The following is a 72,089-nucleotide window of genomic DNA, read 5'->3' on the forward strand; positions in this document are numbered from 1 at the left end:
CAAGTAATGAATAATAGTTGAAAAAAATAATAATGGGTCTTAAAATGTATAAAAACATAATTTATCAATATTTCTGCAGTAAAATTCGAAGCTTAGGTAATGGAGCAGGTTCTTACATTTTCATAAAATACATGTAAAGAAGTATGAAATTACTTTTAATACACACATTCTAAAAATATATTTATCAATTTTAGAATACCAATTATGATTCACCAACAGCTGACAAGGGGGGTGAAACCCCGACTTTCTCTTTTAATTATTATATCAATCAGTGATATGGGTCAGTTATACCCATGGATACTGGACTATTCAAATGCAATGGAGAACTAGACAATTATATTCGTTATATACAAGGATGGGAGAAAAAGCAGGAAGAATGTTTCAGTCTCATTATTAAAATGTATTTGAGCCAGCCCTAAAGTTGAAGAACTAATTGAGACCAGTAAAGAACATCACTCTACTGTGTACGCAAGGAGTGCGTAATTCTACAATACAGAAGATTTTTTATTAGCAGTTTCGGTGTACCGTCTGTCTGACATCTGTGTACCATGTGAATTTGACACTGCCACAGACTTGAGTACTACTGGAACTGGAGAAATGTCCTTGTGAAAAGATCCAAACGAAGTCTTCATGCGCAAAATCAACTCTATAAATGGTTTCAACTTCAGATGCATCTGAACTACAAAATATAGTGTAATGTAGGTAAAGAGGAAAATTAACACATTTCACATTGAATCAACCTCTCCCACCATAGTTATGTCAATGCCTATTTGTAACCAGAAAACTAGATGTTAAGTTTATTCAAGACGTGTAAATACTATCATCATACAATAAGTTAATCTGCGTCAAATATGCAGAGTGTATCATAACTCTTTTTGGATATTTTAGTGGATCGTTTCTATGGTTATAGTAAACTAATTTATAACTACAGTTGCATTAAAATTTTTTACATTATACTATATGTATTACGGTGTTTTTTTTTTTTTTTTTTTTTATTTAAACAAATTATTCTTTATAACCGCTACATATACACTAAAACATTTACTGCATGATTGTTAATACTCATAATTTGTATTTAAAACATTTATAATGGAAATGTTACATCCGTCCTTTTCAAGGTGGTGGCTAATTAAAAATGTTGTACTTAAAATAAATCATAATATGAGCATTTTTCAAGAATGACTTTTTAAAGGAAATTTTACTATAAATCCAGCGATATATGTTTTTAGCAAATTAAATTAAATAAAACCAAAATATTGCAAACTCCACGATTGGTTCCTCAGCACTAGAACCAATTATCAGCATATAATTACACTTATTTAAGATACAAAACATTTATAAACTATCAAATGAAGGCTAGCGGCAGTATTCATATCGTAATGTGTATTTACAACACACCTTACCGTATTTACTTTCTGCCTTCAATTCGTCGTTGGTTATTATTAAATACGGTTTCCATTCTATGTGTAAGTACTTTTAATACACAAATTCTAAAAATACATTTATCAATGACAATTTTAGAATACTAATTATGTTACGTGACATAATTGGGTAGATGATTTGTTGTATGATTTAGAACCTTAACAGTAGCTAAGACTTAAAGACATTAATAAGGATATGAAGGTTTACATTAAAGTATCATCTCATAATATTTATTGCTTTGTTGATAGTTTCAACGGCTTTACGAAAACATGTTGGGTTGCATTCCACTGGTTTAAACATTCAATATAAATTTATGAATTCCAATGAAAAGATATATTTATGAATATACAACCTGATATTTTAATTGTCATATTTTTGAGATAATGTCTTATTATTCCTATTTTACTTTGCAGTCGGTGGAGGACTTGCCCAAAGCATTATTTTTTAACTCATCTGAAATATCACTCCACAATATGATTATTGTTATAGTTGCGAGGTGACACGTGGTAATAATAAACACTTTTCACCATCTCTTATTATGTAGCCTACTAGATTACAAAAAAACACGGCAATTGTAAAAAATCGGCAGTTGTAAACGCCTTCTATACAATAACACAAAAGTCAAAGATATAAAACCTAATCACCTCATGTAAATTCATGTTTATTACTAACATTTCTTCTTCTTCTACCTATTATTACGCAATGAAACCTCAAGGATCTTTTGCGCATCTTAAGGATATTAAGAGGTCTATCAGTTTATAGTTTCAGCTGTTCTACAAAATACCGAAGAAAACCGATTAGGTCCTCCTAGTGAAATTCACCATCCTTGTACAAATGCCGTAGCACCCCTGAAACCGCACATCCCCGTTCGCACACCGAAAGTAGTCAATTAGGAAGCGAGCACCCATGGTGGCGAACGGGATGTGCGGTTTCAATGGTAGTAGATCGTGGTTATTTTGATTTTTATATAAGGTATACACTGTAGCCTAAAATACAGAATAAATTGTTTGAGCATTAATAAATGAAGAATTTACTGAGGCACCTTACAACTAAATTATAAACTCCAACCCAAAGTAACAACCCCTAAGGAAGTTGGCCTTACAATCCCCTTTGCCAAAGAATAAAACATAAGCCTAGATACTCTTGGTGAAAATTTTAAAATTAAAATATAACAAAAATCTGGTGGCCAAAAGTAGTAGCCTATTAACAGGAGTCTAAATAACAAATTTGGTGGCATTTGACCTCTTAATAAACTAGAAAACTTTAAAAATAAGTTTTAAGGCCTTAATATACTAAAGGAAAATTTTATCCTTCAAAAGGCTCTAAATTTAGCAAAATGAACCTTCAGCAGTCTCTCTGGGTTTGTTAAAAAAAAAAACAACATAAGCAGTTACACATTTATAAACAGAAATTATTGGCATCAGAAGGAAGTTAAACTAAAATGTAGCCTACAAAAGGAACTCAGTTATTGGCAGAAAAAACTAAAATCGAAATTTGATAGGTGAAGACTTTTAAAAGAGCAAGAAAAAACTAACGTAGAAGCAATTTTAATTCCAGTTTAGAGCCAAAAGTTCCAAAATATCAAAAGACACAAAGATAGCATGTGCTCTCAACCTTCACAAACTTTGAACATTAAATAAACACTTAAATAAAGAGTGAAAGAAAAACTTACTCTTCAGTGAGAAACGTAGAACTTACGTCATCATGTTAGTGCGAAAATAAAACATACAAATTTCACTACAAGTTCTTCCTCTAACATATAAGAATTTCAGAAGTTCCTTGCCACTCAGAAAAGAACGTGCAGAGCGCTCTGAATCAGTACAGTCAGTGCCTTCTGCAACAGCAACGAACAACACTTACATGTATTATATAAAGACACTCATACATGAGCCAGGGAGATAACTGGGCTCAAGACTGAACCAGCTCACCCTCTTGCTATTGCAGGAGAGTCAAAGAACAGTGTTCATGAGTTTGCTGCTGCTCGTCCTGCAATCTTAAGAGCGGACCCCTTCAATAATACCAACTTTGTAAAGGTGTTTTTACAGATGCCCATGTTCCTTAATCAGACCTACAACTTGAGGAGTCTTATTTTATTAAAAAAATTAGGAAAGTTATACTAAAAGTTATTTTATATATTAACTTTTTACGATTTAGGGTATAAACAGATTTGCTTCGGAATAGAACATTTGTATGCATGTTTAGGTTGAGTGCATTTTCAACCTAGTTATACCTTATTATTATTTACTAGCAGTTGCCAGCGGCTTTGCACGCAAAAATGTCGTAGTTTGTGGATCTGTATGGGCTAATTCGTTTTGAATTTCCGAGGGATTTTTAATTTCGACGCCAATGTTGAGTTTGCCTTCTTTCCACGATCTCGAAATTATGTTAAAAAGCGTATATTTATGGTGATTGTAATTTACTCTGATCTTAGTATTTTTGTTCCATAGATTATTTTGCCTTTTTTCCCTATCAAGAATATATATATATATATATATATATATATATATATATATATATACATACACAGCTCTGAGAAGCCTATTTTGTCAAAAGACACCTAATTTAGCTTTCATTATAGTCTTTAAAGTTAAGTTAATTAGACTACATACTCTCTTTATCTGCACTGCTAGAAGTGACTTGCTGCTTTGCACGCAATCTAGTAGGTGTTGCACGCGTACGCCTACTGTTGGTTTGAGTGAACTATTTCCGACGCAAATGTTGAGTTTGCTTTGTTATCAAAAGAAAAGTCCAGCATACATTCATCTAGCATAGTTCTTACCAACTGCTTCAAAGGGAGTCTTCGGAGTAAAATTCTGACTATCTTATGGTTTAGAACGTTTTTCTAAGGTAGATGATTGCTTATCTAATCACTAAAATCTAAATCGGTTTAAAAATAATGGTTAGTCCTATAATTGTTAAAAATTACTCATATTAGAATGTAGTCACTATAAATGTAAAAAATTAATAAATCACAAAGAATGTTTACACAGAACACTTATTACATTGGACATCAACTGTCTAATTATCAACTGTGTTATTAACTGTCTCTTTTAATTATTATTTCACAACTTTAGAGACCAGGATGGGATTTTTTGCTACTTTAAAAACCAGTGGGGCGTAGTCTAGAGGGATTTTCAAATTGTACTAGGCGTATATTCATTCATCACAGGAAGAGCAACAAAGTTCATGTAAAATGTCAGTACAATCGGTTGAACAGTTAGCGCGTAAAAGAAAAAAAAAAAAAACTAAACAAAAAAGGCACTTTCACATTTACGATATTATTAGGATTTGGATTTAACTACCATAACATGATTATACTAGTTCATTTATTAGGTAGATTTGATAAAAAATCAGGCTATTGCAAGTGTCGTCCTCATGCAATCGTCTTGGCCAACAGAGCTTTTACAAAAGGTTTCTGCATACTTTCACCTAACACGAACAAAACTATCGTGTATCTATTTTCGTAAGTCCAAAACTATCTCGTCTACATACTATATAACGCTGTTTATATATGTACGTTGCTATACATTTTCTAAACGTGTTATTATATCTCAAAGGTTGTTTGAGATATTGAGTACATACACATTCCATGATAACACATTAATAATATTTCATAAGTCACCAAATCTCCATACTTTTTTAGAATGAGACAGATGGACTATTTCGTCCATCAAAATGATTCTCATCGTTACATACAATTCTTGGTACAATTACGTTCAAACTTCAAAGTAGCATGTCATCGATATTGCATGACTAACAATGTATGCTTATATGTAGTTCATGTTTCATATTAAATTACGTGCAATTTCCCTCTGAAGCGGAGAAGTGAAATCAAGCCAGGTATGTGTTTTATAGTTCCACTTGGCATTCTAAACTAGTGGTAGCAATACACACTCGACTCGCCTTAATGGTACCACGTATTGATTACTCAATCGATTGCTTTGTACTTGCTATTCTATAGCACCGCCATTTTATCGGCGACGCCGGGTTATCGCCGGACCCCGCTCAAGCAACGCAAACGTGTCCAGAACTTATTAACGGCTCCACATGCCATGACGTTACCGTGTCGCCGCAGCAATGAGTCCGGGGTAATGAGAGCCCGTTCCGTCATTCACGGTAACGTGTTGAATGGCGGTTTACATCAGGGATCGGCGCTGGGTCCGTTGCTCTTTCAGATCTATTGGACACAGTCCCAGAGGGCGTATTGGCACGAATAACACGCGTGACTCGCCGTTGATGACATTCCGCCCTTCTATGCGGCCGCACATTCACCAACTCAACACTGGAGACAGTTGTGTCAACAGCTCCCGGCTAAAAATAATTCTCCCTCAAGTACCTCAGGGTCTATTTTGAAGCCGCTGACCTCCGCGCAATATTAAGCGGCATGGAAACCTTCAACTGTAATCGCCTTGTTGTGTACACGATGGACATGTTTGATGATACAAACTTTACATGCAATATCACTCTATTTATTTTAGTTTAGAACAACTAATACGGTACAGGTAAAACTTAACAAAGGTTTTTATAGTTAAATATCAGCACAGTTAGAGGTTATTTATTGGGGACAGTTTCTAGTTGTGAGCCTTTTGGAAGGCTTATAGATTAACGATGGGTCCATCTGCAATGGCTTTGAAGAGCATCCCAGAACAAAAAGAGCACTGGGGTTCATCGTTCGAAAAATTATCAAATGAAATTAAAAGTTAGTTAGTGGATGTATGAGTCTGCACCTCGAAGAAGAAAACTATTTGGAATGACGCTTGAAATATCAAGTTTTTAACGGACCTCACACTGTTAAGAAAAGTGTAGTTTAAATAATTTTGAGACCTGATTTCAATATTTTGTTTAAAGATATAAAACAGGAAATTAATATTGTAAACATATATTATTTATACATATTGTTCATACATAGTATAAACTTGTTCTAACTTTTATACAATAAAATAAATCGACATTAGTTGTTTTGCACAGAGAAATTGGAAATCAATTGTCCCTTGAACTTTAAATGTACTGGAATTAACTCATTTATTTACTGCGCTCTGGTAAAATACAAATGTAATAATTTTTCTTCAGCCCTTCTAAAGCTTATGAAACTGGTTTTTTTTTTTAGATTGAAATTGTATGTATTGTACAATAATGGATAGAATACGCTAATGTATGCATAATCTGTGAAGATGTAATACAGTACTTATGTTTGTTGGAAACTTTAAATTTTATTTCCGCTTTTCTGAGAATTTCATTATAGAAACGGTAGAGATTTTCTGTAATTAATAATTATTATAAATACTATCCAACTGATTTCTAGAGATTTCCAACTACTAAAATAACACATAGATTTATGAAACTAGGGAGCCATGTACCTCAGGTGCTCCGGCATTCGGAGGCGAGAATGTTGTCAATGTAGGGACTCCCAATCAGGACGTCTCACGCAGACTTACGTACCTGGGTAGCCAGACGCGGTGGATTCCGGAGATAAGGCATTCTGCCCATGTTCACAATAATATTGATCTTAAGCTATGTACACAGAGGGCAACGCAATCAGTCGGTAACTGGTAAACTACCATGGAAGCTAGCTCAAACGTGCCCTGCCACAGACAAGGCATTCTGCATTATAGATCCATTAATCCATGAAAATTCTTTCTTAATAGCACCTTTACTATGTACCTCAAATTCATAAAATGTTTGCTAGGAGGATCATCGTTACTCATGATACACGATTTCCAACAACTTAAATTTAAACTAAACAGAAAAAATAACGCCGAACAAGTACAGTACGGGGGGACTGTGTTGTCTGATACTAGATGTGTAGTCTGTGAGTGCACATGCGCGGATCGCCTGAGGTTGGTCAGCTTGGTCACAAACCGACCTCTCTGTTAATTTTCTAGAAAGCTTGACGTTGGCGATTTAGAGCTAATGATGTTTTGAAAGCGAAATGGCAAGTGCCAAATAAACTTGTTCAACCGGCAATAAGATCGCCGAACAACCAAGTTGCTGGTATGCGAGCGATCAAGTTGCTTCGTGTTTACCGAGCTTAGAGGTGCTTGTAGAAACTATCCGGGTGAACGGACTTGTTAATACCTGTGATTAAGTGTGCCGAAGCCTTGTGAAAGGTTTAAAGATTTTGGAGTGGTGGATTGGCGATTAACTTTACTTTTATCCGAATCGTAACTGTTTCTTCCTTCAAGCAAGGTGGTATCTAGGCGAGATAAGGTAGCATTGGCCTCATCAACAAGATCACTAGCCCCCTCCCCATCCTCTGTGAAGTGAGAAGATACTCGTATGTAAGTTGTGATGTAGCTCTAAATTGTAAATAAACATCACTGACCTCACATTGCTGTCGAGCATGTGTACCCAATGAAAACACATCCGGAGTTTATTAAATGTCTGTCCCTACAGCGAGACGCGATGGTATGCGGACATCGAGATTTGTCACTACAATCTCTGCTGCCTTTACAGTTATATGAGTTATATAATGATTTTACAGTTATATAATGATATAGAAAATGTTCCGTAAAAAATTAAAGTCGACCATCTTAGTGGAAAGCGGTGGCAGTGTTTAACAGATTGAAATACATATTTTCAAATTTAACTAAAAAATCAAAGGTTACCCATTTAAAACTTTTTGTCAGATTTATATTTTCCAAGATAACAATGGTGGTAAATTTATAAAAAGCCACTTGACTTCAATTTTGTAGTAATTATAATTTAAAAGAATACTTACTGCCTCCCTGTCGGCTTAATACATACTAAAACAAGGTCATACAAATTTTGGGAAGGTATCAGGATTTCGGAAATTCTTCGATCATCATTAGTCTATATGCTAGATAAATATAACACAACGTTCCGAGAATTGGGATCCATCCTCTTCTTCAGGTGTCAATTTCTTTGAAGCTGATCGCGCTAGTATCATTAGTACAGGTTAAGGGTTCAACAATACAGGCTCACCAGCGGACCCAAACGCTGCGAGAAAAGGTCATTGACTTTTTAAGTTATTTTTGAGACTGTGTTATCTCGGTACGATATTGCTCAGTTATCACTCCAGCAGAATGATGACCACTCGAGACAGAAACTGGAACTCTAATCACCTCCTGAGTGTCAACGACACTACTCTTCTCGGGTTTAGAGTACGTTCCTACCGTGTCGAACTTCTGCCCTTGCGTCAATCACATATTTTTGTAGTTCAGAAAAAAATTACATTTAGAAATGTTTGATAAAGCAGGTTTGAACAATTCAGAACGAAGTATGAGTTCGAATGTTATCTTTAGAATTTAATTTAAAATTTGTAGTTAGATACAATGAAAGAGAGTAAATTAAATATTCCATTTAAATGAATTTCTCTGCCGTACTCTTGAAGTAAGTATCCAAGACATTCTATACTAAAATTTACTCATATATTTATAAAAAGTAAATTTACGTGGGCACTGAGGCCCATTTATATTACGATAATAAGTTTTAAAAACTATCCCACACACAAAAAAGATCTGGAATAAAGCAAACAAATCCCTCTTGAAAACCATTCTTTCGATGTTTTAAAGCTAAAATTACAGCATTATATATCTTAACCCAGCAACCAAACTTATTAAAATATCGTGAAAAATATCCCCACTCCTAAGGACTTCCAGGAGCGGATAACCCAATATTAGATAACTACATTGTCCAGACATGATCCAGAAAACAAAACACTTTGATATATATACGTTTTGGTTTGAAGACTATGAATAATAACGCCTCTCGAATTCCATCCCCTCGAAAAATGATGATCAGTCTCTCTTCCAGGAAAGGAAAGCGAAGTAAGCTAACTAGTATGCAGACCTCAAGGCCAAGGAACCGTTAATGAAACAACTTCAGAGAGAACTGCGAGCGCAAAAGGTTCACCTCGAATAATTAACAAACCCATCAATATTATATCTATAAATATTGCGTAAATTAAAGTCCTGGGCGTATCTAGAATGATCGAATGGGGGAGGGGTTAGGGCTACTACAGAATCTGGGGATATTTCGTACACCTCAGTCAAGCAGCAGTTAGGGAGCCCTTCCGGGCAAAATGGCAAATTTGACGGTCTACATTAAATTTCTGTTGTACTCTAATTCTTATGAAGAGGTTTGAGAAAATGGCTATATACCTTAAGATCTGTTGGTCATATCCAGTACCTTTTACAATGATATTTTTATATTATAAAATGGGCTTCTAGAATATTTACTGAAAAAATATGAGCATGTACTTGTCTACATAATATAGCTAAAATAAAAGTGTTTTAACCCTCCCTCCCCAAAATCTTCACCACTAAATTTGACCTTGATTAAAGGTAAAGCCAAATCGTTACCAGTTACTAGTCTGATGAGTGATGACAGCAGCTGGAGATCTGGGGATCTAAGATACGATCGTGTAACAAAGCTATTGCCAAAGTCTGTAAATTCAGCCTGTTTCGAACCCTAGATGTCGATCATTGATCACTGAATAACTTGGCTGGGGAAACAGCCATCTGGGCTTGGTGACGTAAATCTTGTAGGCTATATGCGTAGTTTACGTTATGAGAATGCTTCAATTTTAACACGAAAAGGTCATCTGAGACATTTCCTTGGCTGTGCACTCTCACTGTATTCTCGATATTTTATGCCCAAGAGGAGAACGAATAAGATATTTATGAAAGCTTATCAACTAGACGATCGGATGGGAACCACAATCTCGAGCCGCGGCTGACATCATTATTAATCAAGAAACGAGAGAAAATAAAGTAGTAATAAACAAAGATAACAATGGGAAGATCAAATCGTGACCGTTCTGAGGCGGAGATGGTGTCGGGGATTTGGGTGAAGGATAGGCGGATAGGAAGTAGGAGTTCGTGACGAGGAGGAGTGCCGTGAACTGCGTGCTTTGTACATCCGAATGAATAATATTCTTTGAGCGGCATAATTGAGCTCTTTACAAACAAGCGGGCCAGACTCGGGGGGTGATTCACTGCTTTCAATTAGCAATCCATTCAGCGGAGAGGCTTTCATCTTTGATTGAGAGTTTCGATAAATTACATCGTGTTATCGCGCCTTTTGTTGACCTTTTGACAGCTCGACACGCAGCGCAGGCTCGACTTTCACCAGTCCGCGCATTCTGTCGGTGGCGGCGCGAACTACTTGCAGGTCCCGCGGCCGCTGTCACAGCGCTCAGTCCGTGATGAGACGCGAGCTGGTGAGTCTGTGTCCGGTGTCGTGCTCTACGCCTGGTATGATACGAGCGTCTGCTCTCTGTGTGCGTGTGTGACGCGGCTTGCGGACATTTCGCCCACAAAGTGTACAGTTCAGTGAGTGTGAATGAGTCTTTACGACAATATGATCAGTTCCAATGGGAATCAGTACCTCAGGCCGGAATATCTGTCGCCTCTTCCCACCACGGTATGTTTACACTACTCATAGTACTATCGTATTTTAATAATAGAAATTTATACTCTACATTCCAATTTATCATTCATTAAGATATAATATTGAAAATAGAATATAATTTTATTTTGTTACAAGTATAAAAAATATCAGGAAAAGACGAAAGTTTATTTAGATTAGGGCTTAGTTGTGCTTATGGAACATATTGTTCCGTAATAAAAAGTTGTGTTGTAGTTTGTTTTTACATTACGAATATAAAGCATTTTAAAAATATTTAAGGTAGTTATTTACTCAAACCACTATTTGTCAAAATTACAACTTAAAAATACAATTCTGCAAAATTGTAGTAAGTCACAACATACCCAACATTGTTAAATGAAAAAATATAGTGTACTTTAAAGTATAGAGAGAGCGAGAAATGTGACAGTTTACAGCGCGGAGTACAAACAAGGTGTACTGCATCACGTAATTAACTACAAATGTTATCGTAGACTATGTAATACTACACTGTAATGAATGTAACACAACGGTACAGCGCGGCGCGGCGAGATACTCGGGTGGAATACGTAAAAGTAGAGTCATTAGGAACAAGGGCAGGCTATTTATCATGGGAATCGCATGTTCTGTAGGAGTCGCTAAACAAATTGCCTATTCCGACAGGACGTTGATGTATTTCTCTACATTCTGCTCTCTTCGTTATTTATGTTATGTACTTCTTTTAGCTTACACCGCAATAAATCTTTGTCTCATTTCGACGTTTCCCTTTATGAATGCCTCTAGCGTTGAAAGGCTTTGAATGATTGACGCTTTCATCTCTGATTGATGTCGCTCGCTGCTTGCAACACGCTCATTACAGAGTTACGTTTAGATCTATTTTATTCCACCAGGCAAATCGTTTTCAATTGTGGATTGTTTTATCGTTTTTCTTTTACCTCAGCTAATTCCAACATTGTTGCTTGATTTCAAGATGCTTTTCCTCGCTTAAATAAACAGCGATGCTGGATTTACTTAGGATAAAAGGAATATTGTTTAGTTTCTAACCAACATGAAACTTCTATTAGTCTTGCGTATCGTAAGTGGACGCTACTTTTTTATATACAAGGTTCAAATAAAATATATTCGTTTCTCAGACACACCCGGTTATAATGAAAGCTTTGTCATCATGTTTTTACTTGCAGAACAATTTTTGTTTATCAAATTATTCCAAAAATAGAACTTTTCAGCTTTGATAAATGTAATAAAATTGGTCAGTAGTTTTATACCGAGGATTTTCGTGCTGCGTTATTAAAACTGCACTTTCCAATTTGCCTTACTTCTAATTTTAGTACTTAGTTTTATCACACAGCTAATACACCAGACTTCTTATGTTGCGTTGTTTAATTACCCAACAATGTTGCTTTTTGGTAAAAGCCAATTTGAAGGGCCTTACTTCCTTACTATATATTGGTTCCGTTGATGTTGCAACGATATGACCTCATTATGTTTCTAAATAATTTTATAGTCAGGAAATTGGATAAAAAATTGTCAAACACGGTGTGTAACGTCTTTGTAATGCCGATGGTTTAAGTTAGGAGTGAAACACGGTTCCAAAACTGATTAGTGGTACAATGGCAAATGATAATTTGTAAAGTACTTTTAATTAGTTTACTCAATTGATCAATTGATAAGATTCAATTCAGATCGAATTGTAAGTGTGCACTTTATACATTGCCAGATTTATACGCTTGCATTACAAATATTGGCTTAGGATTGATGCAGGTGTAGATTTTAGTTGAGTAAGCCAACGTTCACCACCCTTAATACAATTCTAAGCACTTCAGGGGCGGGCACGTTCTATCCAGATAGGCTACTCGAAAACAATGAGACTAATAGAAGCTAAATCAATATTAATTTTGTATTGAGTCGGTAATATTGCTATATCTTCATAATGTTAAATTGATTGTTGTAGAAGTCTGTAGCAATAAAACTAAAAGTCAATGAAGGTGGTTTAGTAAAATCAGCTTAAGAAAACCCGTTTGACTTCTTATAGTATTTACGTTGGTTGTAACCTCTAGGAGTGCAATGTGTTTTATACATCTGTGTGGAAAGGAAATTTTATTTTCAATATAATATAGGTTAAGAAAATGTCTTTAAATCTGCCTTTTCGTAAGGAAAGTAAGTTTTTAAGCAAATAAAAACGTCACTCTCTCCAATCATTATGTGCATATTGTACAAGTATCTTAACCTTATCTTCGGCCGTTTTTCTTTGGGCCTCATTACAAACAGTCAGACAATTCTGCTTCTAATTCTTACCACTGTCTTCGTGGAAGTAAAGCAATTCCAAGTATATTGTCTTCAGAAATAGTATGTGAAAGGGCTGTGGCCAAAAGTTTCTTTGAAAGTGAAAACAAATCTCCAACCAAGAACAGACTGCACCACATTTTATACGTCACCAGATTTGGAATATTCCAACGGAGGACTAGTACTCTTACTGGAGAAACGAATGTAAAGATATGGTAGTTAATTTCATGTGAATGTTGAGTTAAGCTCCAGTTCACTTTCCCCTTAGTGCAGGGTTTGCCATCTAAACGCTGTGACAGACTACTGATGGAATCTGGAGTCATGCATGTCTAAAGGGATCCAAAAGAGTCGCCCTATGTCGAAAAGAGTTCATTTTGTACTTCTTCGTCACTCGCTAAGTGTGTGACATCGTCAGATTTCGGACATTGAACTTAGCGAAAAGTGAACTGGAGCTAAACTTAGCATTCACATTAAATGAACCCTTTTCACCACAGCTACGTTATAGTTAACATCGTATTTTTCCTTTCTACGCTTTAAATAAATATGGACGTACCATCAAAGTAATTGACAAGGAAGACTTATTTAATGTAAGAAGACACTTTTTGGCAAAACATCCATCTGACCATTACTGAAGGTTTTGGTCAACATTTTTATCGCCTCTTATCTTAAACGAGTACAATTAAAAAAATAAGAAGGCATCTATTACTACGTCATTCCTAAAACTAAATCCTGAAAACCCTGGATACGCCACTGACTTCGCACCTCCTTCCTCCTTCCCATTATTAAAGTGTAGGCTAATATCGCATGCAAACAGTTGAGTTTACTTGTTTCGTAATCAATCAAGTCACGTGGCAGGAAGGCTACACGTGGTAATGAATGCTGTGCTGTTTTTCACTGGGCAATAAGGAAAATTCTAATGACTGAGGACAGTACTCGGTGTTAATGGAAATTCATTCCTAACACATTCACATGCATAAGAACACGTTATTTATTGCTGAATAATAATGTATACTGTAGGACAAGTCTATCTGTTAGTTGCAGTTAAATTATGATTGATGTAAGATGACTTATGATATCATTATTACTATTCCATCTATATAGAATTAAAATACTTTAATAACGTTTAAAATTTTGTTAAAAAGTGTCAATCTTAATAGTACGATTTTATATTACAAAGTTATTATAGTATTGCTAATTATTGCTTAGTAACAATATGCTTACTTTTATTATAAACTGGACACATATTACATTTGTCTCACTTTTTATTTTATATTAACCACAACGAAATTCAGAACAAAGAGATGAATTAAACATGTATAAGAAACTGTGAACAGTTAATTAAAATGATAGGTAGGCTACACAAATTGTGTTAACATATTTTGTTACATTTATAAAAATACATGGGGCACGAATCAAATTAGCACTGAGCGTCTAGAACCCCAGATACGGGCCTGGCACTACTATAAATGCACTAAGTGACTTGATTACAAGGTAGAGGTACGGTTTCAGAAGAATGTTACATTGTGTGGAGAATAGAAATATATAGTCTTTTAACAAATTTCTTGATTAGCATAACAGTGTGCTAAAATCACAAATTAGTTTTTAAACATGTAGGCTATATCAGTACAAAAACAACAAATACTAATTACTAAACCTAAAAAATTATAGAGATATATTCTGTATTTTGTTTGGATGATAGGTTATTATGAACAAATTAATTTTTCCAGAAAAGACTACCGTCTAAGCTATTAAAAATGGTTGGTAGGGGTTTTTAATTAACCTATTAGTGTAGGGCGGTGCACGGACAGGCCTATTAATCGGGGTAATACAGACTAAAACAATAATATAAATCTTTTCGGAACGTTGCGTTTTTTAAAAACATGGATTGAGGCGTTCTGAAGACACTTTAGCTTGCCTAGCTTAAAACTCATTGCGATGAAGAAATGGAGATTGCAGAAGAATCTAGACTCGGAGGGCAAGAATCGACTTATCGCTTACTTGGTGATTCGGTGGTGAAATACGTTTTCGGTTGGAATATATATATATATATATATATATATATATATATATATATATATATATATTTATTTATATATATTAATCCACGATGAGCAGGAGCAATTTGAAGCAGAATTTTGGGACCAAAGGACCAACAACAGTTGAATATAACGATATTTTACTCTTTGAAAGTAGGCCTACATACATAAAACATGATTGGAAAGAATGGCCTGTTAGTTTATTCTTAAAGAAGCTAATTTCCCTGAGAATAATGTATTACAAATTGCTATTAGCTTAAATTTAAATACATAATTTATGTAAGTTGTAAATCAATAAAACATTTTACTCTCTGGACCTATAATTTATGTTTATTTAAATCTTGTTAAAATTTTATATTTTTATCTTCAAGAGATTGTGGCCTGATTATAAAATTGCCTAATGTCGTACTTTGAAGGCCTGTAATTCCTCGTGGACTAATAACATTTTTTTTCTATCTCCGAAAAAGTTAGGATTATTTCCTCAACCAAACATCGATTGCATCACCGTTTTGTGAAAAGTTTAATATAATGCAAGCTGATAAAACTAACCCCTTTCTTGCATAGTTTAGTAACAAAAGAAGTAGTACACGATGCGTGAGTGGCTGCACGTGTAGGTCTGTGTGTATTGGTGACACACCGTATTAGCCACTAACGGATGTTACTAGTTAGCGGCACTTTCAGAACCTTCTGTGAAACTGTGTCGGGCCTGTTAGTATCAATTTGAGGTCTTGTTTAAAATCACTCTCCATTTTCCGCAAGCGCGGCTACTGAGCAAGCGGGATACTGTTGAGCAGTCCGTCCAATTCCCCTACGGCATAATAATGCACATTGTTTCATTAATTGTGCTTACACAAAAAACAGAAAAAGAGAATACTTGAACATGTGTTTTACAAGTTCGTAAGACGCATTGGTGGATTCAAACAGTTATATTTTAAAGGCCAACTGGTTTTAAAACCATGGCATTAATAAACCATCCTGTTGTAGACAGGAAAGATCCGTACTCCTTTTAAGATTGACCGCTTCAGATGGACGTGAACTCTAGATACCAAGAATCAATTCTGTGAGTGTCAGATTTCAGATGCTGCACTAAACGTAAGATGAAATGGAGCTATAATCAAAATTCACATTTACCTTTAGTTGCATTTTGTTAAACAATTTACAGATTATTCCACCCCTATCGCTTTTGACATGTTGACCCCAAAATCCAATAGAGGACCAAGAAGATCCTATGTATCAAATTCCATTTCTAGAGGATCTTTCTATCCTCACAGGCGTATAGACAGACAACGAAAAGGTCTTTACCAATTATATGTTGCCTATAAATCCATTTTGTAAATAATTCTTCACCTTAAGAAGTGTCCTTTATTTGTATAATTCGATTAGATTTATTATTAAGTTGAAACTTGTTGGCATGCGTTTAGGAGATAATGTAAAATGAATAATTATTCCAGTCTACCAGCAGAAATTTCACTTATTCCGATAAAAATGTGCTCTTTGCTTATACACAAATAAACGATAGATATGTCAACCATAGGTCTTTCTACTAAACTCACAAGTTTTTAAAAAATAACTAAAACTTTAACTTTAAATTGAGCTTGAAATTCAATAATTCGTACGATTTATATTCAAGAGACATTTAAGTAAAAAGAAAGAAACGACAGAAAAGTATTAAATTACAGACATTAATCAGTTGCACCATGCCTGTGTTTGTGATCAATAAGCTTGCAAAGTTTTGGGATGAGACTTGGCAAGACGACAGACGACAATCCTGTCATGAAGACTGACAACTGAAAACGTCTGATGCTGATAAAGCCTTCTGTCAGTGACGTGCGGCCAGTCCACCGCCCTTCGAAAAAACTGTGTCTCTATAATCAATTTACCTACAGTAATACCATACCTGTGCTTGTGCACGATAAGGCTGCAGCGTTGGGATGAGTCTTGTCGAAACGGTATACGACAATCCTGTTATGTATACAAATAACTGACAACGTCTGATGCTGATAAAGTATCCTGTCAGTGACGTGAGGCCAGTCCACCGCCCTCTCTAAAACTGCGTCTCTATAATCAATTACATACAGTAATACCATACCTGTACTTGTACACTTGTACACGATAGGGCTGCATCCTTGTCATGAGGCTTGGCGAAACGGTATACGACAATTCTGTTATGTATACAGATAACTGACAACGTTTGATGCTGATAAAGTATCCTGTCAGTGACGTGAGGCCATTCCACCGCCCTCTCTAAAACTGTGTCTCTATAATCAATTACCTACAGTAATACCATACCTGTGCTTGTGCACGATAAGGCTGCAGCCTTGGGATGCGGCTTGTCGGGACGGAATACGACAATCATGTCAGTGACGTGCGGCCAGTCCACCGCCCTTCGAAAAAACTGTGTCTCTATAATCAATTACCTACAGTAATACCATACCTGTGCTTGTGCACGATAAGGCTGCAGCCTTGGGATGAGGCTGGGCGAGACAGAATACGACAATTCTGTCATGTAGACTGACAACTGACAACGTCTGATGCTGATAAAGTGTCCTGTCAGTGACGTGCGGCTAGTCCACCGCCCTCTCTATAAACTGTGTCGACGATAAATCGTCAGCCGGTTCAAGGTGCCTGGTTGTCTTTTATTGGCGTCGTATGTCTAGAGTTATCGCTGTCCTGCTCATAATGTCAACCGGTGCACTTTATCGGCTTCAACTACACACTATTGTTAATATTACCTGAGGAGAAGACCACCGGTAGATCAATCAGAGAATCAATCTTAGTACCTTCTAATATTACATTTTCGTCGGCTAGAAAATGTTAACAACTTTGTAAAAAATTCGAATAATGTGAAATTCATTATATAATATTGTGACCTATAAACTGTAAGATTGTATAAATCTGTAGACTAATGTAATTGGTTCTACAGGGTGGAAAAAAAGTATGGAAACGCTTTCACTAATTTTTTATGGCTTCACTTATACAAATTAAATTTTGTACATCACCACTTGTATTAAGAACCTAGTTTTTGAGACCAGTGGGGACATTTTATCTTTTCAGGGGGACGGCCCGTGAGGAGTCGGACGAAAATCTTAAATGTAAGCATAGGCCAAGTTTGGTATCAAATTAAAGGTCTAGTAAAGAGAATCTCATTACCACAAACCGCACTTTAATAGGGTCAACCTTTTTAAGTGCGGTTTGCGGTAATGAGTTTCTCTTTACTAGACCTTTAATTTGATACCAAACTTGGCCTATGCTTACATTTAAGATTTTCGTCCAACTCCTCACGGGCCGTCCCCCTGAAAAGATGAAATGGCCCCACTGGTCTCAAAAACTAGGTTCTTAATACAAGTGGTGATGTACAAAATTTAATTTGTATAAGTGAAGCCATACAAAATTAGTGAAAGCGTTTCCATACTTTTTTTTCCACCCTGTATATAACGCAGTAATAAAAGATAATTATTAAGTATTTTCTAATAGCTTGTTTCTTTAGTAACAAAACCAGATACTGTGAGTGTTTCCTAAACGAATTCATCAGCATCAGACTTTAGTTCGTCCTGAACAATTTAATTCGAGCTCGTATCTAATTAGCATACGGTACTGTTTATCCAATAATTATAATTGGCTTTTATATGGATTACAATCTTGAATTGATCCGTATTATTATTATTGTAATGTTTCAAATTTAAATACTCTTCTAATAGAATCCAGAAATACCCTTTGATTATGAACAAGTACAGTTACGTGGGCTTAAGCTGTTTATTCTACATAAACACTCGAAATAATTAACGCGGGCAGTCTGTTTTTCTGAAATACGATTAGTCTTGTAATAATGAAAACGCGAGAGCTCCAAAACCATAAATTACTGGAATTAAGGTCATATCAATTTAAAAACCTACCTCACGATCAATTTATATATTGGCCATGGGCTAGGTTGTAAAATTAAAGAATCACTATTTTTGAGTCCGAAAGTACCCTTAGTATGCATAGGAACATAATTCAGAGAGACGTTAAATTTGGATTCAATTTTTTCTAACTCCCAGTATAGAAATAGATTATATAGGCCTTGGTAAAAAAGTGGAGTTTTCAGAAAAAAATCAACAAAATATGCCTAGTTCCCATTATGAAGAACTGTTGACCACTTGCATTATAAATTAATAAGTTGGAGTTAAACTAAAAGGTTTTTTTGTGGATCAGAGTGTGATCAGCACCAAACCAAACGTAAGATTGACATTACAAAAAAAATTAACTTAGAAATCTCAACTGAGTACTTTGTGTGGTATCAAATTAGATTCCTCTTTTTTTTATTAAAAAAATTAGAGTATTTGAGGAAGCTTAAAATACGTGGTTCCCAAGACCTGGAAAATAAACAAAAAAAACAACGTAATGGGGAAGAATGTTTTAAATACTCTGGAACTGTTTAAATTAAGAGAATTTATTTCCTAAATTTAAACATAGCCTTGGAATAACGTTTAATGTGTCGACCCTACGAGTCATTATGACAAATCTACTTTAACAAATACTTTAAAAGTTCAGCCCATTTTAGAATAGAATAATAGTGGCATAAATAAACGTATTTTCTTACAGAATACAAAATAATAATCCTGAATATTGATCAGTTTGAAAAACAATTTTTCTGTTAAAACTAAGTCTGTTAAAAGGCCAAACGTTTTAACACAATAACGTAGCGTAAAATGGTGGGCAAGATAAGTTTGCAATGGTGAGTACTCGAAGCGGACAAAGAATGACCACTCGAAGCGTGCAGTGGTGGGAAATATAAGCTTTTGCAATGGTGGTTAATATAGACTTATGCAATGGTGAGCACTCGAGCCATGCAATGGTGGGTACCCGAAGCGGGCAAAGAACGACCACTCCAAGCGTGAAAAGGTAGGCAATATAAGCTTTTGCTATGGTGAGCACTCGAAGCGGACAAAGAATGACCACTCGAAGCGTGCAGTGGTTAACAATATAAGTTTTTGCAATGGTGGGCACTCGAAGCGTGAAATAGTGTGCAATTGTGCAATATAAGCTTTTGCAATGGTGAGCACACGAAGGGGACAAAGAATGACCACTCGAAGCGTAACATGGTGGACTCTAGAAGCGTGAAATGGTGTGCAATATAAGGTTTTGCAATGGTGAGCACTCGAAGGGGACAAAGAATGACCACTCGAAGCGTGACATGGTGGGCTCTAGAAGCGTGAAATGGTGTGCAATATAAGGTTTTGCAATGGTGAGCACTCGAAGGGGACAAAGAATGACCACTCGAAGCGTGACATGGTGGGCTCTAGAAGCGTGAAATGGTGTGCAATATAAGCATTTGCAATGGTGATCACTCGGAGCGTACGAAGAACGAACACTCGAAGCGTGCAATGGTGAGCAATCGGAGCGGGCATTGGTGAGCACTAGGAGCTTGTAATGGTGGGCACTCGAAGCGTGAATTGGTGGGCAATATAAGCTTTTGCAAAGGTGAGCACTCGAACCATACAATAGTGGGAAATATAAACTTTCGAGGGTGGACACTCGAAGCGGGCATTGGCATCCTATTTTATTATAACATTTTTACTCTATTGTTATTTGATTTTAATCTCATTGGTAAATTTAACACGATTTAACATTTTTGTTAGTTCCTAATTATATATTAATATTTCTAGCATCATAATTTTTTGTAAACTTAGCTTCCGTTCTTCTTTAGCTAATTGAAAGTAAAGTAATACACACTAGTTGAAGCAATTCATTTAGTTAAAATCGTTCACTAAATACCGGACACCACTTTCAGTTCCAATGTTCTTGCATCAGAATCACACATCATAATAAAAAGCTCGCTGAAGAGCTCGTAGACGGCTCCGGCAAGTCGGTGTGCAGAGCAATGTGACAAATACTGGCAGCTGATCATGTATCTTGTGCTGCCTGGCGCGAGCGCGGGTAGCGGGTAACGGGTAGCGGGTGGCTGTGCTAGGCAGCAGTGAGTAATGTCGCGCCCTATTGCATTACTCCTCACTTTTCACTCTTGCTTTGAGAAATGATGGTAGTAAGTCTTCCTTACGTCTTCTCAAAACGCATTTAACATACTCGTATACTTATGATGTGTACACAGCGCGTAGTGTCCTTTATTAAGTTAACAGTTGGTAAAACTATAAAAATAGTTAGTCTTTACTGGGCGTAGCCGAAAAGTCGAATTTTAATATAATTGTTTACTGTAATTTACGAATTTTGACATACTTTTATACAAAATATTTAAATTCTCTTTGAACTGTAGCTACATAGAAGTTTGAATATCTTAGTGTGGCTATCGTCTCCAAACAAAGCAATGGTGCAGTTGTTATTATTTATTTTTCACTTGTATATCAGGCCCGCGTTTAAACATAACTATGTGGGAATAAATATAATAAAAATATAAACAAAACTAAATAGAAAGTTAACCTAGTGACCCTTGTGACATGAAAGAAAATACGTCGAAATTGCAATGCAATAGTGTGGTACAGGTAATAGAGTATCTATGTTCATACAATTGAATGTTCACGTAGTAATAGCTATTCTTAGGTTGTTTTTAACATTTCAATTAATTTCTCACTATTTCCACAATGTGTTATTATCTTTGTCAGTAAATTATGAGAACATTCTTGTTAAAGAGAACGTTACAAAATCAGAGAATATTTAATAATTCTATATTTTAAACAGAACCGAGAAATGTAGATTGGAATTGCTACTTAGATTGAATATGGTGTAAAACCCAAAAGGTAATCCTTCTGATTAAAAGGACAAGTCCCATCCTCTGTTAAATATTTATAGAGGTTTTCAAAATATCGAGAAAGTATATTTACGACCCAGCCATCTCATCTGTGGATTTCAAGGTATTCTACATAAATTCCGAAGGGGTCTTAAAAAGCGTCATAAACTTTCCGCCAGGAAACCCAGGACTAATGAAATAGACAGAGTACTAATAAAGGTGGACTAGTAGCGATAAATTAGATGTGCTGGTTGATAGAGGTGGTCCAGTCCAAGGTAAAGCTATTAAGCAGGTATCGGGCCTGATTGACGCGGCCATGATGGATAGGCTGGGCCTCTAATTGGCGTACACGTTCATGTACAGTCTACTGGTAGTACAGGGAACAGGGGCAGTGACATGTAGTCGTATAACGATGCTCCACGTCAGGCCGCGCCGCACCTTGTTCCTGCATGTATATTACTGCCGGAGCAGTGACTGTGTTGTGTTTCAAAAAGTGTTCCATCCTTATGTACAAGTCTACTGGTAGTACAGCGAACAGGGGCAGTGACGTGTAGTCGTATAACGACGCTCCGTGTCAGGCCGTGCCACGCCTTGTTCCTGCATGTAGTCTACTGCCCGGGCGGTGGCTGTGTTGTGTTTCAAAATGTTTTTCATCCTTATGTACAAGTCTACTAGTAGTACAGAAAACAGGAGCAGAGTGACATGTAGTCGTATAACGACGCTCCGCGTCAGGCCGTGCCGCGCCTTGTTCCTGCATGTATATTACTGCCCGAGCAGTGGCTGTGTTGTGTTTCAAAAAGTGTTCCATCCTTATTTACAAATCTACTGGTAGTACAGAAAACAGGAGCAGAGTGACATGTAGTCGTATAACGACGGTCCGCGTCAGGCCGTGCCGCGCCTTGTTCCTGCATGTAGACTTATGCCCGGGCGGTGGCTGTGTTGTGTTTCAAAATGTGTCCCATTCTTTTGTAAAGTTTACTGGTAGTACAACGAACAGGGGCAGTGACATTTAGTCGTTTTAGTATGTTTTTTTAAGCAAATCTTTTCCAGTTTTGAGTTTGGCAGGTTATTTCAGATCCGCCATCTTTGATGTAAATTTTAATATTTTAAACGTGACACTATACGTTACATACGCTTTCATATTCTGATGTATCCCATCCATATTAAACTCACAACAATTTGTTTTTATACATGTTTGTCAATAAATGTAACGTGTAAAATCTAACATTAAGACCAACTTGACACAGTAACTGGACTGGATGTGTCTCAGATACTAACTGGTAAACAGTAAGAGATAATATTGCAAAGCCAGTTATTGGTATCCCTAGACTTCCTAATGAGCTTCGGTCAGACAAAACTAAAGCCAATAAATGCTTAAATCTTAATCATGGTTGTTGATTATTGTAATAACTTGTTTTATTATTTTTTGTCCTAAGTTCTGTAAATTACTTAGTGGGTGAATGTTTTATATGTCTTACAGTAACTTTAAATGCAATTTAATCTGTGGGGGTTTAAAAATAATTCAAATCTTAATTGGCCACCAAATTTGAAAGAGTAACATTAGAGACTACTAGTTTGCGTCATTCTCCTTTTTTTAATACCTTTAAAATGAGATGTCATTTGCTAAGGCTTCCTATTTAAAAATTTGGACTTACTCCCAAAATACCCTATAGGGCGATTCAACAATTTTCATGCGTCAAGAAACTTCTCAGTTGGTTATATAAACAACTCCTAAAGTAAATCATCTCTATTCGCAAAAATTGTAATGGGAGGGGGGGGGGAATTTTAAGACACCCGAGATTTATATATATATATATATATATATATATATATATTTTAATCTTTTTTATTGTATATATATATATATATATATATATATATACATAGAAGTGGAAAAATATTTAATAATATATATATATATATATATATATATTTATTATTTAACGAATGTATCGTTGGAGATCGGTGTAATAAAAGTGTCTCTCGATATAGTGGCGATATATTAAAAAGAGTTCTAACCCCACGAACATTGATCATACTCTCTAAAGGCCAGATATCTGGTACTAAAGACCAGGTTGGACGCAGAGAAATCGCTGGTATCAGGATCTATGTAGGCCCAAGACCTTGATCTTTTCGTTTCCTAAACACAATATCTAGACAGTGAGACGTACTAATCATCCCAGGCATTGGCTTAACTAGACAGTGAGATGTACTAATCATCCCAGGCATTAGCTTAACTAGACTGTGAGACCTACTAATCATCCCAGGCATTAGCTTAACTAGAAATTGAGACCTACTAATCATCCCAGGCATTTGCTTAACTAGAAATTGAGATCTCCAATCACCCCAGGCATTAGCTTAACTAAACAGTGAGACGTACTAATCATGCCAGGCATTATCGTAACTAGACTGTGAGACCTACTAATCATCCCAGGCATTAGCTTAACTAGACTGTGAGATACTAATCATCCCAGGCTTTAGCTTAACTAGACTGTGAGACCTACTAATCTGCTGTGGCTTTACTTATAAAGTTGGAATTTTTGCTCCTTCTGTCTTCGCACTAAGTCAACAAATTCACGGCCATCATTAGCTCGTTCTCTACTGACGCGGAAGCGTACAGCGAGATATATCCATGATAGGAATCTCTGACTCAGCACCTTGTTTCGCGTTACTATAACAGGTCTAGAAATGTGTTACACTGTAGCAGACTATTATGCAACTTTATCTATTATTATGCTCCAGGTTAATGTAGGAAGAGAATGCCTCACATGTTATTATTAAAGGCTATTGGAGTGATAAAAAATATTTAAATAAAGAAAAGAACACGAGTGCCTTTGGGTTTAAACCGTTTGAAACTCAGCAACTTCGTCTGTTCATCAAATCTTAATAAACACTAAATACAATGTGCTTTAAGTATAGGACAGGCTAGTTCTCAACTTGTGAATTCCTTTACCCGTCATATTTGATTGGAGACGCCTTACATCTTGAAAACCTATATCAAATGAAATAATTGTTGCGATTAAGCTTTGTTTCCTTTATTTGAGTTATTTGTCACGGAGAGCAAATGAAAACCCCTGTATTAACTCGGGTTTATTGTTAAATACTTCCTTCAAGTAAATACGTTCTGACTACTTGAACTGGAGCTGAATATTTAGTTGGTTACTGGCACAAGTATCATGCCTAGCACAATGACGCCTACAACTTGTAAAGGATACCGCTGAATAAAAAAACCATTTTTGTCTTGAATATATATGAATGTTGAGTTTAGCTCCAGTTCATTTTCCTCGTAGTTTAGGGTCTGAAAGCTGACGCTGCCACAGACTTGACTCTTGGAATCTGGAGTCATGTCGCCTGAAGAGATACAAAATAAGTCGGTGACGAAGAAGCTCAAAATGAACTCTTTACAACGTTTCGACACACCAGAGGCACCTAGACTACAAAGTATATGTAATCTTGGTGAAGATGTATTCTATCGTCTCATTATGTGCACAATTTAGTGCACTAAGATGTTCTTACTCGGTGTCTAAACACGTTGGGGCAACCGAGTTTTCTGCACATAACGCAGCAATGGTGGGAAGAGTTGATTCAATGTTCCATGAAGGTTGACTTAGCTCCAGTTCACCTTCCTTTGGGTTCAGCGTTTGGAATCTGAAAGGAAGATGCATCGGAGCTAAAGTCAACATTCATATTGTAAAGGAGACTGTTGAATCCATTTTTGTCTTGGATACATCGTTTTTGTTCTTGTTCAACAGTTCATAAAGCCATACTAGCAAAGGTATTTTGGTTGAAATAGTCTGCTAACAAAGTTGAAAATAGTATTCAAAATGTATGCTGATTTGTATCATTATTCGTCCAGTACATTTGAGTAACACGTGTTTATTATCATTTTAATTTCTGTTCCATACGCCAGAACATAAATGTACAATTGGAAAGATATCAGGGATCGACCGGCCCGGCCAGCCACGTGGTCTCAGCCTACTCGTCTGTCGTCAGCGTGTTTGCCGGTCGTTAGGACGATTGTCGGCTCTCCCTGTCGATATGATTGTCACTATTCATCGAACACTCGTCAGCCATCTATATAAATGACAGCCTAACGAGTGTCTAATAGCCTTTGTTGGCGTGTTGTGCCATCTACACGATAATCACCCTTTTCATGCCACATTCAACACATTAACTATGCACAACCTGGCGATGATTCCCTCTGTACAATCAGCACCTGTTCATCGAGCCTACATTAATTAACTGATTGTTGCCAGACCGGTAGATAAAAGTCACCTGTCACACCTGTAGTGTACACGGTCATATTTTAACGTTACGGCGGTTTTGTTGCTATTACCGAGGCATTGTTGGCTTTTAACGTTAGCTAACTAAGTACTAAATTATGTCGCGCCAATAGAAAAACCTCCTTGTGTCTCAAAATTACAGCATTAAATACTAGTAGTTATAAAAATAAAACGTTTGCCATAATCCTTCAGTTTATTGGTACTTTTTCGGTGTTGAGGAATACAATAAATAGTAATAATATACTGTATACAATTAAAAATATATTTTACCTGGGTTGTAGTTGTCTAAGTTTGAACATGTAACTTTGTAGTTTTTGATAAAAGTGTTCCGTACTTGAATCACGTTTGCAAAAGTAATAAACCCGTTGTATCGTAGGACATCAATTAAATAGAAAGCGTACCTAATACATTTTTCCTATATTTTGTAAGGTGTAATGGTCACCTTACTCACTTTAAAGTAATTTTAAAATTTGAATTATGATCGGTAAAAAGTTAGGAAGTCCAAAATTACTGCTAAAAACGTTGTTTACTTGACATGCAAATTCTTATTTTCAAAATAATGTACTGTTCACGATTTTATTTTTAGTCGTAGTTTCTGGAGTGGTGCTTATATAATTTATATTATATCAATGTTTGTATTTATTTATAAGGTAGCAGCAAGTTTTGGTTTGTCACCTCTACAACTATTTTTGTTTCCAATTTAGCCCAACGTTGGTATGTCACATTATGCTGTTCCAATAATAGTTTTGTACAGATTTATTTTTGTTTACTTTTCCAGTAAAACATTTAAGCTGGAGAGACGTTTAGGGGTTTTTAATTTGTTCTCTGTTAAGATAACAACATATTTGCCTTAATGGTATAATAGGGTTTAAAGACTTAAAAACGCAAGGCCATGTACCAAAATTATGTCTGGAAAATATTGTTATTTTATTTTATATTGCAGCGAAGATATTATTAGCTTGATTATACTGGTAACCATTTCTTCACCGTGATTATTAATGCAAGCTACACATTTCACCCTAAATTCCACAGTCTATTTTAAAATTAAAATACAATACAAATACGTATGTACGCACCGTATGAGAAAAGAAGCAAGAGAATTTCTAGACACGGGCGGTACAATGTGTGAAGTGCGTTATTTCCACAATATCTCGTTCTCGCGGCCATAATTCAAGGCGATTGTGTTGTGTAATTGTGTCTTGTTGTGGTTAATGTAGTTCTACTGTTGGTAATGCTGCAACATGTCACGCAACTCACCACGGTTAGGCACGGCACGGCTTTTAGGCACGTCCTCCTTTTGTGGTCGTGTCATTGGAGTTATTTACTGTGAAGTGTGGAGATCCTTGTTGATATTTGCTTGGAATTAATTCGTTTTATGTAAATGTCGTTTTAATATTTAAATTGGTATAAGGTGAGTTCGAGCGTTACAGAACAAGTCATATCTGTACGGTTGGATCTTTTACGTTCAGTACAGTAATTATAATTTTGTGGCGTGTCAAGAACGTCCAACCGAAAACCGTGTTAAAAGCAAAGTCTTCGAATCTTGTTAGGTCTCCCCTCATGACGATTTTATCCTTGAGGGTTTTTACTAAATCTCTTGTATTACAAGAATCACCATATCTAACATACCCCAACGAAATGTCCTACAAGTGCCATATTTAATATCTGAATTTTCAAAGACCGGTTTCATAGTAAACTTTAACTTAATTTATAAGTAAAAAAAGTCCTGATTGTGTAATTTTTTGAACCCAAATATTTGAAAAACGTATCTAAATACAGAGTTAACTGTTATTGTTTCCTTTGTTTTATACCTCTGAAGGATTTGATCTGATTGTTCCAGGCCAGGTCAGCAGTTTCACTGATAGCCGATTAAAGTATTTATTACACACAATTATTTTAGTATGCATTTTTGGCATACTAGAATTAGTTTGACTTGCCGATGAAAAAAACGTATGCGAAATTTTAGGGAAGATCCACAGACTCTTAAGCAGTAACCAAGTGTTTCCAGTGAACAAACCATCCACCTCTCCCATCCAATCTTCCCCTCATCATTAGTCCTCTTTTTCCTTTTTTTGTTTAAGTCTGCTTTAAATCCTTTGTGAGATGTGGTCTGGTGAAATTTTGAGGGAATGTGAGCTCTTGACTATATTTTATTTGTAAACTGAGTGAAATATAAGTTTATCCAATTTAATACTGTGTTTAAATCGGATTGTCGTTTTCCTTAGAACTACCACTTTTTTAAATGGAATAATTTACACTAAGTTATAAACTAGCTGCTTTATATACGATATTCGTCTTATAACTGGGTTTCGAGCTTTTTATTGAGTTTTAAATTATAAATAAGTTAAGTAATTCAGTGTATAGATGTCATTAAGTAGTCGGACGGGTTTGATCCTTTGTCAGAAACCAACTAACATGAATGATATCAGTACAGATTATAAAGATCGTATGATGTACTGTTTAGAACATTCCGTATAGTACAGTCGTTATACGCCATAACCCGCATTGTTGAAGTTTATACAGCAGCACCAGCCAATGCCCGTAACCAACTAACATGAATGATATCAGTACAGATTATAAAGATCGTATGATGTACTGTTTAGAGCATTCCGTATAATACAGTCGTTATACGCCATAACCCGCATTGTTGAAGTTTATACAGCAGCACCAGCCAATGTCCGTAACCAACTAACATGAATGATATTAGTACAGATTATAAAGATCGTATGATGTACTGTTTAGAACATTCCGTATAATACAGTCGTTATACGCCATAACCCGCATTGTTGAAGTTTATACAGCAGCACCAGCCAATGTCCGTAACCAACTAACATGAATGATATTAGTACAGATTATAAAGATCGTATGATGTACTGTTTAGAACATTCCGTATAATACAGTCGTTATACGCCATAACCCGCATTGTTGAAGTTTATACAGCAGCACCAGCCAATGTCCGTAACCAACTAACATGAATGATATTAGTACAGATTATAAAGATCGTATGATGTACTGTTTAGAACATTCCGTATAATACAGTCGTTATACGCCATAACCCGCATTGTTGAAGTTTATACAGCAGCACCAGCCAATGTCCGTAACCAACTAACATGAATGATATTAATACAGATTATAAAGATCGTATGATGTACTGTTTAGAACATTCCGTATAATACAGTCGTTATACGCCATAACCCGCATTGTTGAAGTTTATACAGCAGCACCAGCCAATGTCCGTAACCAACTAACATGAATGATATTAGTACAGATTATAAAGATCGTATGATCTACTGTTTAGAACATTCCGTATAATACAGTCGTTATACGCCATAACCCGCATTGTTGAAGTTTATACAACAGCACCAGCCAATGCCGTACTGGAATTCATTTCAATCTCGTATATTATGAGCATCGTAACGAACCAGTTATGTAAATTAACATTATATATCTTTGCTCATATATATATAGAATTATATGCATAGAATTCTGAACTATTGAAGGGAACGTATGGAAGGCACTGGACTTTAAGTGTATACTGAAGGATTTTATTTATCCAAGTTACCGTTTTAATAGCTGCAAAATCCTTACAAGAGCCGTACGTTTTTCGTTGTATCGCTGTGATTTGATGAACCCCGTAATGTGAGGCTTAACTTTAAATTTGTGTCTGTTTAATTTCCTCTCTGTTTTCGGATAATTCCGAACAGTTCGCTTCCAGAATCCTTTTCCGGATAGTCCTTGCGACTATAAGCCCTGGTTTTACTTCATGTGCGAATACCGAAATGTCATTTTCTGACAAATTTATTAATAAGGAAAGGTACAAAATTGTGATGTCACAAAACATTTGTAAAATAAGTGTTTCGTGACGGTATTATAAAATAATATAGAACACGAGAATGCATTAGTAACGGGTTTTTAACATAATATCGTCACTAAAAACGTAACATGATTCATTCATGATTAGATCGTGTTAACATAACAATATATATATATATATATATATATATATATATATATATATATATATACATATAGACTGAATCACAAAAAGTACTTGCTCCGCCGGGAGTCGAACCCGGATCTTTCACTTGCCGGGTGAATGTGCTACCATTACACCACAGAGCGCTTACTTTTTCCGATTCAATTATTTTGTATTTGGCCGTATCTGTCACATATGCGTTTAAATAAGCAAACTAACATATGATCGGAAGACCAAACACCTGTCAAACGACTTTTATTTACATTAAATTGTATAAATGGCAATAGCCTTATTTAATTGTATATTATTTATATATATTGTAAAGCTTCATTTTGGAAATATTCACTATTGTACAATATTTGAATAATGCAACAAATTATTGAAAACTGAAAATGAAATAAATAACCATTTTTACTATATGAGCTATATTAAATGAATGAAAGCAGTGAACTTATTGGGAATTACATTTACATATACATCTCCTAGAAATAACTTTATTAACATTTCAATCATCGAGGTGACAAAATATCATGTGGAAAAATGACGTCTTTTTGGCTCTAAGCTGTATAAACACAAATGGGTAATTCAATAATATTATAATCTACTGTAAAACACAAACATGCCTAATATCGTACTTGAAGTAATTAATTTTAGATTGAAGTAACAATATAAAGTATAAACTACTTAAGTACCTTAGGTTGTGTTTATAAACAACCATTTAGTGATTGCAAAACTGCATTTGCAGTTGCGGTATCATATATTTGAGTAAAATGCACGGAGCGTAAGTATTATACTTATGTTCCAAGTATAATAAAAATGTCTGCTACAGTAATATTTGGTACATCTTACATACCATATAGCAACATAAAATCGCAATTATCTTTTATATTTTAAGTAGTAGGTATACCAAACAACGAAAAGTAGTACACATACAGTGTAGTCATGCCTTTTATCAAATACTCTATTGTAAAATAACAGTTTCTCTATGTACATTTCCGGTATGATATTACAGGAAAGCAATTGTTTCCAATATATTAGGCTAAATTAATAAATATTAATATACAGCAAAAATAACTAAACTAAGACGATCAAAATAATGTTTGTACTACAAGTCAAATCAATTTTTATTTTGTCAGGTGTATAAAACTACCAAGGGGTGACGAAATGCCAGACTACTTTTGGTTTAATGAAGACTTTTAGCAGTTACCGCGAAATGGGCAGCGCTCTTATATTTTCTACATTTATATAATGTTGTTCTAAGAATATTGCATTGTTTTACTGTCCATGTGGAAGAAAACAAGGCCAATTGTGTCATTTTGTAATGGGATTACCATAACAGACACGGTGACAATAAACAAGAAGGTACTGGCTGTGCAGTTCGCAACAGAACATTTAGAGCAGCACTAAAGTTGGGGACGCTTGGCAATTTGTTGTTGCTAGGTGACCATGGGGGCGGGGGAGTGGTCCTGGCTTGCTGCTGCGCGAGTAGCAACCCCCTCCCTCCCATCACCCTACAACATCGCGCCGCTAACTTCTGGCTTACTCTAACTCCCTGATACAGATGTCACAAGCTATCGCTTAGTCCACTTCCTTCTTTTAGAGATAAATATGCTCCAAAGCGGAAATTAGTGCTAAGAAACTAATGTATTGGAACTACTTATTCATGTGGACATGGTGTCATTTTCTAACATTTAACCTTAGTGGAGAGCCATCTTAAGTCAGATATTAAACTGAACGGCCAAATAATATATATATATATATATATATATATATATATATATATATATATATATATATATATACGCCTGTACATGTTTCTTGAATGGTCTGAAGCTCAACCAACCAACGACGAATATAACAAAAAATGAGTTTTTTTACCACAGCCAGCCGGTGTTTTTTTTAATTGATACAATGTTTATTGTCGAATTTATTTTCTTTCTTGATAATTTCTAAGTTTTTTCTTACTATTCTGGAATCATATGGAATCATGTTCGATTTGCAAAGAAAAGTTTTGAATGGAATTCAATAGAATCAACAAATATAATAGAATCCTTTACCTGCAGTGGCCTTTCACAAAACAAAAGTGATTCCACAAAACTGAATGAACCAAAACCGATTAGCTGACTTCAGTGATTGGATATGATACACAAATTAAATCGAATAGGGATGTTTTGTTATTTTTTGTTCCATTGAGGTATTGCATTGCCATATGCCCTTGTTTGCAATGAACTTTACCACGGAATTTATCACAAAGATTATTTGAGGTTGAGTGGTAGAGAGGGCTTGATAGCCCTAAATCCGCCTCTTTAATAAAGGCATTTTTCATTTTATTTCATTTATTAGTTTAGAGGCAGTAGAAAGTAAATTTCAATACGAGTTATTTAAAATTTACCGGCCATTTAGCAAAGCCAGGTTCTGCAGGAATTGTAAAGATAACTTCTGCAAGGAATAGTCTAAAATTACTGCAAACTATTCAATAGTTATTCGTGTTATAACGAAAAGTATTTAGGTTCCTGTCAAGAAATAAGATCGAGATTGATTCTTCTGTTTCGTACATATATGATTTGACGTTAACGATTTGGCTTTCAAATTTGACAACAAGGGTTAAAATACTACAAAATAAACAAATAATAAATATTTCATCGTCATAAGCTTCAGCATTTCAATCAGAAGAATAAATGGGGATTTGCTATTCAAGATCTCTGGTGTCTTTGAGATGGTGTAATATTTCTTTGAGGGCAAAAAGAGGTATTAATCCAAGTGACTAAATTACCTATTGCGTGTAGAAAATCTTTTTAGGTCCAACGGCAGTTCTTTGAACAGTCTACTGTACTTTATGTACCAATTGTATGTTCTCCAAATTTAACATTTGTTATTTTTTTAGTGGTTGTTACAGAGTAAACTAAACACAAATTCCATTTAAAGATTATTTAAGTAAATACTTAACGGTCATCAGCGTGTTGTTTTGCTCAAACGATTATTTATCCTTGTGTTGATAGAATAGAATAATCAATATGTTTATTCAAGCTATATTTTTGAACTAATTTTTAAATATAAAGGAGATCTGGTGAATATTTCTAGATATAAAGATGCATTTTTTTTAATATACCTTTTTATACGAATATATACTTTTCTTATGGGAACTTCACAATCACCTGTATTTGCGACACAAGTATTATGCAACTCAACTGCCGCGAGAGATAGTGGCAGCGTCACATAACTTTAGAGTTATACTTAGTTTATTTAATCTAATCATCCGTTTCACTATACAGGAGTAACCTAAGTGATGTTTAATGTTTTTAGTATCACACATTAATAAGGAATGCGTCCAAAATTGAGTTCCTGCAAATGTGTTTATTTGTTTTCAAGCATTTCACCACACCCTTTAACTTTGAAAGAATCTTGAAAGGAAACAAGTGGAAAACGAAAGAAAGATATCCTATAACAGCTGCAAAGGTCTCACAATAGCATTATGTCCTTCAGTAATTCAAACACATTTATTCGTTGACAATTTACAAAACACGAGTTAAATATTAAACATGAGGACATGTGCAGTTAAGTGTCAGTAAGCGATAACAGTCCATGCAATAGTATCCACCTTAAATAAAAAATATCACAATACTAAGATATGTATAGTAGCCTACATATGGTATTATCCATATAAATTTAATTATGCCAATTCTACAGATTAATGTTCAGTAGGTTTTAGTTTTTAGTTACTTGTTTACTTTAAGGCATCTTTGAACACACCCTTTGAATTATACCAGGGATCGGTACCACAATTGATTTTGATATAATATTTTTTGACTGAAAATGGAATATATGCAACCAATTCAGGCGGTGACATCTGACTCAGTGAGTTCACTTCGAAACGCGGAGTTCTCTGACCCACCACTCATCCCCGTTGCTGACCATCACCCCGAGTGCAATATTGCTTCCATTGGTGAAATCTAGCTAGTTCTTTCTGATAGGGACGATTTAAACCACTTTCCCATTCATAAAATTCCACAAAAAAAGATCACAAACATTAGAGATCATTGAAACAGGTCCATGAATGATTCGTGATTTGAACAAGTAAATCCAATCCAACCGTAAATCAATTCGACGTCGTAAAATCTGACCACCTCGCTCTAATAGATCGTTAACTCTTTTTCGAGGTTGTAGGTCGTAAACTGAACTGAAAGATGTACGAAAGATATGACACAAATCTCACTTTACGGGTTTTAAGTGAAACTACTCGTAAATTTGAATGACAGGATCGTATAAGTTGCTGTAAAATTTATTGCCGTGCCGATTCAGTTAGAGGGTGTTGTTAGCGATGTGATGACAGAAGGACCGTTATTACTCCCCGCCTGGCTGAGATCTTGTCGGTGTGCCAATATAATTATACCTAGGACGGATACGTTCAGTACACAATCAAGATCCGAAGCGTGTGAGCATAATTATGTAATCATCTCGTATATATTGTGAAATATATTACATAATACTCCAGTTGCAAAACCATATTTACTGAAGGTGTAACACTCAGGCAGTTCTTTCTTAATTTTTTTATATTTTGTTCCTTGTTTTACCTACCAATCAATTTAAGAAACAAATGGTGATATTTTAATTCTGATTCAAATTACCTGTTCTCCACAAGAAGCGTCGCTTCGATTCTCAAAAGTCTTCTCCATTCACAACAGGCTCACGATTGATAACTCTACTTCTGACTTCAGTGTAATAAAGTGCTATCATCATACTTATATGATCTAAGTGTTCACATTAGGAATAAAACTACAGCTGTGTCAATCAATCTGTTTCATTTTTCTTTTTCCAAGGTGAAATGTCTGAGATAGTACCCACTATCCCTTATGATGGTGGATGTTTCTGAACAGCCTCTACCCTCACCATTGCCCATCCTAGATATCATGTCACTCCATAAGCTCTTCAAGGGAAACCTTTAGGTGTAAGGGATGTTCTTAGTTTCTTGTCTTTAGTGAACAAAAAAGAAACATGCAGGTTACCGTGAACATCCAGCTGCTTAGGAATTGTACAGGCTAAGTGGTAATTTTAATGCAGAATTCTCGCACTCGGCCAAAAAATGTTTCATTGACGTATCTAAAGCGACCCGTAAACACGAATGTACGAAAACATAGTCATAATTTATCCCCTCAATTCGAATGACATTTTCGAAAGGTTAGTTTGAATCTATATGTTACGAGAGTGAGTTATCATATGAGATTCCGATCAGAAAACTTAGGATTAACTACTCAATCTCAACGATCTCTATAATCTATGTTCATGTGGCACACATAACTATCTTATCTAATGGCGGGAGTGAAGACTTCGGAGTTGTACAAACGTTAACTATTATCGTCAGTTACGAAGACTGTAAAAACACATTTTTGACTGCAGCTGAAAGGAGCAAACTCTGGGAGGTTAGAACCAACATGTAGGCCGCGTCCATCACGGCTTTAATTGGTCCCAGACGCGTGAGTTATGACGGCCGGCCACACCTCGTAAATAACGGCGATATCGCAATCACGCGAAAATAACGACCACCTGTCAGCGATAATTTAAAACCCGAATTCGATAGGCCGAGCTCCTCGGGAAAATGGACTCGATAAATCGTCCGAAAGTTGATTTAACGTTTCCTTTTAAAAGTTCACATTTATCTCGGCTTTAACATTCATACCACATTTGTGTTGAGATAAGTAAACCGCTCGGCCAGGCGGCCCGGAGGTCGTCATCAGATGTGGGTTACAAATGGATACAATTGGAAGATTTACTGAGGTCGCCTTTGACAGTTCATTAGGCGACATTCAGTCCCCGCCTTAAATATATCTCTATTCTCTACGGCAGGACAGGACCGGTCCGCTGTAATGTCGTCGCTCGCCGGTAGCCGCGCTGCCGTCGCTATCTGACACTGACGCTGTAATGTGGTCCGCGACCGTCCACAACCATATTTATTGCGCCGGATATGTTCCCTGGACCTCGCCATTATACCGATATTATTTATGACGCTGTTTCACGTCCACTGGGGTCTCCCACTCCGCGACAGACGAGGATTAAGAAATGTTTCTCCTTTCCGCGAACAAGATATTACACCATTTATCAGTCCTCCCGCGTCACAAGTCTGTTATTTATGCTGTCGGCCTCGTGTTTTATATGCCAAGTTGTATGATATGTGTGTTTGCCGCGATGAGGCGCCTCTTGGTTACCAAATTGCCGTCCTGATTAAATGTCATTGGGGTAGACTGTTCCCTCGATGGCGATAAATTTACTCGCTTGCTTACAATATTCTATATGGGCACTCACCACCGCAACGAACAGGTTCCGGAAGGGATGTGGTAGCTTAGTGGCAGCTACTCAATGAATCGATCAATTCCCATTCTATTCTACAGTTCTTCTATTAAAATATAAGATTGTTTGAACACTAATTACCTTAATTTCTCAAGTACATTTTGAAGTATATCTAACACATTCATTTAGAAAATTTACTATCGATTAAAAAGTGTAGGCTACTTTGTGTATGTAAAGTACTAATAAACTTTAATCAAACAAGAAACTCATTTTGTGGAGCATTGTGTGAACAACCGCTCACAATATAGCAAACATATATGTAAGATATTACAGATTCCAGGAACAGTCTGGTACTATAACACGACACTCTGGCGTATATGTTTGTGTCAGTAGACAGCCCGATATGGCCTGTAGTACATGTAGTATCCATTATCCGAACTATCCAGCCAAAACCTCCTATATTATATGTCGTTCTTCCTCTTTTGTTTTAGCACATTAGACTACTTCACAAAGTTTCTAACCTCCTAGCAACATAGTTCACCTTCTAACATATATAACTATTAGTTTATATTTGACACTTATACATTGATCGTTTAATTAATAATGGCATGAGACTATGGTGTTTTAATTTCATCGATACTATTACAGTCATTAACAACTATCTACAAATTTTAATGTTAATAATATTTTTTGTTTTGTTTTTTATGTCATAACCCAACTTATTTTACTAGTAGTCTACTTCTTCATGTCCGTTATATTAAATAATATGAGTTATAAATATGTAAATAAAGACGCGCAGGTTGAGTGAGAAGCTATTAGCGGTTGAGATACGCGTATCCGGAGATGTCAAGATGGTGAAATCCATGTGTGTTTTTTCCTTGAAGTGGATATATATCCGCTAATCGCAGAGAGCTGTCAAGCTGTCAGCGTGCTCTGACAAGCCTGTCAGTGCATACGACATCTCACTAAGACATGTCATAGCTTGCGTTCTGAATTTAATACAGAACAAGAATCAACTCGGAAATAGCTCGGAGTCAGGTCGGGATATGAAACTAATCAAACTGTCCTTTCCAGTCCGTGTTTATATCATCGACTCGTTCCTCCAACGTGCTGACGAAGTTTCTTTGTTTCAGTTGGACGCCAAGAAGAGTCCCCTAGCGCTGTTGGCGCAGACCTGCAGCCAGATCGGCGCGGACTCTCCCAACACCAAGTCACTGCTCGCACCGCTCGACAAGACCACCAAGAAGTCTGACACTCCGAGAGACAAGTCGTCTCCGTCCTCAGTCAGCAGCTGCTCCCCGGTCAACGCCAAGTCTAGCTTCAAGCCGTACGACTCTGCGGTCAAGGACCTGTCCACGTCGGAGGATAAATCCAGTAGAGTAAAAACTCCCAGCAAGGCTCCGACTCCCGCTCAGAGATGTAGCAGCAACCAGAGTGCATCCTCCCCGAGAGCTTCTCCTGGTAACCGCAAAACCCCCGCCTCTCAGGAACTCCCGGCTACGTCCAGATCCGAGTCCGCTAGTCACAGGAGTAACTCTCCTCAGGTGAAAACTTCTGAGGCAGGAGGGTTCAAATCGGGCTCCTCCTTACCACCGATCACGTCTTCTGCTTTCCTGCCCGGGTACCCGGGTTCCCTCCCTCTGGACGTTATGGCGTCAAGTTTCCTGAACCACCCGCTGAAGGCCGGGATCAACCCGTACCTGAGCTACGCGAGGATGAAGACGGCCACAGGAGCTGACACTCTGGTGCCCGTGTGTCGTGACCCCTATTGTACAGGGTGTCAACTCAGTAGCCACTTGCTGTCCCCGGGCGGTAAGGGTGCCTGCCCCGCCGGCTGTGTGCAGTGCGAGGGCAAGACTCCCCCAGGGTTCCTCCCCAGCCCGGGCCACCACACCTCGGCGGTCGCCGCAGCCTACGCCCACGCTCAGCTTGCAGCCCTCGCCGCTGCCTCCCAACTACCCTACGTCTGCTCCTGGATAGGAGGAGACGCCACCTACTGCGGCAAGCGTTTCTCCAACTCCGACGAGCTTCTGCAACATCTCAGGTCCCACACGTCCGACTCTCTCCTCGCACCTTCTCCGTCCAGCCACCACCTCCTCAACAGAACCTATCCCACCCCCCCTCTCAGCCCTCTGGCCACCGCCAGGTACCATCCTTACAGTAAACCACCACTATTACCACCGTCTCTCTCGTCCGCATTCCCCCTCCCTCCCCACCCCGGTCTACCTCCTTACTTCTCACCCTACTCGTTGTACGGACCTCGTCTCGGAACGTCTTCCGGCATGCACCCCTAGGGCGGACCGAACCTCTGTGATGCTAGTGACTGTGAGAGGTCCGACAACGGGTGATCTACCAGACTGCTTCTCAGCGTCCGCCGTCTCGTGTCGCCTCAACTCTATTTTTGTGTGTATATAAGTATGATATAAAACGCTCATTCCTTATCCGCAGTGTAGTGTTTAAGATCAAGTTGTTAATGTGTACTTCTGGGTGTTGGTGCGATTACTTTCCTCTATTTTCTAAATGTCATTTCCGGTTTTAGTTCAAACTAGACTAACTAAAACAGTAATTATATTGTTTTGACACATTTTCTACGTTCTAGATTTGAATGTGAAATACAAAGTCATGCACGGTATGTCACTGAAAAAGTATATATTTTTGGGTTCTCTTTATATTTTCTTTTTTCTCCTGTGTAAAAATAAAATGTATATTTGTCAATATTTTTGAATGTTTGTAAGTCTATTTATACGACACTAGCCAAAGGTCTGTTATTATATATGTCTATTAGTTTATTGTGTATTAACTACTAGAGTTATTTATAGCCTAAATTGTTTAATGTTACCGACTATATTTTAATGGTACACTTGTTTTCCTGTAATAGCACATTTTCAGACTTTCCAACATGTTTTGACGTTCTATTAAAGACGGTAATATTACATTTGTTAATAATTTTAAGAATAGAATTTCATCAATAATTAATTTATTGAAAATAAATATCATTGTGTGATCATATATTTGTATTTTTCATACCCTGAATCACTTATTCCATTATTTGAATTCATAAAACAGGAATGGACAAGGCCTTGTAAATATTTAAACGAATATTTGCACCTTCAAGATAATTCCTTCCAGTTAAATTTCGCTTTACTTTGTTGAAAATTAGCATTAATCAACGAAACCTTTTATAGCCATCTTAATAAGTTACTTTGAAGAAGCTTTACTTAGCATCAAGCAATCGTGAATTTCTAACCTTTTCAAGAACAGATAAAAGAAGTCTCACTGGAACACAGAGCCCGATCATACGGCTAGACATAGCACTACAATCAAAGAAATCTATTGCTTCTGACATTCTTGACTGGTTCTATTTACTTCCTAACCTAATTGAGGGGTGTATGTTTTGCGTCGTCTTTACTTTTGATAATCAAATATTGATTGATAAAAAGTATTCAAAAAGCCTCTGTTATCATCGGGATATTACAAATTAACATACTATAAATTTTCGTTATGGCTGTATTTTGTGTTTTAGATCAAATAATTATGCTACAGACTATAAAACATTATCAGGTGTGTAACTTACTTTTATGACCATATTTTTTTTTTTTTGAGTAATCGAGGCTCTTTTTACGAACAACATTAATAGTTTAACTCATATTTGTCAATTTAAATTGATTTGTAGCCTATTAAATCAATTGGGGAGGGGATGACGATTTGTGAATTTTGATCAATACAGTATAAATTTAAAACTATACATACTAAGAAATAAACATGTGATCAGGTTTAGAACATTCAGAACCGAACATATTAACTAATTTTCTGTTTCCAGTGAATACCATCACAAACATCATACTAAGAAATTGGGCTTCATATAACTAGTCTACTATTCGACTGATGAGCACTCTTATGTTGTCTAAATCTCGATGTCATATCACACGTATCAAGTATAGAATCCTGATTCTCGTGTGTGCCCTCCCTAAACAGACATTTACTAAAGAATACAAAACGCGTTGCCAAATACCGTCTACTGTGACATTTAATAAGTTATTTATTTCTCATTTATGGTATAAATTACTTACAAATAAAATACTATAAACACTTTTAAAATAATTTCTTTTAAACGTTAAAATAATGTTATTGTTATTTAATTTTATTTGTGTTAAATTACTTTTGTATTCATTCGCCACATCACATTCTTAAATTTAATCAGCTTCATTTAAATTCTAACAATTATTTTAACCTAAATATTTCCCTCCACCACAATGTTTAAAGTTCTTAAAACTAAATTTATTTATTTATTTCCTTTCAACGGTCAAAAACCAATTTACATTTATAAACTTATTATAGATGATTAAATTAATAATTAAATAATACTTAAAGAAAAGGGCCAAACCAAACATGGAACTGGACTAAATCAAATCTAGGCATAAGTAACAATAAATAAGAAATGTATAAATTATAATAAAAAATAGTTATAGTATATAATAAATGGGAAGAGTATTTAACTTAAATACACTACTGTATAAGATGTGGCCCCATATGGAGAAACAAAAAAGATAAATAATAACAGTGCAAGTAAACTATAAAATTATTAATAACAATGAAAACTAAACTATTAATGAATAACAAGAGTAAAAAATATTAATGAATGATAGTGGTAAATAAAAACTGAAAAAAATATTTAACTTAAAAGCATGCAACTACTGTCTAAGACGTGACATATGAATAAATAAAATGATAAATAATAACAGTGCAAATAAACTATATAAAGTAAACAACAATGGAAAAGAAAATTAACAATTCACTTTAATTATTTTCATTCGGGTAGTGATGAGTGTTAAACAGACAAGTAGACTACAAGCAAGAAAACACCATTGTTGAGAACTCCCAATTCTGTTTCCTTTCATCTCATCAATAGACTTGAATTTGGACACTGATTCAAAATTTGTTTTATCACCCTTAAAACCAGTGGTTGTGAACCAACAGTATATTTTTTATATAGCTTCAAGAGCAACAGAGCCAGTATTTCCCTTTTTAAAACCCTTTTAATAAAATCTCTGTGTGGAAGAGTAACATTCTTGGTCAGACCCAATCTATACCACTTCATCAGAACTTCACACCCAAAGACTTCTAACATTTCAAAGAATGTATTTTCAAGAAGACTATCATTGTTTGACCCAAACTTGAGTTTTGAAGAAAATACATTTTTTATTCAGTGTTCTGGTTTATTAAAATTTTGAATATTTCCCCATCTTATTAACTTTGATAAATTTATTAAAATATCCAAAGGTAGCTGGAATAATCAACCAATTCCTGAGTGAAAACGATCTTGCTGTTCTGGGTATTGACTTGCACGATTGAAACTATGATTTAATTATTATATTTGTTATCAAGAATAAAATTTCCAGCCACTTATTGAGAAAGTTGCATCGTGCATAGGCTAGTAATAAAATACGATCTGTACGTTATATGGAATGACGATACAGTTACTATTCTTTTAGTTCTTAGGCTTAAGCGTCTCGTGTTATATGGAATTACTCGTATATGAACGCTTTTCTGAACACACTTCGTGGAAATGTTAATAACATGATTAAATTCATGAAATATTTCTGAAAAGTAATCGTCAGACAACAAGAGTTAAATGGGAACTGCTAATAACACACATCCACCAGTACAGGTGGTAGCTCAACCAGTCAATGACCGTTTATAGGCTGTTTTGAAATATTTCTACACTAAGTGCACCGGAAATTTAACATGGTATTAGTGCACCAGCCTTGTACTACGTAAGTACTAAAAATTGTATGATGTTTGAAAATTAACTTTACTAAAACTTCAGTGACTGAATTTTTAATAACAGAATCTTAATTGAGAATGTTGTTTATTTTGTTTCGTTTATGTACTGGATTGGTCTTTGCCTGGTCTGTAATGAATCCATCAACAATATTTTTGGAATTTATCGCAAAGACACATGAGTTTAAAATAGGTACAAAGCGTATTTGAATATGAGACAGTTAAAACTTCTTGATTATTTAGCAATGTACAAAGATGCAACAAAATACCTAAATAGACAAACATTGCTTCAAGTCGTCCACATAGTAAGGATGAAAATTAGGTTTTGCCCATTAACTCAAATCGAGATGGACGTTTTGTTTCATGGAGACAAGATAACGTGATTTAAAAATTTGATAACATATTAATAGTTAGTTGTTGCATATTGTAAAATTTTTTTACTCTACATACTTTTAAGAATTGTGTTAAAAATGACACTAAATTAAACAAATGCAGTACGTTTTATAATAATATATTGCTTTACGAGCAGCGAACTTAATGCAAGGAGTGGGGACGACGGGTCTCTCTGGCAAAATGCCAAATGTACTGTTTTTTAATTTGTTGACCGTTCAGAGGTATATTTTACCGACCAAATCATGCCAGTCGAATCTGGTGAGCAATTGGTAGTGATACTGAAATAAAAACCATCAACCACTTGAGATGAAAGTTATATACAAGCTATTTTAGGAAAGTCTAATTATGATGGGGGAGTGTTCTCTTGTAGAGAATCGATATTAAATTATCAGTGATTCCAATAATTTCATTCAAATATCAGCATTATTTAATTTTGTTTGTCTTTTATATAAGTTATAATTTATAACAATTCCTTTGTATGCCACACCCCAAATCAGGTTCGATGGCAATTCAAGCAGACCTGGTATGCCATATCGTTGATTAGTCATAACGTTGTACAAAATACAATTTCATAAAAATCCATAAGGTAAGTGGAAGTAAAGCCTGCAGAATACTTCGCTTTTGGGAATATTTAAGAATGTCCTGCTATACACCGACTGAAGTAAAGAAAGTATTATTGGTTTTGACCTTACAGTTTCTAATGACGTGCAAGCAACGATAATAGAACTCTGAAATAGCCTTGGAGGCAGAAAAATTTATCGTTTACAAACCACAAAGTTGATAATTAAGAACGTGATTGTTAGTTGTTAGTGCTACGTACTTCGCCATAGTTGTTAAAACGAGAACAAAAGACTCGATCGTTACCCTATCAGCAATAATAACTGTATTAACCTGTGAGACATTGTGTTTACTCAACAGCTTAAAACTGCAAGATTATTATTTTCTACTCAAGTGTTTTATGTCGGTAGAATGTACAATGAATCAGTATAATTTTATTGCTCTCTGTAATGGTGAAATCGAGCGTTTTTGAATGGTGCTGAGCGCCAGTATTGCGGAACGTCTCTGTAAGGTCGTTGCAACATTTTAATTGAATGAGCAATAAAAGCTTCGCAGGTTGATTTTTACGATCTCAGGTAATAGTGCTTCGTGTTGCCTATTGTCATTTTGCTTTTTAGTGTTTTTGTGAGTCGCAGTAGTTTAGATATCCGACTAAAACCTTAAATATCGAAGGTTGAATTGTTCAGATAATTTGTGTTTTATTTATAACACATTTACGTAGCTACGAAAGATTATCCATTTTATTATGGACTTCAAGCATTACCTAAAACTAGAACTTTTTCTTAATGCATCTGAAGAAGAACAGTTCACGTAAAATCCTGAGTCTTGTACATGATGACCAGCAATTGTTCCATAATTAGGACTTTAAGTCAGACCGATACCGAATACAAATTAAATAATCTTTAATATATATTCATTGAAATTATGTGTCGCAAAATTTTAAGTGATTCATGATCACAGAGGAAACGTTATAACATATGGAGATTATAGGGTCATGCATTTTCCCTATGAGGAGTTAGCCCCAACTGCATCAGCAAGTTCCGGCAATAAACCTCACGATAGCTGGTCGGGTGGGGTGGGGGATGATAGATGCACGGGGTTGGGGACAGCTGCCAACTTGACCCGTGCGCTGCCCCCTGCGGCTAAGTAACCACTTAGTGAATGTCGCGGCCTCTTTGAAGTCCAGAGGTTAACACATGCCAGAGTCTTGGATGCAGGAAGTCGCCATCTTCCATATGGTCGGTGACATCTCGACAGGCATAGCACTGGAGTGGAATATCTAATGGACTTTGACGATTGGATTCGACTTGGACGTTCTCGATTTTGAAGATGAGACTATTATAGTATCCGAAATGCCAATTACCCCTCAGAAATCATATAAAATGTTGAAAACAGTTTTTAAGATTTTATACTTATTTGGAATCTCCGCTAGTTTTATACCGTACTCTTACCGTTATTACCGAAGTTACACCCTTGATTACACCTTTGCTTTAACAAACCATATTTGATGTGATTAGGAAGTCATCCTTAATACCCAGATTAGGTGTTAACAGAGGGATCAACTAAATTACATACACAATTCTACTAGGTTTTACTATCAAAGAATGTCTAGTTGCATTTTAGTGTTTATTAAGTTACATTATCATCGTAAATTTGGTACATTATATTTACTTAAAAAAGATTCTTCTTAGAAATCCTTATCTAAGTTGACACTGAGAAGATCAGACCATCATGGCTGACGAGATCCAGGTTCCGCTATAATGCTCCAAGTAATTTTTTCTGATAAATAAATTTGTTTTGCTTTGGAACTTCTTTGTTAGATACTAATTCACTCAAATGTTTCTGTAGATTTGTATACATTCTCATATTTGATTGCTCTTCAGCCATTTGTGATCATTCACTCAAGAACTTTTGTTCTGTTACGTAATAGGCACTATCTTGAGAGATGTTTTTCTTTTCTTTTATTTTTAAGTCGGTTCTTTCTACGTCGGAAGCATTTCAATTGAAGATACAATACATTTACGCGGGAAAACGGTCCAAAACCACTTACAAATATTTATTGACCTCCCCGAGAATCGAACCCGTGACATTCGTTTATATTGACGCATCCTTACCCCTACGAGGTCGTTAGGAAGGTCTTTCGTCACATTCCGCATTGATGGCCAGATATATTAGATACGATGAAGTAGGTACGACAAAGTATTTAACCGGACCCCCTTAAAAAACAAAGTACATTTTACTTCCACAGAATACAAAACCTCATTATATCAATTACAGCCTGGTGGTTTCATATGTAAACCTTTGCAAAGGTTTGGTGTGGACTAAGACAATGTACCCTTTGAATAATAGGGGGAAAGAGCCCCCTTGTTTTGTTTCTTAAAATTCCTGGTCTCAAATGAGCAAAAGCAGGTAAGATGGTTTGTGCTTTCATTAACCTGTTTTATTTACAAAAATATATTCAATTATACAAAGAGAATAGCCGTATTGTTTTCTTATAACAATATCTGATAGATCATGAGTATTCATGTATTTAACATGTTATTAAAGACATAACTAGTGGTTTTATATTAAAAAAATACAATATTTAAACTGTGAATTTTACTATATAAGATAGTATTATTACTTAATGAAAATTACTCATATTTGGTGATTCAAGGTGATTTAATTGAATGTTGAGTTTGGCTCCAGTTCACCTTCTTATTGTCCTAGCGTCTGGTATATGTCGAAGTCTCACACTTCACTCCTGGAATCTGGAATCATGTTCGTCTGAAGAGATCCAAAGAAAGTAGACTACGAAGATGCTCAAAACGAAACATTTACATCGTTTCGACATCAGAGACACCTATAAATAGGTGAAGTGGCAGTGTCATTGTTTCATCAGGTACACAATTTAGTACTACGCTGTGATAGACTCGATCTTTAAGCACGGTGGAGCTACCTCAAGGAGATAAACTCAAAATTAAATTGAATAAACCCTCTCTACCATAGCTACGTTATGTGTAAAAACATTTATTACTTTATCATCAATGAAATCTAGTTTTCATCTTTTAAAATGCGGCCATCTATTACGAATATTCTTTTTCCCATTAAATGTTTAACGTGTGGCATCCAACGGGATAAAAATCTAATATTTTATGAGTTTTTGCTATGTTTTAGTAAGTGCATGAATAGAAATATTGAGTGAGTCAGGTGAATTTATTTTTAGATTGATGTGATAAAGTATTTTGTAGAGAACATACATTTCATTATGTCTTAAGAACTTGTAACTATATGGTCTCGTAGGACACTACGTTGATACCTGTTTTAATTTCCTCTCATACTTTCATAAATGTACGATATAAATTATCAAAGTAAATATATTATTAAAGGAATTAATGTTAAATGTTTGACATATCTGATCCCCAAGAAAATATTATTATATATATCTTGCGAACGTGCGTACTGAGTTGGCACGAATGCTGCGGTAATAACTCTCTCAACAACAGCCAAACAATAGCATGTACAAGTGGCAACACTGGTCGTGGTCAGTGCCGCCATCTTGGGGCAGGTGACGTCACTTCCCTCCATCAACAGGTTTTTGATCGACTGCAAGGAATAAGGACAAATTGATTTAATAGATAGCGAGTCAACGTAATTAAACTGGGTCATTAACAGTTGACAAGAAGACGTCTTGATCAAAGGTCAGACGCGGTGCGCATGCGCATGGCAGTCACGGCGCAATCAGCATGCACGTCGCCATCTTGATTATCATAATATGACAAAGGAGCCCGCTCCGCTCATAAATAATTTGAGCTCTTACATTCTCTCTTTATGACCGGTTTCCTCGGCCATTAGACGTGCTCAGCGCGTTTATGACTGTCGACATTTTATGAATCATAAACGGATTCGGCATTAGCTTTTTTATATCTACATCAAGTTGCGGGAATATTTTCAGTCCTGCCGGTTGAAACGCGACACGGCATTATTCACGTTTATATTGCCGTCACATTCCGGTTATGAATTTTAACAGCGCGGTGCATAGATTACAGTGCTGTCTGCGCAGCTGATATAGTACAGGCCTGCCAGCCGAACCTAACCTCAACAACACAAAGCCACCACCGATTGACCCACTTTCAACCATTGTTCTATGGCTAAATAATTACTCTTTACGTCTGTAAGAGAGCCATTTGTTTGCAGGACCTGTGTACGAGTATTATTCCATTCTACAGTTTGCTTACAATACACATTTGTTCTCCCCCGGTCGTATATTATGATTTAAGTGTCAGCCACTTTTATTTCTCCTCAAAAATTATTTTCTGTTTAACATTCGTACATTTTATGCAATGCTCGACTATTTATTGATATGTATAATAAATAAATATTAAAACCTAAAGACTTAATAAGCGCTTTATTAAATAATTAAAAATATATTAAATTGTGTCTTGAAATCAAGTTCAACTAAAAAAATAATGAAGCCTCCATTTTTAATAGTAGCATTAGATGAAATTCAACAATTTTAATAAGGGTGTAATTCTTGGTTTCCCTTTTTGGTAACCAAATGTTATTTTACCGTAGTTTAAACAGTTGATTCCTCAGTAATAAATGCAATTTTCTTTCCAGGATAATAATTAATTAATTCACTTTATTATTGCAAACTCTTTTCATACAAATTTTATATTATTTACGGAATCGGTTCTTGAGAGAATAACAAAGTGTAGGTTATATATCACATTGACATTTTTTCTTCAATTAGAAAAATCCCATAAGATTGCTAGCCACTCATATTTTTTCCGATCCCACAAATGAAGTTCTCTTCACTCACCACACTGACTATACATGATTCCATAGCAAAACATGATGAAGCCCCGGATTATCCCAAACCTAGGAACAATTTCTGTAAAATTATTTTGTTTTATTATTTATTTATTCTTCCAAACGGAATTACACCAGTAGTACACGTAATAGGTTAAAAAGTGTATAAATGATTAATAGCACTAATAATGTATACATATATAATTAAATAACAAACAGTGTTAAAATAAATAATCAACAAAACAGCGAATTAGTAATAAATACAAGTAAGTTAACAAATAATCAACAAAAAGGTAAAAACACAAAGACAATAATAAATATTTAAATATAAAAACGAGCGACAGTAATAAATGTGTGGTGCATGATAAGAACTAAAAAACAACTTAGTGATAAAAAAATTTGAAGTAACAACAAATGCAAAAGTAACAATATATAACTAGCAACATGCAAGAAAAGATAATCAGGAACATGCGTAAACATAAATAATAATAAACAGAATCTTAAATAATTTAACATTAAAATAAACATTAACTAAATCCACTACATCCATACCAGTGACGTGCGTGCGAGCGTGCGTGCGTGCGTGCGTGCGTGTGTGTGTGTGTGTGTGTGTGTGTGTTTTATATTTATGTATAGGCTGCTACCTCATACCAGATACTTAATCTAAAGAAATAAATAGATCTTCTGGTTTTGTTTTTTTACAATTATTAGTAGGAGGATTTCTTTCAATTTTATTCATATTATAATAGCTAATTATAATACTGTTGGTTAAAATATGAAAAGTCAAAGTTACATTGAGGGGGGAGGGGTATTAGTAGAGTATTTAAATATGAGAATTGAGAACGTACATTAGGGAAGGAAGGGAGAAGTGGGAAGAATAGCAAGATCTTGGTTGGTGAACATTTATTAAAGTTAATAAAATGGGGAAACGTTCATAATTTTGATAAAATAGTGAATTAATTAATAAAAAAAATTATCTCTTACAAAGTCAAATTTGGGTTGAACAGTGACACTCTTCTTCGAAAATTTGAAATAGAAAAGTTCTAAGTTTAAGATTGTGAAGGTCTGATGTAGTAGTAACGTTTGGTTGGGTCCTTCCAAAATGTAAACTTATTACAACAGAGATTTTATTATAATGGCTTTAAAAAAAGGAAATACATACTTTGTGGTTCTAGCAGCCTAATAAAAGGTGGACTCTTGGTGTCCAAGCACTGGTTTTAGCACAAATTTCAGTCTCTTCACTAGCCCAGGCAAATGGAGGAAAAGGATGAAGTGGGAGGCAACACAAGTGACAGTTCTCTACAATTTTGTTGTTCACAGACTTATTTAGTGTTTGTAGTTTTCCTGTCTTCATCACACTCATTACTGTATTGGTTGAAGAGAATTTTGATAGTAAAATAGTATAAATAATCTAAAAACAAATTAAGCTATTAAACACACAACAATTATAAAGCCAAGTAACATTTGTTCCATGCGTAAACAAATCAGCATTACAAGAAATACACAATTGAATACTATTACAATTGTAATAATAATGCCGCGGATGTTTTATATAGAGTACAAAAATGTTTAAAAATAAAAAAGTACTTATCAAGCAACAAATAAATAAAAAATATTTTTAAATATTGAGTGTAACCAACCCAAGAGTATAACCCCCCCCCCCCACACACACACACACACACCTCTGTAATAAGCAAATAAGCATATTTGGCGTGCTTACCTTGAGTGTACCCACCGTTGTAACACCCCTGACACTAATGTACCCAACCCAACCCAAGCGTACACACACCTCTGAAGTAAGCACATTTCGCGTGCTTACCTTGAGTGTACCCACCGTTGTAACACCCCTGACACTAATGTACCCAACCCAACCCAAGCGTACACACACCTCTGTAAGTAAGCACATTTGGCGTGCTTACCTTGAGTGTACCCACCGTTGTAACACCCAGACACTAATGTACCCAACCCAACCCAAGCGTACACACACCTCTGAAGTAAGCACATTTCGCGTGCTTACTTTGAGTGTACCCACCGTTGTAACACCCCTGACACTAATGTACCCAACCCAACCCAAGCGTACACACACCTCTGAAGTAAGCACATTTCGCGTGCTTACCTTGAGTGTACCCACCGTTGTAACACCCCTGACACTAATGTACCCAACCCAACCCAAGGGTACACACACCTCTGAAGTAAGCACATTTCGCGTGCTTACCTTGAGTGTACCCACCGTTGTAACACCCCTGACACTAATGTACCCAACCCAACCCAAGCGTACACACACCTCTGTAATAAGCACATTTGGCGTGCTTACCTTGAGTGTACCCACCGTTGTAACACCCTCTGTCTCTAGTGTACCCAACCCAAGCGTACACACACCTCTGTAGTAAGCACATTTGGCGTGCTCACCTTGAGTGTACTCACCGTAGTAGCATCCCTGCCTCTGGTGTGCTCAACTCTAGAGTGCACAGGCAACCTAACATACAGAAAAGAAATATTTACATTTACATCCCCCCCAAATAAAAGAGACGTTTTGCCCACTCAGTGACTCTCAGCGATATTTAAAGTCTACAAATAAAATTTCAACACTCGTCTGAAATCTGACGCTGGAACTGTTTTCTCCTTAAATCTGGATCCAACGTCTGTCTGAAAAGATCTGCAAAAGTCGGTAACGAAGTAGCTCAAAACAAACTCTTTGCTTTGTTTTGCCATCAGAGACAACAGGACTGCAAAATCAATTTAGATGAAGAGGAGTCTCTCATCAGGTGCACAATTGCAAGATTTTAGATGCTGCAACACGCTGTACCGTAGCTATGCTATTGTAAAAAATTCCAATGGTTATACAGCTGATGTGTTTTCACGTCATGTTTGTATCACAATAATAAAATTTAAAATAGTTAATACATAAAAAATTAGAATATTTTAATGTATTAGACAACTATAGTATGGCTGGCAGTACGAGATGAGAAATATTTCAGGAAGAAAGTTAGTAAACGTTGTAATTTAAAATATACAGTGTTAGTGTAGAATTAATATAAACATAATGATACAATTTAGGGCCTAGAGAAATAGAGTGTTTATAAATGTAGGCTTGTAGGCTCCCTTTTTAAATATAGTATTTGATTAAGAATAGCTTTCATATTTTTTCTGGAGCGCCAAAGTTAAAAATTAAGAACGTCACTATGTCACTGTGTCTGTCTGGCGAGTGGACAATCTGGTAACGCAGCACATCTCTGGTTGGATGAAACTAAGTGGTGGGCCGGAGCTAGTCGTCTTCTCTCCTGCACTCTCATATAGTGCTGCTTAATGGCTGCAGAAATATGGTTGTGGTATAGACAGGAAATTGAGGTTAACAAGATAGAGATATCTCGAAGCCTGTATTGCTTTGATTAAACATTTTATCGTATTATGTATTTGAAGAGAATTGTACAGTCGGTACAGTTGTTTAAGATACATTAAATAGGAAAATAAAACATACTTTTCAATCATTCAACGTGTAGTGGTGTAGAAACACAAAAGAACAATTTTAAAAAACATATAAATATCAAATTCTGCAAGTTGTTGGTTGATTCAAAAGTCAAAGTCAAAATTTCTTTATTGCCTTAATAACATAAGTGCATGCATTGGCTTGCGTCAGAATAAATATAACTAAAAACTACTAGCAATCTATGTATGGTACTCTATCTACCTTTAATATACTCTTCTATACAATATAAACAATTTTCAATTAGAAATGACTTGAGCTTTCTTTTAAAATATTTTAGATCCAAGTTAGATTTAAGGTAATCAGGGAGAGCGTTGAACAATGATACGGCACTGTAATAGGTGTGATGCTTAAAGAAGGAAGTGGTATGGTAAGGAATATTAAGTTTTTGTTTGTTTCGTAGGTTATATCCAGATTGAGGGACAAGAGATTGAAAAATACCATGGTTCTGCTTAAAAAAACATCAAAGTGTAAAAAATGTAAACACAAGGAAATGTCACAACTTCAAGCTTCTTAAAAACAGATTTACAAGACTCTCTTTGACGAATGCCAGAAACAATTCGCATTGCCCTCTTCTGCAAGACAAAGATACAATGCGTATTGCATCTCTCGGAACCCCAGATGGTTACCGCATAAGAAAGGAAAGGAAAAATAAGTGCATAATATGTTGTAAGTAGAACATTAGTGTTTACAAAATGAGAAAGCCTACGCAGTATAAATATTCCAGAACTTATCCTCTGCGCCACGTCGCTTATATGACAGAAAAACTTAAATTTTTGTCAATAGATAAGCCCAAAAACTTAACGCTTTGTTCAGAAAAGACTTCTACATCATCAACCCAAACACTAAGGTTATCATTATGCTTTCTTGTGATAGCAAATTCAAGTAATGTGGTTTTATAGTGTTGATAACTAATCCATTTTCTTGGAACCATTGGACTATCCGGTTAGATTCTACAAAGGTTTTGACCTCCATGATTTCACGACATTGGCTCTCTATCACAATTGATGTGTCGTCCGCAAACAAGCACAAGTGGGCATCTGAGATACATCTTCTAAGATCATTAATATATAAAATAAACTAAAGAGGACCCAGAATGGAACCCTGGGGTACACCCGCCTTAACAGTTTGCACATCAGAATGCCAATGCTTTAAAGTGTTTCCATCCACAAAAGGCAATTCTACAACTTGTCGACGTTCTTTCAAGTAAGAAGAAAACCACTGCTTTGCGACACCACGTATACCAATGCTCTCAAGCTTTCTCAGTAGACGCTCATGAGGAACCATGTCGAATGCCTTTCGCAAATCGAAAAAGACACCAGAAGCAGACTTGCCTCTATCCAGAGCCTTGATGACTTTATCAATGAAAGTAAACATAGCATTGACAGTTGACCCTCCTTTGACAAATCCAAACTGGTTGCTGAACAAAATATTATTTTGAATCAGAAAAGACCATAATCTACTTAAAGCTGCCTTTTCAAAAACCTTAGAGAACGTTGAAACAATGGAGATCGGTCTAAAGTTTTCGAGATCATCAACTTTTCCTCTTTTGTGCAAAGGCTTTACGATAGGCGATTCGAGGCGCTTCGCGAATCAAGGCGATTAGATTTAGTAACTTGTCCATATGTTTTCATAATTTTTGTTAAATGATTAGACATATGTAATTAACTCAAAAGAGCTACCCAATTAACTTAATCATAACATAATAGAGGTAAAGGTTGTAGATTATAATAGATCATGGGTTAATAAACGATCAAAAACATTAATGAATTAACTTCATAGAATAATACCGGATTACAAAGTTGTAGGTATATAGCCTATAATTTATGAATTTTCCTTGATTTTAATTTTTTAACTGATATTTTTGGATAAGTCATGTAATGATGTCTTCCATAAATATTTTTCAATAAAATTGTTTTTGAGTAGTAAGTCAATGTAATGTAAGCTAACATCCAGTAATGGTTATATTCTGGTATCAAAGGTTTTCAAATGTGTTTGTTATTTCCATCAGAGGCGGTAGTTCGCTGTTCTCATGTTACCACAATATACTACAGTATCGCGTTTCCATCCAATATGATAATCACTGATGTAGAAATGCTAATTTAGTGTTTGAAGTATAATTGAAACTATTTACTGTAATTAGAACCAACATGTTTGTTCATATGGCTTACTAACACAAACCTCTGCTATCAATCGCACATTATTGCTCTCTGCCTGCCCCTAATGTCAATTGTAATACAATTATCCCATTCCGCGTCATATTCGCCCACTCATTGTAATAATTGCTCAAACAGGGGTGTTTCAGACACATAATAAACATCGGAGCAAGTCCTATCCACTGCATGACGACAGTCAATACTCAACTACAATTAATTATTTCAACTGAAAAAGCTCTTTTTATGTTTAGTTTTAATGATCGAATTTTGTGCCAATATTAAGCCTTGAATGAAAACTTCTTCACCAATGAAAGTCAAACACTCAAATCAAGTAGTGGTATTATATTTTCTTTTGTAAAGCTATGAAAGTTATAAAGTAAAAATACATACGATACAAGAAGATACACTGTTAGTTCACATTTTTATAAGAACGCAGACTCACTTCCTTGCAAACTAAGCTGTTGTAAAATTTGTGATATTGCAATTCAAATTTGCATAGTAAAAGTGATAAATATTTAAATATATAAAATATTCTTTTTGAATTAGGAGATATACATATGTTACAATATAAAGAATAGTTAAAGTTTGAAATTTCTACTCCTATCTGTTGACCTGTAATTTTAAAGATATATAAGCATAAAAGTAATATGGATACCAACATAATATATATATATATATATATATATATATATATATATATATATATAAGATAAGCCTACACTGCACTCCTACACTACACAGAATGTCATATATTATTATGCACTATGTCATCATTACTATGTATCATATCATTAATTGCTATTGTCTTCGGTTTAAGGGTTCCTCCACACTGGCCTAAAACAGTTCAATTGTTACTCAAATCGTCGGAGCAATTTAATAAATTATCATCGAATGTTGGAGGAAAATTCAAATAGAAACTGTTTAACTCTACGACTTCAGGGTCCAAAAACACTGTTTTACCAAAACTTAAATATAAAATGGATTAGGAGAATGGAATAGCTTTGAGTGACAATCAATATTATCTCAGGAGCATTTGAAATGTCATATGTGAATATAGTGTGTCCTGTTTTCAACGGGAAATTGCGTGCGAAGGCGCGGGTAACTGCTAGTATATACATGTACTAGTTTGGTTATTTAAAAATGCATATGTGACAGATCGGCCAAATACAATATAATTGAATCGTAAAAAGTGAGGGTTCTGTGGTGTAATGGTATAAATAGCACATTCACCCGGCAAGTGAGAGATCCGGGTTCGAGTCCCGGCGGAGCAAGTAATTTTTGTGATTCAATGTTTATTGAAATTGTGTGTGTGTGTGTGTGTGTGTGTGTGTGTGTGTGTGTGTGTGTGTGTGTGTGTGTGTGTGTGTGTGTGTGTGTGTGTGTGTGTGTGTGTGCACATGTAGTAAATGCAAAGAGTACAGAAATGTACTAGAGCAACACCTGTGCGTGCTGCTTAATTGAGTCCAGATTGCTACGAAATAAACTGTTACAGTATTCACACTAAGAATAAAAGAAGAAATGCTGTAAATTGATAAAAAAATTAATCAAATAGAAATTAAATCAATAATAAAAATTGTCAATTTATACATTTATTTCAAGATGGGTTTAATTATAATCACACTGTAAATTGCATTCTATTTCTTGTGTATCAAATATTCGAAATCATTAAAATAAAACAAGGGAAGAATATTATATATGAAAATGAACAGACCATACTGTAAGTCTCTTTTTATAATCACGTTCGTTTTTTTTATTCTTTGTCTTAATGTATCAAATAGTAGGATGTACTTTGAAAAAAGTTACTTCCAAATCGTTTCTAGGGTTGCATGTAATTTTCAATTCATATAATGCATCACTGGTTGTTATTTTATTATTAATTAATGAAGTGATTAGATTGCAATTAGCTCTGTCGTTGGAATAGTGAACAATAAACATGAATTAATCTACAGTAGTACTACAATTAATACTTAATTTGTTATGAAGTAACGTAAAGCACAGAAAATTTATATTTTCAGTAAGATATACAATTAGTTTACTCATTCTGTATCGCACATAAGTTACTTTAATACAAACAAGTCTTGCACTTAATATCGTTAATGTGCTGGTGTAAGTTGAGTTGTAGGAGAGGACATCACGAATATTACTCTCTTCCGGTCAAATTGACGGTAATTCTCTTATTCTCTGGAGCTGACAAACGCTGAATGGAGGAGCGTCATCACTTTGCCGCGATGAATGTAGTTTGGTAAACAAAACTGGCGGGAAATTGTCAGCTGTCAGGCCAAGAATGGCGGCGTGACAGCTGTCAACGACTCTGCATGTTGTAACTTGTAATTCCCTCTTCACCGGCCGATACCTCCATAAATTGAGCAATTTGTCACATTTCTCGATATTAAAATGCGAACAATACTGTGACAGCGTAATGTCTGTCGCTCCAATATGCCGTTTGTAGGCCAACGCGGACCTGTCGTATTTCATGTTGATACTTCAATACTAGATTAAATGTTATGCCCCTACCTTATTACCCTGTAACGAACCGTTTTATGCACGACTCGTATATTTACTATCTGTTTTGCCCAGTCTGTCACGGTCACTGGTGTTTCCTTATAGCTCATTTTGTTTCATTTCATTAAACTTCAATATTTATGGATGTCGGCTAGTTACAACGATATACAAGTATTAGTTTACAGATTTCTCCTCTCTAAAACAGTTTCATTTTATTACGCTCAATTAGTTATGGATAACAGTTAGTGTACATCTATGTATAAATAAAACTTATTATTTTAGAGATTTCTCCTCTCTATTAAAAAATTTACATTTCATTAAGCTTCAATAGTAATAGATGCACAACAGTTTACATCCATATATATATATATATATATATATATATATATATATATATATATATATATATATATATATATATATATACATAACTTAACTTTACTGAAGATTTTAACGTATTATTAGTGAAAGCTGAAAGTGTAAATATTGTAATAGACCCTTTGTATTATAGAGTTTGCAACGATTTGCAATTTAAAGTATAATAGGATTATGGACAATAATCTAGCAGTTACGCGTTACAGGAGAAATATGGGTTTATGAGAGCTGGTATCTGGTCTGTATGTAGTTTCTCATATGCTTTAGTAGGCTATAATATATACACTGTTATGCTTAAAGGATAGTCCACTGTTTATAATAAACTCATATCTTCTACTTTACGTCCTTTAATTTTTAGATATTCACCTTATTCAAAATAATAGGATTTTTCTAATTTAAAGTTATTACATTTTTTTATTGTTTACTTTAAGATTTGTTTCTTATTTAACTAAATGCAAGTTAACATTTAATTCAATAAACAACAGAAAAAAATCAATTTCGGAAAGAGTTTTAATTTTGACACTAGTAGTTGAACGGGTTAACAGTAAAACTCCCGGCAAACAGTGCGGGGCAGCAATGAAAAACCCCTCGAGATAGTAACGATCAGTTCCAAAAGGCTGATCACTAATGTTCCTTAAATATTACAAACTGACCTAAACTGATTAAACTCGTCTAAAACAACGAAAAAACTGTATCCTCAGCTGGAGGACAATGGCTGCCACGTTTATTGCACAAAGAAAAAAATGTACAATTCCATGTTCAATTCAAAACTACAATAAATATTAGAAGGATCATAATAATTCATAGAGCAACCACTTTACATATTATCCGTAGGTAAAACATAATTATATAGTATTACTATCATACAAAAAACACAACTCGAATACAAAATGGCCACAACACAAAGAATAACGTTTTTATTTGAAAAGCACAACGCAGCAAAATTACGAAACGGGAAAATCATCTAATCACGAGATGTGCCTATATAATGCGTATTGGCAAACAAGACTAGGTGCACAGAGGATAAACGACAAGCTTCACCATACAGGTAGAATGACGTTGAAAAGAGGAATAGTACAGAAAACTCTTCAAATTATCCTAATACAGTTGGTAGTCCTACTTTGACCTCTAAAATTCTTTGTAATTTTCTTGCTTGAACAATGGTATCACGATTACCCCCTCCACCTTGGCTTATCCCTCATTAACTTGTTATCTCCCCATCCAGAAACCACGTTTCTTCTCGGTCCCGTAGATTGATGGTATATTTGGGATATAACTGAAAATTTCAAACATATTATCAGTTACTGTGCAATTATTGATCGCGACCACCTAAACTTTGTTTCTGGAAATGAAAACTATTATTTTAAGAAATTTATAAAAGTGGTTTTAGATAGTTATAGTTAAGGTTGCTAATGTAAATAATATCCTATTGGTAAATTATTTACTACATGGTTGTACTTCTTAAAGTAATAACAATTTACTTATTCGGGTGTATTTATTCGAGTATCTTGTGCCAATAAATTTTAGATCTTTCACCTACTTCTATGTGTATTTCTTATTTGGAGTCAACTTTTTCCATATGTACGTTTATAGTTCTTAACGTTCAATTTAAACAATAATTTAAACTTTGTCTATGTTGGTTTCAACGCATCTTTGAAAAATATTTTTTGGAATACTTATACACAGATCAAAAACTAATTTGTCTATTAAACTCATAACTAATAAAATCTGCTCTCTAACTATTCACTGATATTTACATAAACATAATAAAATGTATTGCTACGCGGAAGAAGCAGCCTCTGTATATTTTGTATTAATTTGTTGTTATTAAACCAGAACATATTGCGGTAAAAAGTATTTGAACACAAATTATTTTCATTTATTACGGATTGTAATAAGTGTTTATGCCATAACAACCACAACTGTTTATTAAATGCACGACTAATTAAAGTAACTAGGCTATCTAAATAAATGTTATCATAGTTTAAATAAAAGTTTTATTTAAAATAAAATACTAAATGTTCATTTAAATATTCGGTCGTTTATATAAACAAACTACTTATATAAAAACTAGACTACAAGATCAATTTCTAAACTATGTCCGTTTGCAACTTTCTAAAAACAGCCTTTTTAAACACATATAAGCTTCAATACAATTTACATACATTTGTATATCAAGTAACTGAATATTAAATCGAATCATAATTCCTTAGATGAAATAAGCTAAAAGGCTTCTTACACGATTACTCAAACTGAAGTATGAAGATTTAACGATACACATTATATATTTTCTTATAATAAGCCTTATATATTATAATAAATTTCAAATAAAAATTAACTTATTTTCACAAAATAAAATTGTAATATTAAAAATAAATTATAAGAGAAATAAACAGCTATTCTCTAAACTTTAAATAATCTTTCTCATTTTAAGTACAAGCTCTAACAAGACTTATTTAATCAAATATATTTAAACATTAAAACAAATAAATTAAATAAAAAGTAATACATTGCTTAATTTATAAATATTGAGAAGAAATGTCGGTTTAATAACAAAAATAGAATTTAAAAAAGAATTGAAATAAAATGTTTGCGAATCAATTTATAAATGTTTTCATAAAGCCTCAATATACAGCTGACGACTTTCGATGAAGTCGTAAAATCGTAGATTAACCAAGTAACTGAACCGCGAACTAACTGAGATCGGGCGGAAGCCCAACATCGAGATTAAATATATCCCCTCTCCCATAAACCTGAGTATTGCCCTCTAAATGCTGACTATATTCACTTGTAGTTTTAGGAGATGTTCAAGCATATGCCGAAAGTAAATAGGTACATAAAAATTGTACAAGTGTAACATATTACGTATAGTTTTATTTTTAGCAAAAGCTACAGAAAAAGAAAACGATAATTACAAGTACTTACTTACTGCTCCATGTTGAAAATGTATTAAATGTGTTTTGAAAAAAAAATCTTTTTTACATTTTAAATTTTCACAAATTAACAATCTGTGCAAATTATTTGTACAATAATAACCCAAAACATTAGAAATAATGAAAAGCCCTATCATTTGGCAAACTCAAGCTATACTTCAACAGATGAGTTTTATAGAATCCGAAAAGAGCCCTTGTAATCATTTTACCTGTTTCCGGCCTGTATTATGGTTAAAAAAGCTATGTTTCTGAAATAAAACACTAAGGGAATATTTAAAATAACTCGCGTAAAGATTGACTACCATAAGAAACGATTCTAGCTGATGATATGAAAAAAATAAAATTATCTGTAGTTTAGCGACAGCATAATCAGAAAAAATAAAGACACCATGTGAATAAATTAATAGTGCTGTTCTTCTATTTTATTACTACATACAGTACATTGAGAAGTATTATTATTATGACAACACTTAGAGGGTTTTAAACCCACATGTAGGTTCACTACATTACCAGTAACTATGTTGACCAAGGGAATCATATGTTTCATTGTGGCAGCATTTGTTTTTCCTATAGCTATATTTGACCAGTTCTGCCAACTACAGGCAACTAATTAACTTTATTGTTACACACAGACTCACATATTTGAATGTTACAACTAACATAATATATTATTATAATATTATTATTAGAAGTTGCTAAATATAAAACTTTATTTTTAATAAATTGTAAAGTGTTAAATCCACATACTATTAACGTTTTAGGTAAAAACAACATGTGTCAAAATAAGGTGTTAAAACAGGTATCAACACTACACTAAATGAAATATTGCACCATTTAGTTAAAAGTTACAGCCCTTAAAGTTGTTTTATAATTAATAAATTTGTATTTATCTATAATAACATAACTAAAATTTACCTTCACATTCATTCTTATTGCTTAATCTTACATCAAGAATCGAAACACTCTATTCCTAATAACAATTGTTTCATTCAGAAATATATTTTTTATTGTTAAACCAATATTTAAGTTGTTTTGTAAACTTAAATAACTTAAGGTCATGTGTCAATATTTTCCTTTGTAAGGAGCAGTTCAATTGTTGAAAAGTTCCCTACTCTCAACAAAGAAATACATATATCTTTTATTTAAATTTTAGAATTTTATCACCTATTTCATATATAATTTGTTTAAGAAAACAAATCCAATAAAATTATGTATACATGTGTGCACATTAAGTACATAATAATATATTGGCAATTACACTCGGCTTTATCCGAAATTTCATTTTGAAAACAGAGACACCATGAGCATATTTTTTTTAAATGGTCCTCCGGGATAAGTGATAGTCACTGAAAGATGCTCCAATCTCTTGATCCATTTTAGATTTAAGTTTAAAAAAGAAGCCCTGAAGTCCGAGAGTGAAAATCTTTTTATTAGTAGGTCTACCTCTGAAAGTTTTAGAATTTATTTCATTAATTTTATTGAACAGTTCCCACGATTTCAGTAAAATTGATCTATTTTAGGGCATTGTGAAGAAATTCTAAGTTATTAAAGCTTTTTCTTAATACACTTATGATGCAATAAATTATGGCATTTTATTCTAGTTGATTATTTACAAACAACAAACAGAAAAGAAAAACCTTTTGCGTGTAACACGATATTTTGTAAAATGTATCTGACTTTGACAGGTGAATAGCAACAAACATTTACCATTACCAGTCTAAGTGTATGTAAATTATTATAGTTATTAGTCTTGACGTGGACAGGTGATTAAAAACACATTTATTATGTGCGGACAAGGCAAAAAAAAGGGAATTTTAAAGACCACTGTAGCGTAGCTTGGGTTTTGAAATAGAAATAGGCCTACATGTTAAACAGAGGCCATAAGAATGTCCATGTGAAATTTCAGTACAATCGGTGTAGTAAGTTTTAGGTGAATGAATAAAACACAAACCCACACAAACACAGATACCTACACCATTAGAATTGTGTCCAATAGTATAGATACAGCTATATTACTCAATATTTTTAGTCTACATGTATATTTTATCTCATATGAATAATTTATCAATATCATCCATGTAGCAAAAGACTCATTCATTTTTCTTAGTACATTAATTAGCGTTGTAACAACAGTCAGTTATCCTATAGTTAGGAATTGGATCTAAAGATTAACATAAAACAATCAAAATAACTAATTTATAAAATAATTATAATTTTCTTCTTGCCCGGGAGATAAACTTTCTTGATACTTACTGAATTCTGTAACGCTTTGATACTATTAATGTTTACCTCTATTAGTTCCTACGTAATATCCACAACATAACTCTCATCCTCTTAGAGAAAAGACAAGACACCAGACAAGATTAGAGTCGGGCGATAACAGTTCACAATAACAAAGTTCCCTCCAGCCGCCACCCACATCTTGTCCGGTGCAAATTCTAAATCCCGAACACTTTCGAATTAAACAATATTGTTAATTTCTTCCCAGAAGACTGTTACGCATAGTCTTGTTTGATATGTGTCAACCGACAACTTTTCTATACATTTTTGCACTTAAAAAGCGCAGTGAAAATGTTGTAAAGTCATTATATGAAAAGTCAAATTATGCTAATTTGTATAAAATTACTTAACAAATATGAAAATTGAATAAAAATACATTTTATGAATATTTAACAAAACAGTTTATAACAGAATCCCCCTTATATACAACAAAATTTGTATAAAGAATAAGTTTTTTTATTTATTAGCTACACTGCACCGACACATAGAGATTAATTTACATAAATATTATTGCATTTCTATGTCAACTCGTTCCGCCACTATTTCAGGCTATAACTAAGCTATGCAACTGCATGCTAATTAAACCAAATGTATACCAGGGTAGAGGTAAAATAATCTACATTACAGAACTAGTAAATGAGCCTGAAAATTGCTTTACAAATTACTTTTTCAATTCAACAACTCATAATAGTAAATTTTTTTAACTAAATTTTAAATGTACATACAGTTTCAAACAACAATTCCATCCTCCATAGGTATATAAATAAGAATTTATATTTTTGATGTTACTGGTTTAAAACCAAAAAGATGACCTTCTTTGACATAGTTCTTATTTAATACACTTTCTGTCACAAAACTGACATCGGATACAATGTTAACAATCCTATACGGCTTTTCATGCTTAATTTCCCGCTTTTTCTAATTCAGGAATCATGCTCTCTGCATCATTCAAACACTTTATGTTTCCTATTGCAACAATTTTTATTTAAATTACAGTTTGCTTGCTTTTAGGTAAATTTGTATTCAAGATATTGTTGTCATAGTAGGTAGAACGTAGGAAAAATTTCGCATAATATCACCGAATATGACTCACAGAACCAAAAGCAACGGCCGTTCAAAATTTGTTACAAAATAACTCCAAAAAAGTCAAAACAAGTTGATATATAGGATAGTAAGTCTTATAAACACCTCGGTTACGACAGTTTGACAGCTCACTATGCTATTCCGTTTCCATGAAGTGGCCATTTAAACTTTTTTAATTCCACAACTACGTTGTATATGGTGCATAGGGATAAAGAGTAGGCATGGTGGAAGGGTTGACTCTTGGAATCTGCAAATTGGCCATCCCATTGTCTATCAGATGCACAATTAACAAATACTACGGTCCCTGCAAAGATTTGGGCGGATGGACCACGTTGTACTTGGCTGGGAGTGTGGTAATCCTTAAAAAATCCCTTCCAGTGGTTTGGGATGACATTTCTATTGTGTTCTTTGGGTTGCAGGGGACGTCCTCCTGAGAAAGCCGTGAAGTTTATTTCACGGATTTGGTTCCCCGGAGGGAAATGATCTAGAGGTCTGGTATGTAATTGAGTCAATTCGCAGTTGTCGGCAATCAGCCGATGTGTAAGTAAGTCTCCGTGAATATAATTTTAACATCAGGGACACCAATAAATAGGTAAAGTTGCAGTCTCATTGTCTTAGCAGGTGCACAATCTCTTAGACGAACATGACTCCGGATTCCAGGAGTCAGGTCTGAGACAGCGTCAGCTGAATTAATTAATAGTAAATTACAACTTTATTTTTATACAAGTAATAAATCATGATATGTAATATTGAAATTTCCATTACTGATTTATAACTTTGTAAGCACGAATCTAAACTGCTATTAACTTTGTCGTGTTTCACGTACTCGGTTAATAATTTAAACAATCGCCGCGCAATTATCGTTCTCTGCAAAGTGCTTTCAGATAACATTTAATAATCCACCATGGCCAGTCATCAGGTTCACATACGGATGATAATTATATATAAATGATGCCATATCACAGTAACTGCACTGCACAACGCAGTTAAGTACTGCTATGGCGTTATTAATGCAGACCGGGGGTATGCTAGTAGAGAGATCGAGCTTATTTAAATGTTGAACCGATGTACTGGGAGTGTACACTAGTAAAATCTAATTTTAGCATTTCAAAGCTCATAACAGCAAAGTATTATCCCCCACTGACTACACAGAAGATACTATGTCTTATGTGTATTAACGTTTAATGAATTGTTCCAGTTTAATTCTTCAAACTACTGCTAACCATGTACAATAATTCCTGTTTAATGAAGAAAAGATCCCCAATAATTTCTTTCCTATAACTGGATAGTTCATTCATAAGTCCTGAGGTGTGACTCGCCTTTCACTAGAATATATCAAACGTAGACACCACGAAAGTTGTCACCACGAGTTCTTCGCTCCACGAACTTGTCTGAAATAGACCCCAAAATTAAGTCAGAGCGTCTGATTAATTAAAGAAAAACGCTTCATCAGAGGCTTAAGCATATGCAAGTTTTCACTTCCATAAATAAATGGAAACAACAGTTAGGGACAATATATCTTTCTTAATTACAAATGCACGTTATATTTATTATTTACATTAAGTTCTATGCTTAGAAACTATTTGAATATGCAAAAATTAATATTAACGAACAGAGTTCGCGAGATTTGGAATCGTGGATGAGAAATGCCAAATCTATCGGAGTTTCCCACCCTTATACGGGAAATGAGTGTATCAGAAACGTAAACTTAGGAAGCATTAATATTATTGTTTTATCGTGCTGTTTAAATATAAAGGAAATGTTTTTCAATAGGAAAGAGGTCTACGGAGTGAGTAGCCAGGTAGATTGGGGGATTTCAAAATTTATTTCGAAATTCAAAATGTTTTATTCACATAAACAAAACAATAACATATACAGTACACTTCCATAATTTCAATTAATAATGAAGTTATTATACAAGGAAATAACTGCACCACTGAATGGAATCAGGTCCTCAAAGTTTATTTGTAGTGATAAATGTGAGAACGTTTTAAAAAAATTAAACAACATATAATTACACTTCCAGTTATAGTTATTCCAAATAATGACCATTCAGTCATATTGCAGTGTGATGCAAGTGATAGGCACTAGAGGCATGTTTGTTACAAAAACACGGTGAGTGTAAACCGGTTGCTTATGACTGCTGCAAATGTAATGAGGCGGGGGAGAGACTGCTATCTGTTGTATCTGCTATTAATAAATTTCGTAATTTTCTCTAAATATAACCGTATGAACTTATAACCGATGATTATGCAGTAACTTGAGTATTAACCCACTTTAGAAAACTAGGAAATGATCCAGATGGGTTAACGCAAGTTATATGAAGAGTAAATACAATCCAGTTGCAGACTTCCTCTCTAGGGTCTGCCAAATATTTACCTTCTAAAAGATGACAAAATGGGAATATCGATTGCGGGATATGAAGTTCGTTTTTCTGTGTTCAGTGTTTTATAACCTCAAATGTGTTTTTCGGTGTTGTACAATGCGACACGGGAACCCACTTGATTTGTGTGACACGTGTTAGATTTGAGTGTGCGCCACAGTTTGATTTTTACATTCATGGTGACTAAGCGTTCTATCAGTGACATGGATCACTCCAACGACTGGGAGTCTGTTACTCCGCGTCTAGCATCCACAAAGAAGCGCCAGAGCTCCGGTAAACTCGATGATCGTTCCGCCAAATAACAGCAGCGTACCAGCGCCATGTCGGATCATTCCGAGGCTTCATCTACCTTCAATACTGCTGTCACAAACCACGTTTCGCAGGCCCGTATCCTGCCTTCCTACATTGATAACATAAGGGATGGCATTTCCATGCTGGAGTGCTATATAAAATGACCAAAGAAGACTTTCAGACCCGCTCCTTTCACAGTGAGAGAGTGCCTAGTAAAAACTACAACATTAGAAAACTTCAGGCTCATCCAGAGATGCTTATCCAACAACAATGTCCCATCCTGCACTAGTGTTCCGGGTAAAAAGTCCACTAAAGTAGTTATTTCTGGCACTCCGGTTGATATCTCAGATGTTGAAATACAGGAAGCTGTCACTGACTTGTAGTGCACTCTAGGAGATGCATACAAGCTGAGAACTAAAACTAAGCGAGGTAAAACAATGCTTTAGGCAGTCTCCCTTTTGCATGATAATGAACGTGACTTGGGACTAACTAGAATAACTAATCAAATATACTCACTAACTGTATTGTTTTATGTAAGTGTTAAGGTTAGGGCTTACAAGAAACCATCAGGCTCCGTTCAGTGCCACAAATGTTAATATTTTGGCCATAATTCAGGAAACTGTGACCGGCAATTTACATGTGTTCGTTGTGGTTGCTCACATGAAGGTATACAATACCCAAAACCGCAAGAAGAAATGACCATGTTGTAATTGTGGTGGTCAACGCAGGCAAACTACCGGGGTTGCCCCAGCTGTTTGAGAAAAAACGTTTGTCACACCACGTTGCCTGCAGACCCGGCTGCCGCCGCGCCGTAGATATGCTGCAAGGCCACAAAAGTCCAGTTTCAATGCAATCAACTGAACATTGTTCCGGCTTATCACAGAAAAATATCAGACAAAGTAATTCCAAAATAAGGTAAGAAAAAACTAGTCATATGAACTCTGCACAGCCGTTCCCCGAAGCGCATTGCTCTAAACCACCGTCTGGGCTATGTTAACGCTGATCTATCTACAGAGACGTTCCTTCAGGACTAACAGTGAAACAAAGAAAATAACATCTTACATGTAACGAAGAAAAGCCGTAGGCAGCTACGGAATTTAAGTTTACCTTCTTTTTATTGTAGCGTCTGGTATCTGGCACTGTCTCAGACTGGACTCCTGGAATATGGAGTCATGTTGGGCTAAAGAGATCCAAAGAAAGTCGGCGACGAAGAAGCTCAAAACAAACCTTTACATCGTTTCAACTTCAGAGACACCTATAAATAGGTGAAGTGGTAGTCCCATTGTCTCATCAGGTGCACAATTGAGTGCACTACGACGTTTTTGATACGATCTCTAAACACGGTGGAGCAAACGAGTTTTCTACATTACCAGATGTTGCGATAAAAGGAAGGTGAACTGGAGTAAAATTCAACATTTAAATTGAATCAACCTTTCCTAACGTAGCTAAATTATGTCGTATGTTTGATGAAAAAGTGTAGTTTTTTTACATTACATAATTTACCCTTGTTATTATGTATATTATTTAATTTATTTTCATGAATAAACGAGTCAATCTTTTATGTAAGCAATTACAATAAATACGCATGTTTAGGTGCTTAGTGTTAGTGCTGGACTCTTTAATACAGTATTGACAATTAGTTGCAGGTTAAATTGCTGATTACGCGACTAGTAACAATGAACGGTTTATTTTTCCTTGCAACCAAAATATTATTTGTACTATATTTCATAAAGCAGGCAATAAGTTTGTATTATTTATTTATTGTTTATACTTATATATTTATAAGTAATAGACGTAATGCAGTAAAGTTTGTTTATAACGAAGGAATATTTTAAAAGGTTACTATTTGTCATCTTAAAAGGTTAAATAGTGCAGGCACTAAATTTATTTTCGCCAGGTGTCACTCTTACGTGCTCTCGCCACTCTTTTCTAGTCTGTTTGACAGACGCCTGAAACCCGACAGTCTCGACTTCTAGATAGGTGCGGTGTTGAGGCAGTCCTAAATCACTGCTGGAATCTACTGTTACACGTGGCGTATGGTTAAAATAAGTTATTTACTTATAAATTCGATAATTAACTGTGGATTATAGAGCATGTACGTTATATATAGCAGAATTGCCATATCTAGGTTTATTTGTAAAGATCAGTCTGTAAAACTTCATACATTGTTTTCTAGAATGCATTTACAAACTTTATAAACTACTAATAATAATGATCTTGGAGCACGAGCGGCCCAGCCTGAAGGTTGACGTTTATTGGCTCCCATAAAATACTCCGAGAGGACAGGTCAGTGGATGATTTAGTTTTTTATATTGTGTTTTTCAGTTCATACTTCGTAGAAGAATAGAAATGTCTCAAGATTTTAACTATGTTAGCAGCTTCTTACGCAGTGTTAATCAGAAGGCTTTAATAATAGTAATTCGTAATATGGTTGGAATAAACCTTATCATTTATGCACTTAAGCGTTATTTCATAAGTCTTTTTTATCACACGCACTAAAATACAATAAAATAAGACTCTTCTTACCTTTACTAAATTTATATAAATAAGCCTAATGGTACGATGGTGGTCGAGCAGTGAGTCGTGGTTGAGCAAGTGAGTATCACCACATGAATTCACTGACTGTTACTTTGCAACGGCGCGGCGGCGGACTGATTCTCATGACCCTTCTGAGCGTACTACCAGAGTCTATGATCCATCGATGATTCCAACTGATGTGCCATCTCAAAATATTAGCTAACGTAAATTCTTACCTAGGTTTTCTATGAAATTACTTTCTTACTCAGCATACTAATCAGTTCACAAATGGGATAGTTTAAGGACCTTCTCAAAGGAGGCATTATCTAAAACAAAGATATGTGAGTCGAAATATCTCCTTCCAACTTTGAAGGCTACAATTTAAATTTGATTGATAACAATCTACGTGCTCCATCCTTTTTCGCTACTGTAGACTGGATCCCCAATTTGCTTCAAATGCACGTAACAAAGTGTCATCTGACAAAAAATTATACATATCTTGGCTTTTCTGAGGTAAATGATGGTAATAGCTGCAAAACTCACATTAGCAACTGACTCTGTCTCGTTGTTCCATGTCATGTTTGAAAGGAATGTTAAAGGATAGTTATCTGGAGGCTTGGTAGTAAACACTAGAAAACTTCCCATAACAACTCTAAGGATAAGTATTGTAATTAAATATATTCCAACTTTCGCACTCAAACCTACCCCTATGCTCCAGGGCGGACTTTTTATGTTTCCTCCAATAGCCAAACACGAAAAGTAATGTTTTCTAGCATTTCTGAGGTGAGTTATAGGAATTGTACGAGAACAGCAACTCCACAATTTGCCTAGTCTTGGCTTCTCCATTTGGTTTCGTATGTAAAACATATACAAAGTTATTTTATGATCAGATACTCGTCTAATCCTAAACATATTTAAGTGGGACTGCTTTGTGATAGAACTCTTTCGTTAAAATAAGATTAATCGAACCGCTCAGCAGTTCCGCAAAAAAATATAAATGGATAGAAAGATATAGAAATAAGTCGAACTGTATAACCTCTTCTTTCTTAAAATCAGTCACAAAGGGATTATTAGTCTCCACTAATGTCAGTTAGTATAGAAATTTATTTTAATAATAGGAGTAAATAGTTGAGATTAATGAAATATAACATTCTATACGTAACTAGAATATTTTCTGTTTGTCTTTTTATATCTATAAAATACTTTTGGATAATTTACATAACAGAATACACATTACTAGAAAAGTATTTCATATTTATTCTTTAGTGTTTTTTTAGTTAATTTTCAGAGCGTTAGCAAAGCCTATCATCACTCGTGGAGCTGGAAAAGGACTTATGTCCGTCTATCTATCTGTCTGCCCACACGATATCTGCCAAACGAACTGACCTATAGACATAAATTTTGCATGAAACTTCATTTATATATTAGCAAAACTGAGTTCAAATATGCTGCCTGCACTGCATGGCTTTGGTGGAGTATTAGTGAATATCAAATTTACTAATTGATAAAGCGTGTAATCATTTACACTAGTCAAAGTACAACAAATAAAGCCGTTTCAGTAATTCATTTCTTTTTTTAAACACTTAAACTCAATTTTAATAGTGCGTGAATATCACATATACAAATTTGTGCAGGGAGGTTGGCTTTAAAAAAGTATAGATAATCCCTGGACCCTGGACCTCGTCTTGGCGAAGAAACTGCCGTATTTCCGAGTAACAGGTGCACATGTTGACGAGAAACAACACAATTCATTGTTCTATTGCGTATGAGTTAGGTAAAATTGTACCGTGGTAACACCGAGTTGTAAGTATACGTTAGATATCACTGTTATTACAGCCATGACGAGCAGCTCGAGTATCAGCTGATGGCCGCGGGGCCGAAGTCTACAACTGCCACAGTTTACTGCCCTCCCGCAGCTTTGTAGTGTTGTAAAGTACGGTAGATTACATGCCATATTTCATGGCTTGATTACGGTTTAACTCCCACATAAAAGTCAGCGTGTCCATTGAATGGGTTTCAGAGTGCCGTGAGTGATGGCACCCGCAGACACCGAGGCCCAGGTGACCACACAAAGCAGGGCCATTAAGGCAGCCCGGGGGGCGCTACGGAGGTCCGGACTGATGAAGATACCGGGGTGGTACGAGTCACCCACCCCGTATTGTGACAAGCTAGTGGGTGGCGAGGTCGTATATCAGGCAGTCACAACACTATTGTCAGGTGTTACAATGGCACCCACAGCGTCACTGAGGTCGCACCTTTGTCCGAACTGGAGCGTGAACCGTTCCTATACAGATGATGATGGAACCGCCTTGGGAGTGATTGACTGGATTGTGTGCGGACAAAGCGGGTCAAGGGAACGACAGTTGACACGAGACTGGGAAAAAACGCAAGATTTACGTGTCTGTGTCCAGCTTTACAAGAAAATAAAAGAACGTATGAAAGAAAACTGATTGTTCGTTGTTTCCTTTTATGGTTAAATGACAATACCTGTTCAAATTAGATAGACTGCTTTCCCAAGTTCTAAATTGTGAATGGCAGGACTGTTAGCACTGCTTATTAACTGATTTATCTAAATAATTACATTTAACGTAGATACATATTTACCGTACAGATACAGCTCTTCATTATAGAACTCATAATTGGCTGATATATTCATACAATTATACTTTAATTATTAATCTCTTTTATTAACATAGATAACTGCAAATCCGTCGGAAGTAATTGCGAAAATCCTCCTAAAGTTTCTATTTATTTATTTTACTAAATTTATGTCAAATTAGACTTACTTTTGTGCATCTAACCTTTTCTTTTGAGTAAAGGATAACTTTACGAAGGTCTTACCTAAAAACTTTAAGGTAACGTCAATAGCGTTAACGTTAGAGAGCAGAATCCTTGGCTTCCGGCTACGGAAGAGGAGTGCTTGCGAGGATGTGAAAAATAATGACTTTTGGATTCCAATACGGCGTTGCTCTTATTTTTACTGTAATTAAAATATATAAATTTTCAAAACCCCTTTATAACAATCATATATTAAATATGCCTTAGAATAAAATACAACGGTGGTTCTACGTTTCAATACCAGTATTCTGATTTCTTCCTCAGGTACATTTTAACCAGATATACCGTACACTGGATTTAAATGAAGAAATCATACCGAAGCTTTATGACAGAAATCAGAAATCACATCAAACGTGTTGTGTGTCAATATATTCACACTGCTTCTTTTATTCCAAGCAGTGGTAAATCCTTGTTAACAAAGGTATTTTACCCTGTGTTCTTTTATTCTCCATGTTCAGTTTATAATAATTAATGTTATTTTCATTAAGAGCATCTGTTAGAGATATTACGCATTGATAATAATAAGTATGCATTGATTGAGATTACTGTAAGCATTTCATTTCTACCATGTTCCTCAAATGTTCTTATGCATAACTTTGTAAGCGGAAAAAGTAAGAAAGTTTAATTTGTTTTACAAATAATACAACTGTAGAAATTAAACACGTGTGGAGTTTTCCTTCCCTTTATTTTTCATACATTAAACAATGGAGAAATAAAATTTAACTTCTTCACGCTGCAGGCAACCGAATACCTTTTTTAAATTTTCTATGAGATTTCAATAAATAATAACTATTTTCAGAAATACAATATGTCGTTTGTTTTGGGATCCCTGGCAATTAATAACAGATTTTTTTACTAATTATTAGCGTTCAAAAAATGGAAAACTAGAAACAGTGTTTCTAGAATATTATTCTAAGAACATTTATTATAAAACTTTTTTGAATGTTGAGTTTAGCTCCAGTTCACCCTCCTTTTATTGCAGAGACTGGCATCTGACGCTGTCTCAGACCTGGTACACGTGTACCATCTTATAAATCAAAAGGATGTTTTTGAGTACTTAGGACGAGAGGCTAAAAAGGATACTTTGGAAGACTTTCAATGAGAGACCAAACATACTTTGTCCGATAAACCTGAACTAAGCAATACTGTTTGCTTCATAATTGGGATAATTGGAGCTTGCAATCTTAATAGTAAATTCACTGCTATTTTGAACAAGCTGCATCTTGATTTGCGTATACTTCTGAGTATATTAAATTTATTCATTTAAATCAGTTAGAAGGACGTACAGAATTATAAATTTCGCAACCATAAAACTTTTTATTCTGAATCTAGTTTTATATCATTGGTTGGAATTA

General features: G+C 35.1%; 1 protein-coding gene across 1 annotated transcript; it reads left to right on the plus strand.

Annotated features, from left to right (window-relative positions):
• The first annotated feature begins 10,563 nt into the window (after window positions 1–10,563).
• On the plus strand, window positions 10,564–39,376 carry LOC124362234 (zinc finger protein Elbow). Its single transcript, XM_046816569.1, has 2 exons — window positions 10,564–10,806; window positions 37,503–39,376. The coding sequence occupies exons 1-2, from the start codon at window positions 10,726–10,728 to the stop codon at window positions 38,661–38,663; spliced, it is 1,242 nt and encodes a 413-aa protein (XP_046672525.1). The 5' UTR covers window positions 10,564–10,725; the 3' UTR covers window positions 38,664–39,376.
• The last annotated feature ends 32,713 nt before the right edge of the window (window positions 39,377–72,089 follow it).

The sequence above is a fragment of the Homalodisca vitripennis genome, chromosome 5 (genome assembly GCF_021130785.1).
Source record: "Homalodisca vitripennis isolate AUS2020 chromosome 5, UT_GWSS_2.1, whole genome shotgun sequence".
Classification (NCBI taxonomy): Eukaryota; Metazoa; Arthropoda; class Insecta; order Hemiptera; family Cicadellidae; genus Homalodisca; species Homalodisca vitripennis.

Excerpts from the sequence above, each read along its gene's own strand:
- LOC124362234 (XM_046816569.1), top strand. The coding sequence starts at position 10,726 with ATGAGTCTTTACGACAATATGATCAGTTCCAATGGGAATCAGTACCTC. Across the intron at positions 10,807-37,502 it reads TGTCGCCTCTTCCCACCACG|TTGGACGCCAAGAAGAGTCC; the intron begins GTATGTTTACAC and ends TCTTTGTTTCAG.